This window comes from Thalia democratica, chromosome 3 (assembly GCF_965202585.1).
Source record: "Thalia democratica chromosome 3, ktThaDemo2.hap1.1, whole genome shotgun sequence".
NCBI lineage: Eukaryota > Metazoa > Chordata > Thaliacea > Salpida > Salpidae > Thalia > Thalia democratica.
In genome coordinates this window covers 57,319,890-57,391,978 of record NC_139167.1, presented here as the reverse complement: position 1 = coordinate 57,391,978, position 72,089 = coordinate 57,319,890, and the positions used below count along the sequence as shown (strand labels likewise).

The 72,089-nt window shown below is 24.6% G+C and overlaps 1 protein-coding gene across 1 annotated transcript; it reads left to right on the top strand.

Moving 5' to 3' along the window:
- Positions 1 to 45,473: 45,473 nt before the first annotated feature.
- LOC145831932 (histone PARylation factor 1-like) lies at positions 45,474 to 52,415 on the top strand. The gene is made up of 7 exons (XM_082939286.1): positions 45,474 to 45,590; positions 45,882 to 46,080; positions 46,279 to 46,359; positions 49,069 to 49,159; positions 50,400 to 50,557; positions 51,137 to 51,286; positions 52,289 to 52,415. The coding sequence occupies exons 1-7, from the start codon at positions 45,512 to 45,514 to the stop codon at positions 52,413 to 52,415; spliced, it is 885 nt and encodes a 294-aa protein (XP_082795412.1). The 5' UTR covers positions 45,474 to 45,511.
- Positions 52,416 to 72,089: the final 19,674 nt, after the last annotated feature.

Below are 72,089 nucleotides of genomic sequence, written 5' to 3'. Positions count from 1 at the left end.
TACTGTTAAATGCATTAAACGATTAAAACTTTATACAACATTTCACTTATTTATTTATTCGTGTGTAAACGGTGTATCTATGATTATTTCTTTTGTAAATTTTTAAAATAACTTTAATAGTAAATCCCTAGTTTTCTGTTTACTTGTACATTTAACATAATATAAGTTTTCGACTTCAAATATAACATAGTTTACGTGCATAGATTATGGTATACTATCAAAATCCACCCGCGTTCAAAATCCACCCGATTTTTTTTAATTTTATTTATTTACTAATTTATTTTGTATATTTATTTTTTCATTTTTCACTATCACTGTTACCCTTAACCCTTACCCTCGTTCGGTAAACGGTTCTCGAATTTGACTGGGTGGATTTTGATTTGGTGGATTTTGAACGCGGTTGGATTTTGATCGCGGGAGGATTTTGAACGTGCCCCATGGATTATATAGTTAATTCTGAAGATATAAGCTATTTTTAAGGGCAAATAAACACTTCAATCAAATATTTAATTGAAGTAAACACAGGTGATACCGTTCTTATAACTTACAAGTCAAAGTTTTGTAACAAGAATTACTTTTAATCTTTAAATTAGCACTGTATTAAAGTTTCTTTTTGAGTCTTAATATATTAATTTTATTAGTTTGAATAAACATTAAGTTTAGAAATTAGTCAAAAAAACTAAACTAATATTAAGAAGTTAATGATTTTTAGATTATTGGTTTATTGAATGATTACTGAAAGCTAGTATTTTATACAAAATAGCTATTAAAACGTCAAAAACTACTTAACTAAAAAATCTTTTAAGAACTTAAAGTTTTTCCAATACATTTCGATGTAAAATAATTAACAATGTAAATAGCAAGAAAATGTTTTAAGAACTAAAGTTTTTCAAGAGATTACTGCTTTAATTTTCATTATTTAAATGAAATAAACTTCAACTTTTTTAACCAACAATAAACTAACAGTAAACTAATAGTGTTCATGTTGCGATTTAATATTTTTTAAAATGATTAGAGTGCAAATAAAAAAGTATTTGAAATTTTATTCCAGCATGCATAATTTAAAGTCTTTAAGAAAATTTAAAAAAAAATCCTAAACTGTACAATTCACTTATTAGTTAAAAATGTAAAGTTGTTATGTAAAGTTTGTTTTATATTTCAAATAAACATTTTTAATTTATTTGTAACATTACTGGAAGATTGTTATCTATTTTTTTAGACTAACTGATATTTGTTTTAAAGTAATATTTTTTTAGGTATTCATATTTAAAGAAATGTATTTCATGTAATTACCAATTTGGGACTTAATTGGAATTTCATACTTAAACTACAATGAACGTTTTGACTTGTTCGTAAAATTTCTTTCATTTCAGTCTTGCAAGAAAAATGTTATACTCAGCTACATACTTCTAATGTTGGATTTAGTCTGGTCTTCAGTTAATATTTTAATGTGTTACAAATATTCAACGAAAAATATAAGTTTTAAGTACTTTTATATCATAGTAACTGTTAATGCGGCTGTTAATTTTCTTATGAACTTGAATCTCTACTCTTATCTTGATTGGGAAGACTATATAAACAGAACAAGAGCGCCTGAAGTTTTAAGTGAAGAAACAGATGAAAGAATGGAAAATATTTCAAACCATGAAGAAATTGAAGACTCACAAGAAATTTCAGTACCTACTGATGACATTATAAGGGGATGTACTACAGTCCAAAATATCTAACAACAGTTTTACTAGAATGAATGTGTTTTTAAACTATTCCTGTTTACTTTTAATATTTACTGTTTTACTTACTATATAACTTCGAAAAGTTTACATTATGGATTGAAATTTTTTAACTTGCAATAAGCATATCTAGTTTCATAAAAACAGTTACCTTGTTTAATAATATCTTATTTCAGTTTATAAAAATTTTGTAAAAAGCTGTAAACTATCTTTGTTTTAAAATTTATATCAATCAAATTTTTAGCTATTACTTATATATACTTTTTAAATAATGCTAGTGTTATAATATGACATGTTGTACAATAATTTCCTAAATAATATATACTACATTCAACTTTCCAGAAAATTAGCGAAATAATAAGGATTAAATTTAAACCCATGGTGTTAGTACATACTATTTTATTAAATATAATACTTTATTAGTTTTTTACTATGTTTTTTTTGTATTTTGTTGTCAAAGGAGTTGGAAATAACTATACTTCGTAATTCAGACAACTTTAAAATACCTTTAAAAAATATTAAAGAATAAATCTATCAAAGTGTGATTATTTAAATTTTTAGTTTTATATCAATAGAAAAAAAAATAGAGAAGAAGAATGCCCAATTTTAAAATAATTTGGTAGTCTTTGTAATTTATTAAATTTAAAACAATACACTTTTGAAAATTAACTATTTTCGCTTTTTTCGCATTTCGAAAACTGATGTTCATTTTTGATGAACTTGATGTTCAAGATACAGCAATGTTATCATTTTTTTTTTCTCAATTTCAAAACTATCATTTTTTAATTAAGGGCTATAAATATTTTTTTATGTATTCTTAAACTAATTGTATAAGTACACTACTTAAAAATGTTACGGTGTCTGTAATTCATTAGTCAACTATTTACTATTATTATGTTTTTTGATTTTTAGAAAAAAAAGAAAAAAAGATCTCAACTACTAGAGGAGAAATAATGAATTTATTCTTTCAAGACTTTAGATTAAAGTAGAGTTAAATATCTGTTTTTATATTTTGAGCATATAAGAAACAATTTGCGCAGAACTTCCTTTATTAAACTGATATAAGTTTATAAGTTTTTTTGTGTGTTAAACTAGCTGTCACACTTTAACGGAGTTTTGTAAAAAATAAATACTACAAAAAGAAAAATAAATTAAAGGAGACGATTTTGTGTATTTCTTAAAGGTAAGCATAATTACTATAGATTAAGAATTAATATTAGATACAGTATGTGTTATATATTACGACTCTTATATATTTAGAAAAACGTAACTAAATATATATAGTTGGGGTGCGCGACGTTTTTAATATTGGCGGGCCGGATCCAGAAAAAAATTAGTCCTTGGCAAGCCGGATCATTTTGAAGTAATAATCCATCGGATGCAGTAAACTAATTAGTTAGATAATCCCATTTTAGATCCGAATCTGGATCCTAATTAGTAACTATTATCCGGCCGGATCTAACTTTAGAATACGATTCGGATCAAGCCAAATACTAACTTTATGGGTCCGGCAGATCACTATTTCAAAACAATATAAAACAAAAAATTCAAAGGATGAAATTTTTAGTTAATGTTTGTTAAGGTTTCAGATTTCTATATTCATTATAATCTTTGGCAGAATTAATACTAATTTTATAAATAAAACTATTTATTTACTAAAAACTAATCGAGACAAAATTTGACTTGTTAAGTTTTATATATATTTTTTTAAATCTTTTAAAATTGAGTTATTTTTTGAGGGTGTTGTCACACTGATGTTCATCGTCACAGCAACCTCATTGTAAAATAAAATGATATTAATGTAGTTTCCCATTGATACCACTGATTGTTCTGTATTTGCAAGTGTTTCAAAATGTTTCAAGTTATACTTACTTTTATGTCGGTAAAATAGTTTAGACTTTAACCTCAATGCCTTAAAGAGTTACCTTCACGAGTAAAAGTACCCTTCCCCATTAGTTTGGTATTCAGTTCGTTAATACGCCTAAACAAGTTTACCATAAACGCAAAAAACGAGAGCTAATCCTTATTTGAAAACTGAGTTAAATCTTTATAACTATTAGAAAATGTAAATTCAAGCACATGCCAACAACGTTCCGAGCAATCGAGTTCACTGGAATATATAACAATAACAAATTAAACAGTTTTCTTTCTTTATTATACAAACACATGTTTATGTGTGTTAGCGGGTTAAAAAACTTCCACGGAGCTATAAACATCAAGAAATACTGATTTTTTTGTACTAAAAATTTATTTTGTTTAATGTCCTGAACAAGACGTTTAAAGGTAACTGTGGTTTGCAAATAGATAACTAAAAAACTAAAAGGTTATTTCGTGCACAAGGTCCTAGGACCAAATATTTTGAGCGTACATTTTATTTTTAAATAAACTATATGCCATTAAGTTTTACGATTTCTCTCAAAAAATATTCATCAATCTCAACTTAGCTAATACAACTAGACATTTGCAACACTTTAAATCTAAAAAAACTTTACCAAATAAGATTAATATAATTAGTGTTTTTATTTTGTTAATATCAAAAACTTTAAAACTTTATACATAGTTATCATACTTACAATAATGTTAAATATCTAAAATTTAATTATATTAAAAATTTTAATGACCGTTTAAAAAATGTTAATAGCAGTAAGTAACATCAACAAACCTCATACAAATACTTTTAAGAAGATAATAAACTTTTAGTTTAAACAAATATAGCTTATAAAACTAATTAAGCAAAGTCATTAGTCTTCAACGAACATGTTAAAAACAGATTAAACATTTAATACGCTTAATGATAGAGATATTTAAGCATGCACTTTGAAGTGATTAATAAAAATAGTAAGGTTGAAAAACGCAATAACAAATAATAAATACATTTTTAGTTGCTATTGTGATAAATTGTTTAACTATAAGTACAATTTATTCAAGTAGTGTTATTTATTCTTATATAAATTAAAAAAGAAAAAAAAACGAGCTTAATAGAAATATTGAAAGTCAAGTAAAATTAAAATAGGCAGTTGTTTTGATATTCAATTTATGAAGTTTATGTTTGTTTTTGATAAACCATGTTTGTAAGCTTTATAACCTTTAAATTGAATTGTTTTTGTTTATTTGAACCGTTAAACTAAATTAGCTGAAGTTTGAATTAGGTCACGATTAAAGTTAAAAATTATAGTTGTTTTTGATATATATTTGTCTACTAATAAACACACAACATTTTTGTTTAGTCAATTTCAAAGGTTAATCTAATAAAGATTGTTGTTAAATTACTTATTTAGTAACAGTTTATAACCAATTAAAAAAGTTTTGTTTTTTATTAACGATTTTTTGCATATCGAATTAGTTAAGCTTAGAAATATAAAATATCTCAGTTGTATGTTTTGTTTTTGCATTTTAAGTCTGATTTAAAATGTTGAGTACACTTTGCTAAAACAGTTTTTAAATAAGTTAAAAAGATATACTTCTATTTATTAGTTGTAGCCATTTAAACTGGTTATATTTAGAAAAACATTTCAAATATTCTGTTTTATAAAAGCAAGTTGCAAATCTTAAGAATATATGCATACAGAGTTATTTCACAAGGCAGATATGTTTAAAAAAATAAAAATGTATTAAATAAAGTCATTTCATAGTTATATAAAATGGATTAAATCATTTTCGCTTTAAAAAATTGTGCAAGTTAAAATGTTTAAATTTGATTTTATTTTATAAAATTCTAGCTGCCTTAAATAGTATTAATTCTTATAAGTAAAGTAATTAAGTTTTAATTAAAAATTCAAGGATGTCCGGATATTTGTTCTGAAAACAAAAAGAGACTTAAACTTGTTTTGCAAACTGGAGTTTACACAAAACAGATTACAGAATTTGGCCCAAATCCTAACCAATCAGGTCTTTTACGAAGTTTGACACTTCTATTAGGAAAAATATAGATACATTACTTTATAATCTGAAGTATGCGCTGTTGGTAATTAATATTATAACATCTTTATTTAAACAACTTTATTAAAAATATTGCATAATTATATCAAAAAAAAGTTAAAAAGCTTTTTACAAAAACCATTAGAATAAATTTCAACTTATTTATAGTATTCATTTTTATAAAAAAGCACAAAGTTTCAAGTTATAATATTCTGAGTGTTCAAAGCAGTAAAAATTCAACTAGCTGTAGAAGATGCTTTTATCATTAAAAAAACAAGAACCATCAAGTTTGCTTGTAATAACATGATTTAAACACAATAAGTTAAATTACTTTAAACCTAAAAGTTGGTATTTAACAAATTTAAGAAACTCATACAAATTTAAATACAAATTAAAAAGTTAAATAAAAGTTAAACTATTTTCTCTTTTTATGACATATATTTTTAAAACTTTTTAAAATCTACACAAATTTAGATAAAGTTTAGTATATAATATTAACTAACTAAAAAGTAGATAATAAATAACTCATTATAACTTATTATTATACTTCTAGATGTAAAAAATATAAAGCTTTGTCTCTGCTGTCTAAAAGCAAATCAAAAAAGCTATAAAAATAAAACTATAATACTTTTCAGTGCTTACATTATCTTTTTAAACAAAAATTCAAGTTCTAACAAGAGTCACAGATTTTTGAATCTATATGTATTGTTATTTATGGATGATGATGTCATCATATTATAATCAAAAATCAGCTGATACAAAATTACAGCTGCCTTATTTTACTTTAAGTTAATCAGCTGTCACTAATAAGCTAAGAAATAAAGCTAGTTAGACTTTTGAAAAATATTTAAATATTTAAGCAGAGTTCATTTTTAACTTATTTTTGATTAGATTTTATACCAACAAAAAAATACTTTTTTGCAAAACGTTTTTATTACTATTCTTTAGTCAGAAAAAGTGTTGATTAAGCTGTACAACCTTTATTTTCAGACAATTTAAGTACCTTTAAAAGCTGAATAAAATATAACTTTTAAATTTGATTTCAAGATGTCAATAAAAACAAAACAACCTTTCATTAAAACAGCTTTAAATTTAAATAAAAAAGTACAAAACCTCTATTCACGACCTCAGCTTATTAATTAATTAAAAAAGCACAACTGAATATTATTATTTTGCGTTATTAACAACCATTGCGAGTGACAGACAAATGAAAATAAACAGGGGATTAGCAAAAAACTGAGCAGTTGATGTGTTTGTATTCAAACAACTCAGCAACTAACTTGCCGGTATTATGACGCTATAATGCTAATCTGAAGCTTGATTAAAAAGCTTTTCATTGTCTTTTTTGCGAGTTTTGTAGAAAAGTAGTTTTGTGTTGTTACTTTAATTTAGTATTATCGTGTAAAAACTTGTTTAACTTGAGCTACATTGAACTAACATTTTCGCTTGTATAGAAGTTTTAAAGCTTTATTTTATAAAATAAATGGATTTTCAGTAAAAAAACTATATATTTTTCACAAAATATTTTTTACCATCAATGTATCTACATAATCGATAAAAATTGTAAAAAATTATTATTTTACTTGGTTAAACTAGATATTGTTAAGCTATAAAAAATGTATAACTATGAAATGGTATTAGTAAATTAGTTTAAAACCCGTGTAGGTACACTTTTTAAGACTATAACTTTTTTTTTGATATTATTTACAAAATAATAATCCAAAAAAATTTAAAATCAAAAGTACTATATGTTTAATAAAACATTAAAAATTCAAAGTTAGTGCTATTTCTTGGTGTTTTTCATCAAGCTTTTAATTTTGTTTTATATAAAACTTAATGCAAAGTTAATTCTACTGAAGCCACGACATTAACAATAAAATAGTTTACTCAGTGAATTTAAATGGTATTTAAGATTAAATGTTTTTTTAATCAGTGTTTATTGAAAACAATTAAAGTGTTTAAGCTGTAATTGATTTTGAGTACAACGTGTGTTGCTATTAATTATAAAAAACTACTAAAAAAAAATCATAAACTTGATTTATAATTTTTTTAAATTTATTTCTTTTAAACTTTTCTTAAATTTTTTTTTAATTTTAAAAAGTAACGTGTGACGTAATTCGTAGTAAGTGAAAAAAAAAAATTACACGAACTAAATTTAAAGGGTATTAATAAAAAAGTATTTTTTAGAACATATAAAATAACTAAAAAGTGAACGTAAAAGAAACAGTTACCTTTTTCTTTTAAGTCGAAATAGTTGAATAAAATTAAATTAAAACATTATTCTAAATAAAATAGTAAAACATTTATTATGAAGGTAAACACTCTCTGAAAACGATGAGTCTTAAAATTATATTGTATAACTTTGTATAGTTTTACATTTTTTGTAACCTGTTACAATAGAAAATGACATTAACTGGACTGTAATTAATTAAAATTGTTAAGCTAATAAATGACTTATCAAAGCGCTCGACTTAAACTAAATGCTCGTAACAGGTTAAAAAATCTCAAATACAAAAATTTTTTTTTTGACTAATTTATATTGTTTCGCTCTCAAAAAAGTTAAATAGTTAAGGGAATGTTTTACAAAAATGATTTAATTGGTTCTTAATGTTAATACTTTAAATGCTTTTTTTATTTCAAAAGTTTTAGTTTTTTGCTATATCCAACGTTTAGTTACTAAAAATATAAAATACTTTACAACTTTTTATTCTTATTCATTGTACCTGCATTAGATCTGTATCACCATTTTAGTTGTACTTAGTTATAATATATATAAACATAATAAAATATCTCTTTAGTTCTAATGTCAATTTAAACAAGAATCTATGAAAACTTAACTTCTTTGTAAACTTATCTTTTAATGTTGTAAGCGTCAAAACGCGATTGATATACTTATTTCATTTGATAAGTAATGATGCAAACTTAGATTTATTAACATTTGTTTTACAATAAGCTTTAATTGTATTCATTGTTTTGATAAAAAACAATATAAGCCTTCAAAAAATTTTATTTGAATTTAAAGCAACAAAAGTTTAGAAAAAATTGTAACTTACTTAGTTTTAGATTTGAATATACTTTAAATGATAGTTAGTTTTATGTTTAAAAAGTTATACACACATTAAGTATTTTTGTAAACTCTTTCTTATGCAGCATAAACATTCTAAATTATAATTTTGTTTTTAATAATTGATTCTAAAATACTGAACAATATTTTATTAGTTTACGTCAACTGAATATGTTTGTGTTTGATGTATAATTATAAACAAGTTTCTTTACTAAATAAAACATTTTCAACGAAATTTTTTTGAACTTTTTTCACTTTTCAACTTTCGAATAGTTATTCTTAATTAGCGATTGTACACGAAATACTTAACAACATTGTTCGAACTTATAAAAATTACTCAGCCAAGTTTTAAAATAACTTTTTTATATTACTATCAATGCAGAAAAACTAATCATACTATTTTGAATCACAAAGGTTAATTTCATTCAAATAAAAACGTATACAGTATTTTATCAGACTATAAAACAAATAATTTTAACATTTTTGTATGTATGGTACAATTTTTTAAAGTAGACATAAAGTAAAATTTTACTGAAATTAAACTATATTTTAAGAACAAACATATTTTGTTTTAAGTAGAATAAACACTAATCAGATTCATTATATGTTTGAATTACACTCATTATCTAATTTGTATATTTTTAGTAAGTTATTTTTATAGCTATAACATGTTTTTTTAGAGGAAACAGACTTATTTAAACTTTCTTTAAAATAAAATTAAACAACAAAAACAAAACTTAGTAGCGAATTTACAATAATTTAAACGAATTAGAATTATAAACAAATTTTTGTTTGCAAAAACTTGGCTTATCAATTTTTATAAATTAAGATTTTAAAACACTTAAATGATAAGTATTACGTCCTTTACAAACAATTGAAAACATATTATCGTTATAGTTTTTTGCGCATTCTAAGTTATTTAACAAATGTTCATCTATTGCTGATTGACTTTTTATTGGCTCGTTTCTCGCATACATCATCCAGTTTCTTAAGGCGTTGGTCACATGTTGGTCCCTTCTTATGTGGAATTGTTGCGAAGTTCTTCCAATATACTCACTATCACAGTGGCATTTGTACTTATAGATTATGTTGCATTTATCTGGGTTGGGAGTGAGATCTTTAACAATCCCGTTTAGAATCCCCTCACTCCCGATCCAGAAAAATGCAACATAATCTATAAGTACAAATGCCACTGTGATAGTGAGTATATTGGAAGAACTTCGCAACAATTCCACATAAGAAGGGACCAACATGTGACCAACGCCTTAAGAAACTGGATGATATATGGGACAAACAAGCCAATAAAAAGTCAATCGGCAATAGGTGAACATTTGTTAAATAACTTAGAATGCGCAAAAAACTATAAGGATAATATATTTTCAATTGTCTGTAAAGGAAGTAATATTTATCATTTAAGTGTTTTAGAATCTTTATTTATAAAAATTTATAAGCCAAGTTTTTGCAGACAAAACGTTGTTTATAATTCTAATTTGTTAAAATTATTGTAAATTCGCTACTAAGTTTTGTTTTTGTTGTTTTATTTTATCTAAAAGATAGTTTAAATAAGTCTGTTTCCTCTTATTACAATTTCTATTAATGTTTTCGATTTCTAGTACTTAAGCTGTATACTTAAAATGCTTTTTGTAAATTCTTGGAAAAACTTAAACTTATGATTTATATTTTTCTGTGTACTTGAAATTTAAACATGCTTTGAATTGTTTTAAAGTTTTAAAAAACTTTATAACTAAAGTTGTAATAATACAAAATTAGCATTTAAAGATTTTATTCAGAGGTTAAAAGTTAAAGTCACACGGCTGCTTTTATATATTTTATAAATACGAATCTTAATCTAACTTTCACAATTTAATTTTATATTGTTAATCTTTATAACTAATTTACAGTATTTTAAACAGTTTCATAAAGCTCATTCTGTTATATTACATTTTCAGCAATTCTTTTGTTTTGAAGTATGTGAAAAACAACTTTTTTTTTCTGATATAAGCTTTTTAAGTATAAATAAAGACTTCAATTAAATATTTAATTGAACTAAACACAAATGTTACCGTTCTTACAACTTATTAGTCAACATTTTATTTAAGTATTACTGTTAATTTTTAAATAAGTATTGTATTAAAATGTTTTTTAAATAAATCTTAGTATATTAAATTCATACGCTTAGATTTTACATTTAACTTTAATACAGACTAAATACATTAAACGAATATTTAGAACTAACTTATTTTTAGGTTATTTATTGTTTCTTTTGGAATGATTACTAAATAACTAGTACAGTTTTAGAAAACTATGTTTAAGTTATGGATACTACATAACTAATAATATTTAAAGAACTAAAACTTTATAAAATATATATGTTGTAAATAGCTAAAGCTAATTAACTTTTAAGATTACTGCTTTAATTTTATTACTTAAAATGATAAATAATTTTTTTCAGTTTAAATGAAAGCAAATTAACAACTTTCATGTTTAAATTAAATATTTTTAAAGAATTATTAGTGTACAAATAATGATTAGTATATGTGTTTAAACCTTTATTTCTTCCAGACATAATTTAAACTCGTTAAAAAAAAAAAAAAAAAGTTAACTAAAAGTTTAAACGGTACAATTCGTTTAACGATTATAGTTAAAATTGTTTTTATATTTTAGGTTAGTATTTTTAGTATTCGTATTAGTTTCACAGTATATTTATATATTTAACGAAATGACTAGTTTTAGATACTGATAAAAATTTAGTTGATATTACTTCTACTTGTGGATGTATTCGTAGTTTTAGATTTGAATTACTCTAAACGGCTTGACATGTTCATAAAATCCTTTTCCTTTTAGTCCTACAGAAAAAACATAGTACTTAAATATATTCTATTGCTGTTGGATATTGTGTTGAACTAAGTCAATATTATATCGATTTATAAAGACTCAAACAAATATTTGAGCTCTTATTACTATGTTATTACTTTTTATCTTTTTTTTTTTGTTATAGTAATCGGTGCTTCAGCTGTTTATTTTCTTTTAAACTTAAACCTATTCTTATATAATGATTGAGTATATTACTTGAATAGAATGAGAGTTGCTGAAATTTCAATTGAAGAAGCAACTGAAAGGTTAGAAAATTTTGAGACACATGAAGAAAGTGAAAATTTACAAAAAACTCGCTACCTTCTGATGGTCTTATAAAGAGGTTTGCAGTAAACGAAAATGCTTAAATATTCTATTACAATGGACGTCTTGTAAACTATTATTGTTTTATTTAAGTTTGAGTGTTTTTATAAACTTCAAAAAACTTACAACTTAATTTAAAAATATATAAATTGTAATTAGCATATTCAGTTCGGTGTAAAACAATTTGATTTTTCTGAGTCAAGCATGTAATTTTAGTTTTTCGAATTTCACAAAAAGAGCTGTAAACGGTTTTTGTTTGAGAGTTGATAATAAAAATTAATATATTTTTTTCTACATACTGCTAATATTATATATAGTAAAAGGCACATTTAAAGTAAATTTCTGAATAGTTTAAAATATTATATAAATTTCCAAAAAATTAGCGAAATAGTTAAAATAAACCCATTATGTTTTTTATCTATTGTTTTATTATTTACAAAGTTGTTTATAATTTTTTCAGTTAGTATGTTTGTCTTTTGTGATTTTGTAATAGTATAATGGAAGTAACTATCTTACGTAACTAACAAATTTTTGTTACATCTTTAAATAGTTGGTAATTTTAAAAAATTGACTATTAAAGTATGTTTTTTTTTTAATTTAACTTAGTAAAAAATAATAGATATCGTTGTACAGTGTTCAATCTCACGCACCGTTTCAAGTTAAATTAGTAAACTATTACGATTACATTAGCATACTTTTGATAAATTTATACAATTTTTTTTTGTTTCAACCTTAGCTTTTTTCGTATTTCATTTATTGATTGTTGATATCTAGCTTACATAATTAAGATCAACCTTCATTTGTTAACATAAAAATAAATTAGTAAACAGATTAAACCAATTCTTTAAGCATTATAAACCAGTTTTATAATTACGATAATTACAAATTATACCGTGGTTTTAATACATTAGTTCACTATATACTTAAAGTTTTACTGTAAGTTTTGAAGTGAGCAGCGTACCTAAGAGAGTTTTAAAACACTATCTTAACAAAAATTGTTTTCAAGTCGGATTAAATGTTTAATTTTTCTAATATGTAAATACACTAAAATAATAATCAGTAGTTAATTTATTTTTATATTAAAAATCGGTTTTTAAAAATATAAATGAAAACCTAGCTTTAATTTAAAAATTTTATTTAAGTCTTATATAATTTTAAACTAAATGATGTTTAAAGAAATAAAAAAAAAAATTTACTAAAGTTTCACTGTGATTAAGCTCAATAAGATAAGTAGCAGAAGAAATCATTTTAGTGTAAAAGTTCTTTAAAAAGATTATTGTTTTTTTATTACATAAAGTGATGTAAACAATATTTTTGTACTTTTAGTACAACTAAATTAACTTAAATTTAATATTTAAATATTTATTAGTATACAAATACATTTAAACTTGAAGTGTTTGTTTTTTTATTCCATACATGTTTCAAATTAATTTGGAGAAAAAATAAATGTAAACTAAATGTTTTAATTGTACAAATTATTCAACTGTGTAAAGTTAAATATATTCCTTATTATCTAAAAAGATGTTTTTATGTTGATAAAAAGTTTTTTAAAGTAGTTTATTGTAAGCCTCACAGCTTTAATTTATTTTATTTACTTTTTTCATAGAGAATGTACTTAATGTCACTGCCAATTTGGGACTTGTTTTGGGAGCCAGGTTTGGTTTACTCTGAACGGTTTGACATGATGAGAAATTTTCTTTCTTCCAATTCTTGCGTAAAAAATACCATATTAAGCTACTTGCTTTTGTTGGTGGATTTAATTTGGTTTTCAGTTTTAGTTGCCGCGTCTTATACTGCATCAATTAATAGTAAAGATTTTCGTTTCATGTTTGGCTTAAGTATTTTTGTTACTGTTTGTTATCTTTACATGATCTCATATCTGTTTCCGTACCTTGAGTGGCAAGACTACTTGAACAGGACAAGAGCTTCTGAAGTTTTGGACGAAGAAACTGTTGAAAGACTGGAAAGTATTGTAAGAAATGAAGAAGTTGAATATCCTCAAGAAATTTCAGTATCGATGACATTATAAGAAAATGTGCTACAATCCAAAGGACATTTATGAATAATACTTGGATTGTTTTAAAACTTCTGTTAGCTATAAGGGATATTATAACTTATTTAACTTTGTTTTTTAAGTTTTACAATAGCTTACCTTTTATATTTATCTTAACATAAAATATGATAAATATTGGTTTATGTTTTTATTATAATATTGTAAATGTCAAAACACGAATGCCATTTTTATTTTATCATAAAATTAGTTATTTAAAGTAGATTTCATCAAAGTTACAGATTACAATAACATACAACTTTTTGTCAAAAACTATTAGTTTATATTTAAATGAATATTTAAAACTTGTTAATCAAACATAAAAAATTAACATTTTAACTATTTTTTACGAATTTACTTGATTTTTAAAGTAAAGTACAGGTTTTATATAAGTATAATCTAAACTTCATTTAAAATATTTAAGTGAAAAATGTCACGTGAAACTAAATTGCTTTATATTAACTTTTGTTTTTGCTGGTGTTATCACTTTTTATATGCATTTATTGATAACTTATTTTTATTATAATATCTAAACTTTATTGATTATATTGCGGGTAATTTTTATTTCGGTTTTTGTCAAATGTATTTTAAATGCATTATTGAAGTTATATTAGTTATTTGATTTTTATTACTGTTGTTATATTTTTGAATCAGTGTAGCTTTCTTCAGGAGTCCACATAACGCGATTCTAAAAATGTTAAGCTCAGGATTTTTAGAACTTTTCTCGCCCATTTCGAGCTATAATTTAAATTAGGATGTTTATACAGACCATCCAACAAGCAAGTAAGGCTTTTTGATACTAAATGACGGATTTTTTTAAGATGGGCTTTGATTGTAACGAAAATGCATCCTTCTTATTCTATTTCATCGTTTGATAGTTTATTCTTAAATTTTGTAATGTGAATGCTTGAATATAGAATGTCACAAAATGAACCAATTATAATGAGACGCGTGCAAAACTTTAAAAAGAAGTTTGGATAAAAAGTGTTTAGATATAAAAACTTTTTTTTTTTGACAGTTTTTTTTGTAATTCTCTCGAAAAAATTAAAGCTTTAAAGGCATATTTTACACAAACTAGACAGATTTACATAGATAGTTTAACTGGATCTTAATGTAATTAAGTTTAAATAAAATTTATTCATGAAGTTTAAGTTTTTTGCGATACCCAACGTTTAATCAATAAAAATAAAAAATAGTTTACAACTTTTTATTCTTACAAATTTGAGCTGCACTAGATGTGTGTCACTAATTTAGTTGTACTTAGTTATAAAATATATCGACATTATAAACTACTAATCACTTAAATTCTAATGTCAATTTAAACAAAGTCTTTGAAAACTTCATTCATTTGTATTTTTTTAATAATGTTGTGAGCTTCAAAATGCGGTTGATATGTTTATTTCACTTGATTAAGTAGTATTGCATACTTGGATTTATTAAAACTTTATTTTACAATGAGATTTAATTATTTTCTTTGTTTTGATACAAAAGAAGGCTTAAAATTTAATTGGATTTAAAGCAACAAAAGTTGAAAAATATTTGTAACCTACTAAGTTTTAGATTTTAATAGATTTTAAATACTAGTTAGCAGTGGCGTCGCGTGGTGTTTTTCTTAGGTGGTGCAGAAAAAAAATCCGAGTTGAAGGTGATCAATTTGCCCCTACATGAGTTGTCTTTTCTCGATTTGCCTCTGCTAGAGTTGCTTCTGCTCGAGTTGCCTCTGCTCGAGTTGCTTCTGCTCGAGTTGCTTCTGCTCGAGTTGCTTCTGCTCGAGTTGCTTCTTCTCGAATTGCTTCTTTTCTAGTTGCCTCTTCTCGAGTTTCCTCTTCTCGAATTGCTTCTTATCGAGTTGCTTCTTCACGAATTGCCTCTTCTCGAGTTGCCTCTTCTCGAGTTGCTTCTTCTCGAGTTGCTTCTTCTCGAGTTGCTTCTTCTCGAGTTGCTTCTGCTCGAGTTGCCTCTTCTCGAGTTGTCTCTGCTTGAAATGCTTTTGCTCGAGTTGCCTCTGCTTGAATCGCCTGTGCTCTGCTTAGATTTGTTTTCATTTTTTGTTTACAATAACTTGTATAATGATACTTAAACCTCTACTGTTTCAGGGAATTTTCAACTTAGCTTACTTACCGCAAGATATAGATTTTGCGGTAATTCTTGAAAAAATTTTGTTGTTTTGAGTTCATTTGCGGCAGTCAGCTAAGAGTTTGCGGCAGTGAAGTGAGCAAAATGGTCTTTTTCAAAATTGGAGTTTAATAAGAGATTTTGTTGTAAAAAATAGCAAAAACGTTATAGATACTTAATTTTTTCTTACGAAATTTTAAGGTGGTGCATTTGCGGCAGTGCAACACCCCACGCGACGCCCCTGCTAGTTAGCTTATTATACAAAAAAAAACTTATCGACATTCAGCTACAGTCCACCGCTCTACCAACTGAGCTATCGAATGCGCTATTAACTATTTCTGTAAACTCTTGCTAATCCAGCAAACGTAGAACATAAACGTACTTAAAGTATAAATCTTTTTTTTCTTAATAACTGATTTCAAAACATTACACGATTTTTTATTATAATACGATGACTGAGTGTTTTCGTGCTTGATATATTCCTTTAAACAAGTTTCTTTGTTAAAGTTAACAACATTTTTATAGAAACTTTTAACCTAAGTTAAATTTTTTAAATTTAAGAACAGTTAACCTAAATAAGCTACTGTACTTAAAAGTTTGCAAACGTTGTTTGGATTTCAACGAAGTTTTTAAAAAAGTCATTCGATAATATTAACAATACACTTGATACAAACCCGTTGTACTTATTTTGACTAACCAAGCTAAAATACATTTAAATTAAATTACCGAAAATATTATAAGAAAAACTGGTAATACTTATATATTTAGTGCTTTTTTTTTGTAAAACAATTAGTTTAACATTTTATAGCAAATATAAAGTACAATCTAAACTAAGCCAAACTTTAAATATTTTTTATTACTAACATATTCTATTTGCAGCATTATAAATACTAATAAATTACATTATATATTTAAAACACTATATAGTATTTGATTTGCTTTTATAGTAGTATGGAAATAACTCTTAAAGTATTTTTTTTGTTATTTTTCACAAATTCTTTTAGTTCCGATTTGTAGTTGTATTTACTTAAACTTTATACTTCACTATTTTAGAATGTTTAAGTAAAACTAACAAAATAAAAACAACTAAACCTTTTTACTTATGAGTTACTAATTAAAATACTACTACTGCAGTTGTTAATTTCACGAGTAATTTTTTTACAATTTTATTTAATTTTTTTAGCTTTAATGTAAATAAAATTGTAAAAAAATTACTCGTGAAATTAACAACTGCAGTAGTAGTATGCAACTTTTCTATTCATTTTAGCAAGTTTTGAATAATTTTTTAAACTTTTTTGTGGTTTCACAATTTTAGCTTTCTACGTATTTCAGAAACTGAACGATAAAACTAAACAATAAACATACAGATTTATAACCAAGCTTTCTATTGCTATAAAGTGTATTGAAGATAATTTTTATTTTACAGATATAACTTTTTGATTAAGTATAAGTTAAACATTTTAAATAAGTATGTAATTAAAGTGAATACAAGTGATTCCGTTTTATAGCTTACTAGTCATGTTTTTTGTTATAGGTTTTAATTTTAATTTTTAAATAGGCAGTATGTTAAAGTATAATTAAAAATAAACTTTAGTCCATTAATTCATTAGCTTAAATTAAACATTTAATTTTGATTAAAACTAAATACAGTTAACAAGTATAAAGAAGTTACTTACTTTGTGGTTATTAAGTCATTGGTTTATTAAATTACTACTTAAAAACTAGTTTAGTTTATAAAATAATATTAAAAATACTTAATAGAAATATTTAACTAAATTATTTTCAAAGAACTAGACTTTAAAAAATTCTTCATAATAATTTTTAAAGAAATAGTTTAAGTTTAAAAATATTTCAAAAGAATTACTACTTAAACTTCTAAGCTTAAAGAAATTCAATAAATTGTTTTTTAGTTTATATAAAAGCAAATTAACAGTTTTCATGTTTGAGTTAAACATTTTTAAAGAACTATCAATGTTCAGATATTAAAAGATATGTGTTTAACACATTTTTTGTTTGATGGCATAATTTAAAGTCGTTTAAAAAATATACAAAAGTAAACTAAAAGCTTAAAATTTACAACCCATTCAGTGATGTATTGAATAGTTAATTTTTGAAGCAAACAATTTTTGAATTCTTGTGTATTTAGATTTAAAACCACTATGTGTTTTTTTTTGTTAGGTCGTTTAGTTTTACAGTATATTTTATAAGTTTTTGAACGTTTGTTTTTTTAGATTTTCATATTATAAAAAATTATTTGATATCACTACCACTTTGGGATTCATTCGTAGTTTAATATTTGAACTAAACTAAAAGGTTTAAAATGTTTAGAAAATCACTTTCATTTCAATCTTGCAGAAAAAATGTAATTACCAGCTACATACTTCTACTGTTGGATTTAGTCTGGTCTTCTGTTAATGTTTTAATGTGTTGTAAATGTTCAAAGAAAACTGTTGATGTTTACCCCTTTTTTTGTTATAATCAATGTTGCTACAACTATTTATTTTCTTACAAACTTATATCTATGGTTAAAAATTAATTAGGAAGATTTTATAAACAGAACAAGAGCTACCGAAGTTTTAAATGAAGAAGTTTTGGAAAGCTTGGAAAATACTCTAGCAAATGAAGAAGTTGAAAATTCGTAAGAAATTTCAGTACCTACCAGTGGCGTCGCGTGGTATTTTTCTTAGGTGGTGCAGAAAAAAAATCCGATTTGCGGGTGAACGATTTGCCCCTACTTGAGTTGTTCCTGCTCGAGTTGCCTCTACTCGAGTTGCTTCTGCTCGAGTTGCCTCTGCTCGAGTTGCCTCTGCTCGAATCGCCTCTGCTTTTGTTGCTTCTGCTCGAGTTGCCTCTGTTCGAGTTGCCTCTTGCTCGAGTTGCTTCTACTCGAATTGCTACTACTCGAGTTGCCTGTGCTCTGCTTAGCTTTGTTTTCATTTTTTGTTTAAAATAGCTTGTGGAATGACACTTAAGTCTGTACTGTTTTAGGGAATTTTCAACTTAACTTACTTACCGCAAGATATTGATTTTGCAGTAATTCTTGAAAAATTTTGCTTTTTTGAGTTCATTTGCGGCAGTCAGCTAAGAGTTTGCGGCAGTGTAGTGAGCAAAATGGGTGTTTTCTAAATTGGAGTTTTATAAGAGATTTCGTTCTAAAAAATAACGAAAACGTTATAGATACTTTTTTTTTTCTTACAAAATTTTAAGCTGGTGCGATTGCGGCAGTGCAACACCCCACGCGACGCCCCTGGTACCTACCAATTAAATTTCAAGAAATCATACTATAGATTAAAATGTTTCGATGTTTTACTAGTATGATTGAATTTGTAAATTGTTTTTATTCAACTTTAAACTTGAGTGTTTTTATAGTATGCCAAATAGTTATGTTATGATTTAAAGTTTACTATTCATAATAAACATGTTTAGCTTAATAAAAACTGTTTCGTTGGTTTAAAATATATTATTTTATGATTTTTTTTCGTAAGACAGCTGTAAATTAAACTTGTTTAAAAAGTTATGTTTTTAGAATATTTAAGATTTTCTCTTAATTATTTTTATGTATATATGCTTTTTAATATAATTTTACGCAGTTTACAATTTCTCCATAGTTGTAAACTTCATTATTTTTTTGAAAAATTAGCAAAACATTTAGAAGTACACTTATATGTACCATATTGTTTTTTTCAACACATTCTTTGTTCATTTTTTAGTATTAAAATTTCAAAGTTTTCTCTACTTGTTTTTTATACATTCAAAAAACTACTGTCAGAAACCTATGACCAGTTTTGGCTACGCAAGTGGTGCATTACTATTGTTTGAAACTTTTACTAGTTGGAAGAGAAAAACAACTTTTCTTAACTCACACAATTTTTTTTTTTTTTAAACAAAAAAAGTCTTATAAAAGCAAGGTCAATATAAGTATGTGTTATTTTTTTTAAATTTTATTAACAAAAAAATTGAGAATATTGTACAGCTTGTAATCTTACGCGCTGGTTGAAGTTTAATTGGTTATCTATTACGATTATATTCGAATATTTTTGTTAAATTATATATATTCTGTTTTAATATATTCTTAGCTTTTTGCGTATCTCAGTAATTTGTTGTATTTATTCAACATACTGCATTGTTATCAACAATTTTTCATTATTATGAAAAACATCATTAATAATTAGCAGCTGTAAAAATTTCTTTAAGCATGGCTTAACTAATTATATAACTACAATAGTTAAAAACCATACCGTTACTATATCATATTAGTCAACTATTAACTTCGATATTACTGTAAATTTTGATATAAGCAGCGTTTTTAAATGGCTTTAAGGATAAACCTGAAGAATTTTTTTTAGGTCAAATTAAGTATTTTTGTGATATAAGAAGATTCTAAAAATACTGATAATAAGATAACTTAAGATGCGTACATTTAAAGATTTTGATTATACTGTTTTTTGTTTTCATTTATAGTTTTACAAGTTGTTATGTATGTTTTATTTATTTTTAGTTTTATTGTAATTAAAAGTATTTTGTATTTTTAATTACCCTTTGCTCATTATTAATGTTTATACATTGATTACCTTCTGAATATATAAGCTAGATTTGAAACTTTATTCATTGCTTAGTAAACAACTAAAGAGTTAAGCACAAAATCTATACTGTTATAAATAAAAATTATAAATAAATAAATTAAATTAATATGTTTCAAAGTTGCGGTAAAATGATTTCTTATGAATTTTTGCAGCTTTAATTAGATTACACATTACAGAAAATGTATTTCATATCACTGCCCCTTTTGGACATGACAGGACTATTTACTTCAAACTACACTGAACGATTTGACATGATCAAAAAATCACTTTTGTTTCAACTTTGCAAAACAAACACCATTTTGGGCTACCTCATTTTGCTTTTGGATTTAACTTGGTTTTCATTTTACATTGCAATTTGTTATGAAGCATCAATAAAATACATAGGTATTTCAGCTTATTGTATTGGGAGTATTTGGGGTGCTCTTGCTTGTATTTCATTAAACCTAGCTTTCTACTTTAACTTTGATAATGAAGACTATAGGAACAGAACGATAGCTGCCGAAGTTTCAACTGATGAAGCAATTGAAAGGATTGAAAGTATTGTAAGAAATAAAGAGATTGAAAACTCAGAAGAAATTTCAGTGTCTACTGATCACCTTACATAAAAACAAAAATTAAATATATCCATATAAAGTTTATTTTCTAATTTTATGTTTATTTTCGTTTCTCTTTTATGATTTAGTGCTTTTTTAATACAAATAAGTTACATGCCAATTTGGAAACTTCTGGTTTTTATTGAACGTATTTAGGTTCAATTAAAACAGTTTGTTGAGTGTATATAAAATGGTTCAATTTTCCAAGTATTTTCAAAAGAACTGTAAACTATTATTGTTTAAAAAAACTTACATTAAAACATTTATGTGTTCGACGTAACTTTAATCAGATAATTTTTTTAGGTCAAATTAAGTATTTTTTGTGATATAACAAGATTCTGATAATACTGGTATTAAGATGACCTAAATTGTGTACACATAAAAGTTTTGATTATATTGTTTCTTTGTTTTCATAAAAAGTTTTTTTAAATTGTTACGTATGTTTTATTCGCTTTTAGTTTTATTGTAACTAAAAATACAGATGTATTGTTAATTACCCTTAGCTCAACATCATTACTTATACATTGATTACCTTTTGACTATGTAAGCTAGGTTTGAGACGTGATTTATTGCTTAGTAAACAACTGAAAGTTAAGCATGAAATATATATTGTTATAAAACTTGATTAAGTGTAGTTTCGAAATAAATTATTGAAGTCTCTAAAAATGTTTAAACTGGTTTTTTGTACAAATCATTGCTTTTTGAATGACTATTTCGATACGTTTGACTTTTAAAGCTTAAAAAGTTTTAATTCAGTTTTCTAAACTTAATTTTGCTTAACCAGTCCGGTTGGCAAAAATTTTCCTGGTTTACTTTTCCGCCGACTAAGCCAACTGCCAAGTTTTGAAGCAATCAAATGTCAAAGCGATCGGTAAAACCATTGTAAAACTTTGATTTATTTTATTGTTAATAAAAAGTATACAAAAATCATTTCATCTAGCGTTTAAAATTTCTCATTTGGTTTAAAAAAGTAATGATAAGAAGCAAACAATTTAATAAATTAAGATAAAACTGGTTAGCGCCATTTAAAAACAAAACTTACAGTAATTGTTTTTGTTAAGATTTAAAATTAATAACTCAACATAGTTCAAACTCGACATGTTTAGAACAGGTAAAAAAAAATGTGAAAAACTTTTTTTTAACCTAATAACATTAAAAACTACCAAAATATATTATATCCAAAAAAAAACCTGTTAAAAGTCAAATAAAATAATATATTTAATTTTATTCAATTCTTTGTTTGACTAGTTCAAACTTCAGAATACAAAAAAATATTGGTTGTTTACAAGTTGACACCGTTTTCTTGCATGGCAACCAATGCTAGCAGGACCCACCCTAGCAACAAACCCATGTGATGCAACACAAAGATTATTTTGGCTCACTTCGCAAAATATCCAAAGTATCTCACAGACGTTTTTATTTTTGAAAAACTTTAACTTAGTTTTTTTAAAACTTGTTTAGATTTTTTAGCTAAAAAAATCTACGCATTAAAGCGAAATGTTTTAAAGCAAGCGGGTAAAACGTAATAGATGACGCAGTTTTCTGTAAAGTAAATCAGAAACTCATAAACTCAACAAAATTATGTTTATAACAATTACAACTTGATTGTAATAAAATAGATTCTGTCAATGTTCGAAAATTTATTTAAACAATTAAGTGTTTGTTTTGACAGTAATAGATTTAATATTTATAATCGAACTAGTTTAAAAAAATGTATTTAAAAATTAATAACACTTAATATATAAAACGCGCATGGGTAGATTAACTTAATCGATAACTAATACATTTGAATAAAACTTAAATTGTTTTTCAAACTGGAAAATTTATTTAAAAGGTCTATTATTGTTCTGATATTAGTTATTATGTACTTTTAAAACCGATACACAGTCTAGTCTTACTGTAAATTACCTTGTCTAACTAATTTTTTGATGATTAATCATCAAACCGTAATTAATTTTATGTTTAAAGAATATCGTTTTGTCTGTAATTTTAAGCTTTACTTTTAATATAGATTGTTAACTAAAAAATAGTAGTGAATAACAATACTACCGTATTTACTGTTTTTAAATCAAGTATTTATTATAAGTATTACTGATAATTTTTAAATAAAGAGTTTTAAAAATTCTATTTTAAAACAAGTCATGAAGTATTAAATTATTTACAGTAGATTTAACATTTAATTTTATTAATAATTAAATACACTCAAACGAATAATAATCAGTTGCTTACTTTTAGATTATTAAAAGATTACTAAAAAGCAAGTAGATTTTTTTTAATTACTAAAATTTTGAATAAACATTAATTAAGCAATGTTTAAAAAACCGAATAAAGATAAAAAGTTATAAATCAACTTAATAATGTGATTATCTAAAAAGTAACTTAAGCCTTAAAGTTATGCAAAAAGAATACTACTTAAGTTTATAATACCTAAAATTAAACAAAATATTTTTTAGTTTAATAAAAACTAATTTTCACTTAGAGGTTTTTGATTACTAAATTAATGTTTCTAAACAATGACCAGATTAACAACAAAAATAATAAAAAGTTGACTTTTTTTAGGTTTTATATTTTATTTAAATATTTATAGTGACTTAATTGATAAAAAAGGTGAACTAAAAAGATGAACACTACAAGAAATTTAACAATACATAGTTCAATGTTTTGTTTATATTAAAACAAGCATTGTTACTAAAAGTTTTTTTAAAGTTTCATTTATTAATATGTTTTAAAGTTACAGCAAAACGATTTTTTCTAAATATTTACAGCTCTATTTGGTTTAAACATTACAGAAAATGTATTTCGTGTCATTGCCACTTTTGGACCTGACAGGAAAATTTGATACAAATTACACTGAACGGCTGGACATGATCAAACAATCACTTTTGTTTCAGCTTTGCAGAACAAACACCATTTTTGGCTACCTCATTTTGCTTTTGGATTTTACTTGGTTTTCACTCTACATTGCAATGTGTTATGAAGCATCAATGAAACACATTGATATTTCAGCATATTGTATTAGGAGTATTTGGGGTGCTTTTGTTTGTATTTCGTTTAACCTAGCTTTTTACTATTACTTTGATGACGACGACTATAGGAACAGAAAGATAGCTGCCGAAGTTTTAACTGATGAAACAATTGAAAGGATGGAAAGTATTCTACGAAATGAAGAGATTGAAAACTTGGAAGAAATTTCAGTGTCTACTGATCACCTTACAAGAAGACAAAAATTAAACATCTCCGTATAACTTTTAATTTTCTAACTGTTTCTGTTTATTTTAGTTTCTATTTTAATATTTAGTGCTTTTTTAATCCAAATAAGTTACATGTCGATTTAGAATGGTTTACATCAAACGTATTTAGGTTTAATTAAAATAGTTGGTTGAGTGTATATAAAATGATTTCATTTTCTAAGTATTTTTAAAAGAGCTATAAACTATTATTGTTTGAAAAAACTTACATTAAAACATGCGTTCGACGTAACTTTAATTCACATGAAGTTTTTAAATACAACTAACTTTACACCACTAATTAAAGAAAAGTAATTTCCTGAATAAACCAAAACTACTTTTAACTTTCCAATGAGTTTCTTAAGTATTTAGTGTTACGTTTATACCTAATAAAATTATTTGTAATGTTTTTAAGGTGTACATATTAACCCCTTCGTACGAAATTTTCTCAACGCTTGTTGGCGCGTTCGCGTCGTCGGGAACCCGCCAAACCAGCACGTCCCGTAAAAAGTCCCTGAAGTTTTCCACTGTGACACAAAATAAGTTTGTCAAAAGTTAAAAAAAATAACTTAAATAGATTGAATGCTTCAGTAAACTCGATTATAACTAAAACATTGTGTATTTATTTTTACCAATAAACTTTTTTTTATGAAAAAGATGTCCCTTTTCATTGTGACCCCCAACGTTCTATTTTTCAACGAGGGGAAAACTTTTCACAATTCGAGCAGCAGACTCGCGACTGTTTTGAGCGGAAACTGGAGCCATGATGCAGTACTCCAAACTTGTTGAAGCTTGTTTCGTTTGAGGGGATTTTATTGTTGCCCACATTTTAGTAAAAATCTCTTCGCATTGCTCTGTTAAAAGAATTGTAAATTGATCAAAAAACAATAATTACTTAGTTAAAAACATAGAAGTTTTTTTACATAAATAAATACTTAATTAAATTTAATTTTACAAAAAACTTACTAAATGTTTAATTTATTTTTTTATGCTAGCAAATTCTGAGATTTTGCTTGAAGTATATTTAATATTTATCAATTTCTTTTAAGGTATTATAAAAATACATTTGTAATACTTTAAGTCTCTTAACATATTATTTAAATACGATTAATTTAGTTATCGTTTTTTTTTATTTTTATATATCTAAAACTTTTACAGAGTTATAATACTTTTAAGAATGTTGTTTAATTTAAATAGGTTTAATAGTTGAAGATTTAAAAAAATAATAATAGGATTAAGTAACATCAACAAACATCAAACTAATACTTATTTGTTGTTAAAATTAAACAAATATAACTTTTAAAACTTATTAATCAAAGTTGTTAGTCATCAACGAACATGTTAAAACAGATTAAAAAATTGATATGCCTAAAACTTAAAACTTAAGTTAATTTCGCACAAACTTAAATAATAGGTATACCCGTAGTTTCAATTTGGGTATATAATTTTAATTATTTCATTTGTTTGCTAATTAACTTTGGTCATACTAAAATAAATAAATAGTTTTTTAGTAAACGTAATCATATTTATTTAATAAGTAAAAAATACGTAAAATCGTTATCGTAATAAATTACCTAACTACAAATACAATTTATTACAATTGTTTTTCTATTCTTTATTTAGTTTTTAAATAAAGTCTACATACAAACCTAACTGAACTATCAAAAGTCAAATAAAGTTGAAAATATGCAGTTACAGTAACCTCTCGCTTATTTACGCACATTGTGTCCACAGAATAAGTGCGTAAAGATATGAGAGATCGTAAAGTAACGAGAGGTACCAAATATACTCACTAAAATGGCTGTTTTATAATATTGCTTCTAGTTAAAAGCAGACTGGGCACTTTCCCACTTTTAACAACTTGTTTACTTTATTTATAAATATGAAAACAACAGATAAAACTATACATATATTAAAGAAAAGGATTTGAATCTCTATAAAATGATAATAGGAGTAGAAACAATTTTACTATTTTAATAATAAGTAGAAATTATCTTTATTTATATGTGACATTTATATTCTTTTTTACCTAGCAAATTCAATTTATAATTAAGCATTTCTTTACAATTATAAAATGGTGTTTATTAATATGTAATGCAAGACTTCTGTATTCATTCTTTGTGTTTTAAACTCTTATTATTTCATTATACTTTCATTATTAAAAACAGTCATGTTTATTTCAGAATTTTGATTTAATCTCTTATTGTTTACAAATTTTCTGATATACTGAGGTATAACTAAATGTTTATCAATTAGTCAAGGAACATAAATTTACAAAGTCTAAAGATATAGAGAGGTGTGTTAGCATTCAAAAACATATTTTAATTTAAAAATATACATTAAACTTAATTTGTGCAATATTAAAAAAAATTAAAATTTTTATTTTCTGAATTTTATAGAATTCTGAAATGCGTAACTAAACAAGAGTGCGTAACGTCACGAGTGCGTAAAGATCCGAGAGGTTACTGTACTTTCAATTATTAACTTATGAAAAAAACATTTGTATTATCATAAACAATGTTTATGAGCTTTATAACCTTAAACTTGAAATTGTTTTTATTTATTTAAAGCGTTAAATTAAAGTCAGCTGTAGTTTGTATTAGGTCATGAGTAATGTCATAACTTATAATTGCTTTTGACGTCTATATGTTTACTAACAAAACACAAACATTTTGTTTAGTAAAATTTACAGGTTTGGTTAAATAAGGTTATAATCAAATTACTTATTTGGCAATATTTTTTAATCAATTATAACAGTTTTGATTTTATTAACAGACTTATACGCGAAAACAAAAGAGTTAAGCTTCGAAATTTATAACACCTCAATACTAAGTTCTGTCACGTTTAAAGATTAAAAATTTTAACATTTTTTGCTTAACCAAATAAATTAAATTAAAAAGATACATTTATAAATATACTTAATTTATAGTTATACTATTATGAAATATGTTGATATTTAAAAGCACTAAAAATGTTCTCTTTTTAAAAAACAGGTGGTATATATTTAGAATAGAAGCTAGTTACTTTAAAGTTATATATGTCTAAAAACAATAACATATATTAAATCAATTCATTTCATGGTTCTATATAACATATTCGAAATTAATTGCTTTCAAACTTTTAAAACCCAGTTTAAAGGTTTGAAGTTGTTTTTTAGCATAAAGTTTCTGTTTCGTTAAATATTATTAACTTTTACAAGTAAATTTATTAAATCTTGATTAAAAATTCAAAGATGTCCGGATATTTATCTGAAAACAAAACGAGACTTGAACTTGTTTAGCAAACTGGAGTTTACACAAAACAGATTACAGAATTTTGCACAAAACTGACCAACCATGAATTTTATAAACTTTGACAGTTTTATTAAAATTATTTAAAGTTTAAACTTTACTACTCATCAAATATGAAGTGTTATTTACTAATAATCAATTATATTATGTTGAAGTTAAAAGGCAATTTAAAAGATATTGTAAGAAATTGATGAAAAGGTTATCAATTTGTAAGCAAATCCATAACATCTACACTTAACATTTTTTTTGACAAATGTAATATTATTTAATTAAAACTGGTACTGCAGAGCTTTTGTAATTGTGTTGCGTCACATTTCCTTTTAAATACTTAGCCAGTATTTATTTCGGCCATCGTCAACAAGTTGAGATGTTTTATGCCATCGAATATAAACAATGAACTTGACCGCACGATCTACAACAACAGCATCCGTGACAATCCTACGACCGGTTTCGTCCTTATTAGGAATCATCAGGCAGGAATAGTCGCGAGAAACCGCTGTTGTGATCTGACCAAGCGGGCTTAAGTACGAAGTACTGAAGCGACCGTTTGTGGGTAAAGTCCGAAAAATTGACGCAGGCAAATCTTCACAGCTCAACGTCTTAGACATTGTCAGCTTAATGTGAGATTTTACTCTCTACGCTCGTTTTGATCAGTTTTAGCCAGTATTTATTTCGGCCATCGTCAACAAGTTGAGATGTTTTATGCCATCGAATATAAACAATGAACTTTTAAGTACTTATATTCGTTACAAACTAAAACAATAACATTTAATACTAGACGAAAATTAATAAAAGAGTTATAGTCTAAACAAATAAAAAACTTTGCTAGCTTATTATTAGTATATTAACACTCACGAGAAAATAAATTATTTGGTTAACTAAGTGAACTGAGTAAAAAAAGACTAAATATAAGCTCACAAATTGTTTTTGTTTAATTATAAAACTATGGTTTTGATTCCTTTTGTACTAAAAATCATGAAGTATTATAATTTTGATTTGACCTTGAAGTTTCAAGACATTTAAAAATATATAAAATTAGTAATTATTAAGAAACATCTACTTTAAGTTTGTTTGAAACTGATACCAAAAACTTTATACATGTAAACAAATTTAGCAAATAACTATAAAAAATTGAGAAAACAACCTTCAAAGCTGTTTTCTAAACGTTTAAAAGGATTCTGTTTAAATATTTAATCGTTATAAACAAAATATTTCATTATTTTTACTTAGCATTAAAAACCAATCAATTGTTAACAAAAGCTATATATAATAATTTTTTTATGTATTTAAAAATATAAAAAAAAACCTAGTATTTAAAAAATAAAAACAAACTACTTGAGGGAGAAGCTTTGAACAAAATGAATAGTATTATCAGGCTAGCTTGCAATAACATGATTTCAAATTTATTTACACCTAAAAGTAAGTTTTTCATATTTCATATAACTTTATACATCAAAATTAAAAAAACTGTTATTTTTCTTTACATGGCATGGCATGCTTAAAACTTACATAACTGCAAAAAAATAACCAATCATTTATAATATAACACAACATTATAGTTTATTGTTAAATATTCACCCGTAAATTTAAAACTACATAAAGCTAAATCCCTGCTGTCTATAAACAAATCAAGTACAATTTAAAACAAACTATAGTACTATTGCTTGCATTAATTTTACATTAATCATAATGTTTAAGCATTTAGATTTTATATATGTGTGACTATTAATATATGATGTTACTATTTTGTAAGAAAAATTTCATCTGAAACAAAAATACAGCTGCCTTGTAGAACTTTGAAATAAGGCTAACTAGACAATTAAAATTTATTTGAAGTTGTAGGCACATTTCAATTCAATATTAAACTTATATAGATTAAAAGTAAAAAAAACAAAAAAAATACTTATGTTGTAACAATACGATTTTATTGCATTTCTTTAGTTAGAAAAATTGCTGATTAAGCTAGATTCATACAGTTCAAGTACTTAATGAGTAACAACGCTGAAAAATTTTTGATTACAAATTCGAGTTCAAGGTGTCGACGAAAACAAAACAACCTTTCATTAAAACAGCCTTAAATTTAAATAAAAAAGTACAAAACCTCTATTCACGACCTCAGCTTATTAATTAATTAAAAAAGCACAACTGAATATTGTTATTTTGCATTATTAACAACCATTGCAAAAGACAGTCAAATGCAAATAAACAGGGGATTAGCAAAAAACTGAGCAGTTGATGTGTTTGTATTCAAACAACTCAGCAACTAACTTGCCGGTATTATGACGCCATAATGCTAATCTGAAGCTTGATTAAAAAGTTTTACATTGTCTTTTGTCTTTTCGCAGTTCAGTATGTGTTTTTTTTTTTAGGTTAGTATCGTTGTGTACAAAAATGGTTTTACATACGCTATATTTTATAAGCATTTTTGCTTATATTAACGATTTACCCATAAACACCTTAGAAATAAATAAAAACAATTTACAGTAGACTTTTTTATTCCATCAAAGTTGCTACGAAATCTTTAAAGAGTCTAAAAAAGCTTCCTTCCTTGTTAGTTAGAGTTAATACTCATCAGCTGTAATCATAATAGCATGAAATAAAGCAAGTAGTTGTAAAATATTATTCTTAACAACGGTGTTAGCATATCAGTTAAGACTGTAATCTTTTGGTAGTGCTTTTGCAAACGCATAGATCAAAAACTTTAAAATCAAAAGCAATATAGGTTTGATTAACAAAATAATGCTGCTTAATTTCAAAGTTAATGATTTTTCTTCATGTTTACTCGTTAAGCTTTTGATTTAATTTTCAAATAAAACATAACGAACATTTAACCTAACTGATGTTGCTACAATATGAATAAAAAAACTTTGCTTAATCAGTTAAAAGGTCTAAACATGTTCAATAAGTTTGTATTGAAAACATTTAAAGGATTTAAACTTTCTTTTATTTATTTCGGGTCTAAAATGTGTGGCTAAGTAAACGAAAAAAATGTACTAATTTAAAAAGTAAGCCAAAAACTTTATTTAGTAAGTTTTTTTTTCAAACAATTTTAGATTTCTGAAGTTTTAGAGAAGTATTCGATATAATGTAATTCTTCTTTAATGAAATTTGAATTGTCCTTTAATATAAATAGATTTAGCTTAATTAAAGAATTATAAACACTAATAAAACGCATTATATGTTTAAAACTGTGTATATTGCTTAATGTTGTATATTTATTGTTATGGGTATGATATAACTATGAAAAGTTTTTTTTTCAAATTCTAATCTGTAGTTTTCTGTGTACTTAATCTTGAAATATACTTTACATCTTTTTAGGGTGTTTATAAAAGCTTTCAGTTTAAGTTATACTAACAAAATAAAATTCATCAAAGGTTTGTATTTAAAGCTTAAGAGTCAAAATCCTACAATAGTTCTTGTATATAACTTAAATGCAACTTTTTTTAGTTTAAATCTTAAGTTAAAATGCTTATAAACCTAAGCATATTTTGATTAAGTTTGATAAACTTATTCTGTTGTATTTTTTAATTTCACTTATTTCAGTAACTAAACTATGATATTAAACATATTAATTTATGATCGACCTGTTTTTATTTTATAGTATATGAAAAATAGTGTTTATTTTGCTGATGGAATCTTTTTTAAGCATGAAGAACGTGAATTAAATATTTAATTGAATTAAAAACAAAAGATACAATTCTTAAAATTTAATAGTCAAGTTTTAATTACAAGTATTTCTATTAACTTTTAAAAAGCAGTTATTAACATATGTTTACAAATAAATCAAAGACATATTAGATATTAAATTTAATTTTAATGCCAACTTAATACATTAAACGAAAATAAAGAATTTACTTATTTTTAGGTTAACAGTTATTTTATTGAATAATTACCGTAAAACTTGTAAATATTGAAAAAAAAAATTAAAACTTTGATTTCTACCTATCTAATAGTCTTTAAAGAACTAAAGCTTTGTAGCTACTAAAGATAGTTAAGAAATAGATCTTATTGTAAAACAGCTTAACAATGTTGTTAAAAAAGAAACAGCTAAAAATTTTTTTTGATAGATTAGTATTTTGATTATCATTACTTAGACTGATATTAACAATACTTTTTTAATTTAAATATAAGCAAACTAAGTATTTTTAAAGAACTATTCGTGTACAAAAATAAAGATAGGTGTGTTTAAAATCTTTGTACTTCTATACACAATTTTAAGTCGTTTTGAGACTAAAAAAAATTAATCTATAAGTTTTACAGGTTGTTTTATAAATGTTTGAAGTTTTTTATTTTATTTTATATATCAAATTATAAAAATGTATTTAATATCACTACCATTTTGGGATTTGTTCGTAGATTTAGGTTTAAATTACTCTGAACGGTTTGACATGTTCATAAAATCACTTTCACTCCAGTCTTGCAGGAAAAATGTCATAGTAACCTACATACTTCTGACGTTGGATTTAGTCTGGTTTTCGGTCAATATCATAACGTCTTATAAATATTCAGTGAAAAGTATTGAGTTTTATCTATTTTTTGTTATGGTAATTGTTGCTGCAGCTGTTTATTTTCTTATGAACTTAAATCTCTTCTTGTATGTTGATTGTGAAGACTACTTGAACAGAATGAGAGCTGCTGAAGTTTTGAGTGAAGATGTAGTTGAAAGAATGGAACGCATTCTAGCAGATGAAGTAGCTGAAAACCCTCGAGAAATTTCAGTACCTACCGACCAAATACTAAGAAATTATACTACAGATGAAAATGTTTAAATGTTTTACTTTAAAATAAATGTATTTATGATGTTTCTTTTTAAATTTAAAAACTCAATGTTTTTATACAGTGTAAAAAATTACACTATATTTGAAAATTTAGAATCAGTAATAAACAGATTTATTTTGAACAAAACAGTCTTTTGAGTTTATAAACTTGATAAAAATTTCTAAACATTTTATAAAATAGCTGTAAACTATGTTTGTCAAAATTTTGTAATTAAGTTTGTAATAAAATTTTTATATGCTTTTTATATTTACTGTGTGTTGCATTTTTTTTCTTGTTTTTTTTTACATGAGACAAACTGCCGTTAGCCATGTATGACCAATTTTAGTTCCCCAAATTTTTTTATTGTCATTTTTTTAACTGCAATTAACTAGAAGAAAGTAACTATTTTGCGTAACTATTCAATTTTATGACTTATTCAAATATGAAATAATAATATTAAGAGTATTCTATTAAACTATTGATTTTTATTTTATTAATTTCACTTATTATAAATATCAGACGTTTTTTATCATCTTAAACGTCAATTTATTTTATTTACTTTACTATACTTTTATTAATTTCATATACAAGCATTGTTAGTAATTGATTGTAAATACATACAGGATTATAGTCAATTTTTTTTTAATTTATAAATTTCAAGTGTATCAATTTTAGTTAGCGGCTATAGACATTTCTGTAAGCATAGGCAGCTAATTATTAAATTAGATTAATTACAAATGATAATATGCTTATATTATTAGTCAACTACTTTCGAAAAGTATTATTGTAAGTTTTAAAATAAGCAGCGTATCACAAAAAGTAAAAAAATAACTTAACGGTAATATTTTTTAGGTCAGGTTATATATTTTGTTTTTGTAATGTGTAAATATACTAAAAAAGTCTTTAAAGATTTATTTTCAAATTACTAACTGAATTACTAAACGATTACTAAAACTTAGTACATACTTTGAAAGTCTGTATAAATTTTTAAAACTAGTAACTCCAACTTAATAAATAAGAACTAAAACTCTTTTAAATACATTTTGTTTTATATAAACTGAGTAGAGCTAGAGAAATGACTCTTGATAATTGTTCTATAAAAGGATTATTGCTTTAGTTTTTTTACATAAAGTGTTGTAAAAAATTGTTTTGTAATTTTACTAAAACCAAATTAGTTGTTTTCATGTTTTGTTTGAAATATTTTGTGGTTATTAGAAATTGTTTATTGAAATTTAAAAATAATTGATATCTAAGTTTTTATTTTAAAAGTAGTTTTTTAATAAAAAGAAGTAAACTGAAAGCTTTAACTGTAAATTTTTTTCAATTATGTTGAACTAAATACCTATTTTAATATTTTGAACCATAATCGTTTTATTAAAAACGAACAACTTTTATATTTAATTTAATTAGTAACCATTCGTCTAGAAATTACTGTGAAAAAGCTAATTATAAATTTACTTTATACGATCTTGTTGTTGAAAATGTACTTGATATCACTGCCAGTTTGGGATTTATTTTTGCATCCAGGTTCAGTTTACTCTGAACGGTTTGACATGATGAAAAAATTACTTACATTCCAGGGTTGCATAAAAAACGTAATATTAGGATATCTGCTTTTGTTGATGGATTTAATTTGGTTTTCAGCTTTTGTTGCAGCGAGTTACGCGGCATCAGTAAAAATTTTTCACACTTCTGTTGTGTTTTTCTTAAATGTTCTTAGTATTGTTGTTTATCTTTTTGTGAGCTCATATCTCTGCTCGTATCTCGATACTGAAGACTACGTAAACAGAAGAAGAACTGCCGAAGTTTTAGACGAAGAAACAGTTGAAAGATTAGAAAGTTTTGTAAGAAACGAAGAAGTTGAAACCACCCGAGAAATTTCAGTAAACACTGATGACCTTATAAGGAGATATAATGCAGTTTGAAGTATATTAGTCAATAAGACTTAAATTGTTGTAGTACTTTTATTAAAGTTAAAGTTGTAACCGTGATTAAATTTAAGGTAGCTTTAATGTTTTTATTTATTTTGAAAAAAATATAATAACTATTGCTCGATATTTTCATTAAAGCTTTTGAAAAGTCAAAATACGATTGATATGCTTATATTGTCATTACATTCTAAGAGGTAATGCAAAGTAGTACCCATTTAGACTTCAATATACAATAAACTTATTTTAACTGCATAACTTTTTTGCAAAACAAACAACTACCTATCAAAAACTTTGAAAAAGATTTAGAGCTACTTAAATTAATGTTTTTATTATTCGTTTATGCTCAAATTTAAATAAATTTTAACGAACTAGTTTGCTAAAGGTAAAAAAAAGTAACGTTTTTAGTATTTCTGTAGAAATTTTTCTTATAATTTAAAAGTAAAGTATAAAAATTTTGTAAATGTAATCTACATTCTGTTTATAATAGTTTAATGAAAAATGCTACGCAATGTTTAATGTCAACCAAAAAATGCTGTTAATTTATGAATTAAATATACATATATGTATCTAGTCTACAGATTAATCTAAGTAATTTTAACATATACTTTATAAAAAATGTATACAAGCATATTTGTGCTAAACGTTAAAATATACAAAGATAAACTTTTTATAAGGTTGTGTTACACAATTAACTAACGTTGTTTAAATATCAAGATACTGAACAAGCAAACTTTGAAAGTTATATAATGATATTTATTTATACTAAACATTATAACTAATCTTATAGTAATAACTAATAGCTAAACTTTGAATCAAAACATATTATACATTTTTTTTGATGTGTATGTAAGACTTGTTTAAGAGATTGAAAATATATTGTTTACATTTTTGAACTTGTGGTATAACTTTTAAAATAAATATAAAGTAACCCACAAATTAAATTTAAACAATTTAAAAAAAAAGAAAATTATTTTTACTATACTTAAATTTTTTAAAATATTTAAAGCTGTAATGCAGGATTTCCCAAACTTTTTTTCAAACTGCCCCCTTTGAAGAAATTAAAAGGGCTATTGCCCCCTCCATTAACACAACCGTTTACTTCACTATTTTTTTGTTTTGCTCTTCATTTGCAACTAAGAATATAATACATAAAGTAAGTTTAAAAACTACCAACAAATACACCTTAAGATTTTTTTTTTCTCTCCATCTGCAACTCAAGAATATCTAGTATAAGTTTCAAACTTTTAAAATCGCCAAAAATTTAAAACCCCCCCCCCTTTCGCCCCTTTACTAATTATTACCCCCTAACTTACTAAAATCGCCCCCAAAGGGAAACCTTGCTGTAATGTATACTAATTTAAGTACTTCTTCGTACGAAAATGTTATCAGACAAATGTCTTTTTTTTTTCTTTTTTTAGATAACTTTTCAGATAATTAGTTGTTTTCTGTGTACTTACACTTTAAAATATTAAATTATTGATAAAGAACTATAACCCTTCAGTAGCTTTTGTAGCTTTCTATATAAAATTGTGATATTTACTTACTGTTAAAATTAGATTATTAACCCCTTACGATTACTTTAACCAGTGTTTAATAAGGTTAGAAAATTTAATCTTTTTAACTAATTCTTAGCATTCTCTAATTGTACTAATTAAATATTAATGTATAACAAACTAGTTTATGTTCAAACATTTTTTATTAAGTTAATTAAATAAATTTTCTGTTTGCAAATATAAGAAAACTTCATTAATTATAGAGAACCACTTGAAGTAATCACATGACTGTAGTAAATCAAATGACAATGTGCTTATAATTTATAATCCTACCATAATTCTGATACAAATAATACTGTTATTTTTATATAAGCTTTAAAAATTACTTCTCAATTAGATAGTTTTAGACTAAGCTAAATAATTAGTGTGATAAAAATATACAATAACAAACCTTAAACTTTAACTTTATGCTGTTAATTGAGTTATCAAAAGACTACTAAAAAGCTAAATAAATGTATGAAAAATCTTTTAAGACTTTAAAATTGACGAAGACCAACGAAATGAGGATGAGACGTTCTATTCTCGTCACAATATACACGAGCTTTAGCTTTAGTTATTCTAAGGCAGGGGTCGGAAGGCAGTTGGTGCTCGCGGGCCAAATTTCAAGTTCTCAAAATCTTCGCGGGCCACAGTTTTAGTTTTAGTGATACTTGAAAAATATTTTGGTTTTAGTTTTGGTCACACCAAAGATAGTTTTACTTTTATTCGCTTTATTACTTTAAGTACATTTAAGTTAATACATTAAGTAAGCTACACATAGAATGCCTATTTAATATATAAAAGCTATTGGAATAGAATTTAGATTGTTTAATATACTTAAGTTCTAATAAAATATGTACTTTTTTAAACACTTAATAAGTTGTATTTAATAAAATATTTTTATTACTTACAACCTTACTCTCTATAAAAACCGAGCTTGTAAAACGTTAATGGGTCACTTTAATACGTTTTTTATATTATGAATCAACTTTTCATATTCTAAAAAATGTTAACTTTTGAAAATATTTTTTGCGTCTAAAATAGTTTGCATTCTTTAGAAAATTCAGTAATTAGTTAGTTAAATAAAATTAATACCTATTTATACTGTAGATAAGCTAAATGAATTTTTTTAAACAATTAATGCTGGAATATTTGAATAAATAATCATATTAGTAATTCATTAGTCTTTTACACGGTTGCCACCTTAAAAGCAAAAATGTCTGAATTATATTATAAGTTTACTAAAAGTTAAAATAGCTAAAACCTTCTGTTAATCAAGCTTAAATACATAACTAAAATATCATTATTATAGAAAAGCACAATATGTAAATAGACAAAAAACTACGTGTAGTATACTATACTACTACAGTCATAAAAACTATTCTGAGAATTCGAAAATTTATTCAAAGTGTTTAAAGAGTTTCAGATACACCTAAGCTTCATAAAAGTTTTTTAAACAGCTGTAACCTAGTCTGAATTTATTTTTTTAAAACTAGCCTGTTTAGAATAAAGTTCACAAAACAAAGAAATACCGAAGTTTATTAACAGTGATTAATTATATAAATAAATAAATAAAAAATATTATTCATTCTAAATGGACAATTAAGTTTTTAATCATTTTTAACAAATGTATAAAAATTTGTTAAGCTAATAATGAATAAGAAAAAGTTATTTTTTTTGACCATTATAGCAATTCTTTCTCTGCAATAAAAATATTGCATTTAAAAAGAGCAAATGTGAATTATAAGACGAGCTATTAGAACTATAAAACTTTAGTTTGGAGTTATTGCGAGAAACAAAAAAAATAATAAATCGCTTAAGTCAATTTAACAACGCAGATGATTATTTTTAGTAACTACAGACTGATCAGAAAAAAACTGTTAGGGCAAGTTATAAAGTAGCAAAAGTAATTAAATAAAAAGATACCGTTTAGAATTAAAAACTTAATTAAATAAGTTGTGTTGGGGTTAGTAAAATATTTTGATTATTTCATCAATATCAACAAAAAGTCGTGTTAAGGAAATGTCTAAAGACTATAAAGCCGCATAAACCAAATTAGGACTTAAATCAATTTGTTAAGATGTGAGAACTGATACAACAAATATTGCTTATTTTAAAACTTTTATTACAGGTGGTTTTACTAATTTTGACATTTTAGAAGAATTTCTAGGTTTAGTTCCAATACAAAGCACAACAATAGAAAAAGACATTTTAAAAGCAAAAGTGCAATGCACCAATATAAAGATTTTAAAAGTACAACTTTTGCTTACATTTTTAGTATATAATTAAGTTAAGAGTAAAAAAAAAACTGTCTTAAAAAATATAGAAAAGTTTAAAAAATACTGAAAAACTACTTTAAATATGTTTTTTAATAAAAAAAATTTATATGCTAGATTTTTTGTGTCAAATTGAAATTTCATTACTTTACATGTAAAAATTGTTTAAATTCAAGCTTTTTCCGATAATTCTTGAATTCAAGGCTTTTACAGATCTTTTAAGCATAAATTTTCAAGTTCCAAGCTTTTCCGGGATTTTTTAGCAATACTTATACGTATACAATTAATATTAATAATAGTTCAAATTATATACTACAAGACTTAAATTCTGAAGTATATTTTAATTCAAACCAACACTGTGCATTGAACAAAACATACATCATAATTTTAATTTACCACTCTTTAAAGCAAAAAAGTCAGTCTGAGTGACCAAAACTAGCCTGATATTTTAGCATACAAAAAGCAATTCAAGCCAAAAACTGGAAAATGACTAAATTGGCTTGAGATTTGAAGTCTTCAAATAGTCATAGTCTGAGTGTGTGGCAACTTTTTTTTGTTTATTTGATCGAATTTGAACTACTTTGATTAAAAATGTACATACTTTATAAATTACCATTTCTCAATCTAGTTTGTATTAAATAGGTAGTTCCAAAAAACAGCAACTGTTTACATTAGTATGCAACGTACAAAAATTAACCTATTTTGCCAAAAAACATTGTTCGAAAAATCAAAAAGTATACCTAAAACTTTTTTAATTTATGTCATACATATATTGTTTTAAATGAGTCTTTACACACTTAGATATTGCATGTAGAAATAATAATGTTAGAAAATTATGCATAAACTAAATTTTATCTCGTTAAGTGTTAAATAAAAGGCGGTTTAAAATATGAGCATCTTTGTTCATTGGTGTGGATAGGAATTAATTTAAAATGCAAAGGAAACTTCTAAAAATCCAAAGATGTCAAAACCAAAATAAAATTAACGTTATTTCTTATTATTATTATTGTTATTTTAAATGTTTTTGTGCACACTAGAATATAACATTTAGTAATAAAGCATCTGTTATAGAAACTTAGGTATAAAAAACGTGTAAAAAAAAACTAAACTGTAAAATAATAACATTTTAGTTAATTACTGTGCATTACTTTTGTACAAAACGGAAAACATTTGCGTTTAGTTTTTACCAAATATGTATTATATTACTATCTTACTAATTCTAATTCAAAGCACTTTTTACACTCTTTTTTCAGAAATGATTTGCTGTTATAAGAAGAAAATTAATATGAAATTTAGAAAAAAAAACTTGGTTGAGTGCTAACCTGTCTTTTTCACATTATTAAGCTAAATCAGTAAAATCTTTTAATTGTTTTAAATTGTTATACAGGAACTTAAAACAAAATTAATCAAAAAAAATTAACTTAAAATATATTTTTGCTCAGCAGGCCACTTTTAAATGCTCGCGGGCCGCAAAATTTTTATTTGCGGACCGCATTCCATTCAAAAAACTAACGTGCTCGCGGGCCGCAGATTTACCCTTCGCGGGCCGCAGTTTGCCGACCCCTGTTCTAAGGACATAATCTGAGGCAACGAGAAAATTTTGAAGGCTTTATAGTAGTTCAGTGAGCTTGTTATTGACAAACGTTACATAGGTCGTCCAAAACCAAGCAACACTTTCGTTTACAAAAACAAATTTTGTTTGAGTTTTAGCATTGAAAATAAAATGTTTTTTGTATAATTTAATATTTTTGCTCAAAGTACTTTGTCAAAGCACTAGAATAAAAATAATCAAACCTTATTTCCTTAATTTTTTTACTCGTTTTCATGTCTTGCGTCAGCTTAAGCGCAGTTTTTGTCAAGCTCAGCATAAAAACAAAAAAAAAGTACTAGTTTACGTCCCTAAATATTTTTTTCTATATTTTACTAAAGAGGTCGGCAAACTGCGACCCGTGGAGGACTTTTTAGATAGAAACATTCTTTTTTAAAACAACTAAACAAAATTTCTGGTAAAACTTACAATTAGACAATAAAGTTATTTATTATATTAACTAGTTCTATACTTTTGTCTTCTGTATTAAACTTGTAGTTTTAAACAAAAAATTTTATAACTTTTCTATAAAGTGTGGTTGGCGAGTAATCTTTCGGGGAAAACTGGCCCGAGACTTATAAAATGCTCTCAGTCCCTGATAAATTATTTCCAGTTTTTTTTTATTAGTAAAAAAAAGTGAAATGTATAAGGATAAGCTTTGCAAACTATTCTTTAAATTTAGTACTGATATGCTGTATTAACAAACATGTTAAAACCAGTTTGTTAAATAAGTTTTGGTGGGAAAACTAACTTTTGTGTAATGTGTTGTGATGCAAACATAAACTAATATAAGTTAACTTTTCTCTCTTTTACTCAGAAAATGATGGATTTTTTATCCATTGTCAACCACTTTAACTCACAAACAGCTTGCAATGAATTAAAAGATTTTTAAAAGCAATACAGCATCCTTTCAATAGTTTTAAGCTATTGAAAACATTTATTTTGTCTCAAGTTTAATTTTCTACAAAAAAATTAATAAGCAAACTTGTATAGTGAAATACCTGAAAGTAATTCAGAAAACCTAAAGAAGTTTCCAACAACCTGGCAACTTGTTTAATTTTTTTTTGTATAAAAACATCAGAACTCACTCTCCCCTCTGCAACAATAAAGGTATTCTGAAGGTCAAGCAAGTGAGTTTGAGCTCATCATGTTTTATTCTACCTGCCCTACCTTTAAATTTATCAAGAAAACAAATTTAACTTTTAAATAAAAATAAACCTATCTATAAACCAAAAAAAAGTAGAAATTTCATTTTTAACTAATCAAAATAAAAATAAAAACTAATCCTATCACTTTAATTAAAAAAAAACCCTGGTTAGACATTGTTTGGCAAACACTCACAAGGTTAAGATCTTGTCACCAAAAACCACAAAGTGTGGGAAAATCATGAAGCTCAAATCCCCAAGTAAGTATCTGCTGACACTACAACAAAAAACACATTAACGATCCAATCATGTGATAACTGCTACTAGTGTGAACTCACAATCATCTGTTGCAAACTCAAATAAACCATTATATAATTGTAAGTATTTAGTTCTATAAAAAAAACTAGAATTAATAAATGCTTTAAGTAGGATAAAAGAGATACTGTTTGTATTCAAAAAATAAAACATGTATTAATAACAAAGTCAATAAAATAATAAGTATTACATAAATTTGTTAGTATTAACTTGACATGAAACTCAAAAAATAATAAATTTTTGTTAACCTTATACTTTTACCTCTATTTTCTAAAAAATAAAAATAAATGTATAAAATGAACTATCTCAAATCTAACACAGCAACAAAAAGATAACAAATAAAAAAAATAGAATTTATAACAATCACTCTTTCAATACCAGGACATTCATGAAATAAGACCCACACATCACAATCTGATGCCCATATAACATCAATCAAATTTCAACACAAACAAAACATACATGCAGAAGCACTCTAGATCTACTCCTTGAAGTAATTTAACAAAAAGTTTTTATATCTAAATTTAAAATAATCTTTTTCAAGCTTTTAAATGTTTAAGGGACACTAGACCAAAACTTGGGACCCAAATACCTAAAGCTGTTTAGGCCAAGTCTTGTTTTATGTCCTATGGTTAAAACTTTTGAAAACTTGTATACCTCTTTAAGATCACTTAAACATTAATTTCAAGTCCATCACAGAAGAGCTTGTGAAAATGTAAGTAATAATAATATTACTATAGATAAAATATTATTAAACTGAGAAGTATTATTTTAATAGATTTATACTTAAATAAAGCAAAATATTTAACTTAATTAAGATTTTTAGTAATACTTAATTTATCAAATAAATCTTTTTTTTTCAATGGTTTTAATCATCTTTTGATATACTGTTAAGACACAAAAGGGGAGGGTCCATTTTATAATATAAACTTTAGATGGTTTTTGAGAATATAAGATCTTGAATAACTTTTGACTATTTGTGAATTTTCAAATAAGCAGGGTTGACAAAAAACCTGGAATTTGACAATTTAAGCTAAAAAACCTGGAAAAACCTAGAATCTGAGAAATTTGTAAAAAAAATCTGGAATTTTGAACAAAATCACTAAAAAAACCTAGATCTTTTAACAATTTTAGCATGCTAAGTAGTAAAATTTGATTAGACACAAAAAATCTACCATATAGATAAAAAATTTCTGTCATCATCAAAATTTTTTTATTAAAAAACACCTTTAAAGTAGCTTTAAAGTATCTTTTCAATGTTTTTACACTATTTAACACAGTTTCTTACCTTAAACTTAACTTTAAACTAAAAGTAGACCCAAAAATGTTTATTTGAACTTACAAAACCTGGAGAAATTTTGCTGAATACATTTGGCAACCCTGAACAAGTTTCAACAAAAAACACATTGAAGAGAGTTTTTTATATGACAGTTCACAAGAACTTGAAAATTTATTGTAAGCAAGTTAAAACTTCCAAGACATATACCTTGCCCGATTTTTAAACAAAATAATGTAATATCAAATTAAGCTGTATTCGGATCAAAGCAAAATCCGCTTATCTTTTTTTTTTTCAGGGTTGCCACAAGGTCAGGAAATTTGACAAAAAAAAAGTCAGATTTTGTCAGTTTGAATTTACAAAATTCCTTATTTTTAAACCCTTCACATGGTAAAAAATTAATTAAAAATCCTTTAAAGTCAGACAAAAATTTCAAAATTTTCCTAGAAATTTACAAAATTATTTAATTTCCAATGCCTTCATCTGATATAAATTAATAAAATATCCTTTATAAAACTGCAAAACTTTTCTTTTAAAATATTGAACAACTACCCTACCTGAACAAACAGTTTTTGTAAACTTTTTATTATTGATGATCTGTAGCAAGGGCACTTCCATAGTGGAACTGTGATATATATAAAAGTTTATCTAACATAATTTTATAATTAGAGTGTTTTTGTTTAAGTTTATAATTGAGGCAGCAAAGTTAAAGGTAAAAATAAATGAGTGCAAAAAGAATTGAAATGAAGCCAACAAATTGTGGCTAGATTTAGAGAAAAGATTCTCTTTAACAAGTGTAACAAGGCAAATGGTTTTAACTGCCAAGAAAATGAAGCCGGATGCAGACCAGATGAAGAAAATTATTAGATAAAGAGGTTAAAGTGCTAATAAAGAAACGGAGAAAATAAATTTTGGTACATATAAAAAAAAACGGTGTTTGATTAAATTCTATATTCTTTTAAAATTTGAATTGTAAAAGTTTGTTATTGTTTTAAAGTTTAAGTTTTGAAAGTTTGTTATTAATTTAAGGTTAATTGTAGAAATTTCTTATATGTTGTTTTGTTTATTTAGATACATTTATGTTGGGAAATGCCAAAAAATTGTGTCTTTTTTCAGAGTAAATTTTTTTAGAGTTTATATGGTAATAATACAAGTATTTTGCTGGTAGAGCTGTTTATTGCAAATACATCAATCATACACAGATGGTTCAAGTGATGTAATGGAAGTTGGATGATTGAATTCAGCTAAAAAACTGTTGTTTTAACCTGTATTAATATTAGATTAAAAGCTTTATATAGTTTTAAGTGTTAAATTATGTATTTTAGAGTAAGTAAGAGTTTGATTTAGAAAAGTCAGGAAAGTTTTATTAAAAAGTCAGAAAATTTTTCTCAGCTTGATCTGTGGCAACCCTGTACATTTTCTAACAAACTATTATTTGATTCTTATGGATACATGATCTCTTACATCACTGCTGAACAGCAGAAAACTCAACATCTTTTATACAAAAATTTAGTGATAGCTAAATGTATCATGGTTTTCTATCTTACCATCATGTACATAACTTTCACTTTTTGTATTTATATTTTTTTACTATGAGTAAACATTCATGGTTTTAAGTTACTTTTTGATCAAAAAGTTTTTTTTTGCCACTATGCACACAGAAGTTTTTGTAAATTACAGATTTATTAAATGACATGTACATAAAATTTTTTACTGAATTAAAAGTCTTTAGTAAGTACTTAAAAAAAAATTTTTAGACCCAAACTTGTTATTAGTAATTAAAATGTTTGATAAACTAAAAGAGCTTTTAGACAATAGCATGGTTGTCATTTTATAAGATTCTTTTGAATTTTTGGATAGTTTTGAAAGGTTGTCATAAGAAAAAGAGCTAGTTGATTGTGCAAGTCATAAATTAAATATTTAACCTGTTGTTTTCTTTTACTTTTTAAAGGTTTTATTGTTTTGTAAGTTGTTTATCAGCTTGAGTTTTGTTCATTCCAGTTTCAACAACTTTATTTGTTTGATTAGTTTGAGAGACTTGCTAAAAAATAAGTATTCAGTAAAAAAATATAATTTAACAAGTGAAAATTCAAACAAAACTCCAATTTTGAAATCCATCTATAAAATATGATACTGTTAAACTTGAAAGAAACTTATAGTCGCTTATAAGTTCTTGTGAGTCTTTTTTATGCAAATATTGTTAGTTTTGTGACTTTTTGTTAAATAAAATTTAATTACATAAGCTTTCTTGTATTAGATTAAGTGCTATACTTCAAATGGTTTGTTAACTTGAATTTAACAAACTTCTTACTGTTTCTATCATTTTAAGTTAAATCAGCTATAAGAACTTAAATTAAAACTATTATTAAAAGTTGCTATTATTTTTTCAAATGCTTCTGTTGTTCGAAACATACATTGCACTAAAACAATAATACTTTCTTTAATCACCAGTTTATCAATCCTTAGTAAAAAATAAAATCCTTTAATTTATTTCTTTGTTTAAAACACTAACATAGGGTGTTGAAATTATTTCATAAAAGTTTTAATAAATAGATATTTGTAAAAGATTTTGCTTTAGATAACAGAATGGTTATAAACAGACTGATCATAGTTCTTCTAAAGATCAAGATTCTTTGCAGTATTAATAAAAAAATAGTTATTTAAGGTACAAAATCAGTTTCATGTATGATGGTTTTTAAATTCAACAAATGTTTTTTGTTTAATTGCTTATTTTTTCTTTAATTTGTGATTAAGCGTGTGAACTTTTTTTTTGAAATAAGCACTTTAAGTTATCTTAGGATTTAAATTAAACTACATTATTGAAGAAACTTTGTAAATTTAAAGATTTTTATGGCAAACAAAAGGAAGCAACAAAGTTCTAATGGAAATAAAACTGTAAAAAAGACAAAAAATTCAAATGAAAAAGAAAATCAATTAAACAAAATGTATGGGATGAACGTTTACAGTCATATTGGAAAATTTTACGAGTTTTGTAAAATTCATAGTCCAGATTCACCAAAAAGTTAATTATCATTTAATTAATTTAAGAACAGATTTACAATTTAAAATAAAACTATTCTAACAAGCTGATTACAAGTTTCAATTTATTTTATCTTTCAGAAGTTACTTATGCTCCACTTAAAAGAAATTTTTTTTATTGTTTTTATAACAAAACATATTTTTTTATACTGGCAAGTAAAATAATAAAATACAGTTTATCCTTAACGCACTACTTTTTTGTAATTTTTTTGTTTTTTTATGTATGTGAATAAAGTCTAACTCAAGTAGCCATCTAAAACCTAATTTCCTACAGAAGCTCTGACATGTCTCAGCCTTCAGTTGGTCGGTCCTTTCGAGCATTTGTCCGCTTCAATCACGGATGAGCAGCTTTTGAAACCTGCCTGCCACCACCACATAAGGTGGAGAAGTTACTACAATCCGCCCGAGTGCCTAACTCTTTTGATGGGAAGAGAAGACCACTTCATGCTGATGACCGATGATCCCAGAGACACGTGAGTGAAACAGCTATAATTAAAAAAGTTGAAAATTTATTTTTGAAACTTATGTTATGTTTAATTGTGATATTTAGAGGTAGAAAAGCTTTTGAACTAGCATTATGAAGCATAAACTTACCAAGAATTAAAATTTTAGTTGAGCAAATGGAAAAGTATGTGATGTGTAAATTTTTTTTTTGAACTTAATTTTAACAGAACAGAATCAATAATTGTTTCTGGCAACGGAAAATCCTGCAAGCTAAAAATGTGTGGTGACAATCTCTTCTCTTGTGTCAGGTAAGTTTGTGTAAAGAATTTTGAAGTGTTGTATTTTTTTCAATGGAAATCTTTTGCGCTAAAAACTTCAGCGTTCATGTTTTAGAGAATGTTTAATTATTTTTATATAAATTGATAATAATATCTTTGAAATATATATATATATATATATATATATATATATATTTCAAATAAGTAAATAAGTAAACAAAACAGCTGTAGTGTTAAGAAAAAAATACTGTTAGTCTTTTTGTTAAATGAAAAATTATTTTATTTTCAAAAATCTTTTCATTTTGGAATATTTTGTTAATAGTATTTACTTTTAGTTTTGTTTTATACCCTTTTTTATCCATTCATGTCTTGTTTACTACATTTAATTTACTAAAATAGGTTAATAATAACCTCTAAAGTCTAATATATAATATTATAGCTTAAGGGTATATGGGAGGAGGTCAAACATTTTTTTATACTAAATTTATCATTGTTTTTTATCTTTTAAAGCTAAAAGTATAAGCTCAATGTCAGTTTTTATCAAGTATAGAAATTTAATTAGTTTTTAAAATAAAAGTGTTTTGAAAACAATTCTATATGAACGTATGGACCCCAATTTGTTTGTTGAATTGTCAATTTTCTTGGAAATTAAAAAAAATCTCTAAAAATTTATCGTTTCCTTCATTTTTCAGCTAGAGACCTTAAAATTTAAGGAAATGTTCCTTTTATAGTTTAGAAGACTTTAAATGATGCAGTTTTAAAAATGTTTAAAAACATGTTTTAGATAAAAAAACAAACAAAAATGTTTTTTTTTTAAGTTTTTATTTCAAATTTTTTTTTTTGCATTCCATCGTTTTAAATATTAAAGCTGGACTTTCTGTTAAAAATTTGAAGAAGAATTTTAAAAAATTCAAAAGAAAACAGATTTGAAGTAAAATTGTCTGTATTTTTTCCCTTTCTTGTTTGTGACTTCAATTAGAAATTTATTGGGCACACTGAATTTGATTGCTTATATATCAAAAACTACTTTAAATTTTTAAGCGGCCAAAATGTCTTATTGATTTCAATTACAACTCTACAAATTATGATCAACTTGTAAAAAACAAGGTACCTATGCCCTTAATCAATCCTTTTTTTTTTCTTATCTAAAGCAATTCTCATATTTCAAAGATATAAAATTGAAATTGTTGATGAGTTTAAGACATAAAAAACATGTAAAAAATTCAATTATTGTTCTTCTACTAATTTTTTTCCTTTTATAAACTACAAAGCTAGTTATTAGTTTTTTTAATAAAATTTAAAAGTAGATTTATATAAGTTATTATGCCTCAAAATTTGATTATTTTAAGTTCTTTTTTTAGTTAGCTAAAGTAAATAGATTTTAGCATAAATTTTAAAATTTACTTTTGGCTAAACTGAGGTTAGGTGCTCTTTTACAAGTTAATCAAGGTTTTAAGATCTTTAGTTAACCAGCAGTTGCTGTTTACCGTTTTTTAAATTCTAACTTTTTTTTGAGATATCAGGGTTAAAGTCTAAGGTTTTTAAAGATTTTTTATAAAAAACCATATCAATTCTGTTGTTTTCAAACTTTTTAATTCAAATTTTCCCTTAACAATAAACATATTGCATATTGTAAAATATAATATATTGCATATTGTAGGAATTATAAAAGTATTAGTTTAATTTATTTTGGCAATACTTTTACCAGTACAACAAGTTTTTTTTTTTAATGCAAGAAATGTATTTCCTGAAAATAAAACTTTAGTTAATCACTTAAAAAGAAGAACATGGTTTTTGGTAATTTGATTAAAAAAGCAGAAACATCAGTAAGAAAAACTTTTTCTAAAATGACTATATGAAAAATATTAATAATTTTTTTGTTCAATATCAAGTATTCTATGTTATGAAGTTAAGCTTTTATAAAAAGATTAATGTTTTTTTTTGTAAAAGCCTTTATTGGACGTACCTCCCTCTAACACCTTAAATAAAATTATTTCTTTTTAATATTTTTTTTTCGAAATAAAGTTATTTACAAAGAAAGTTTGTGTTAAAATAATAAATTTATTATAAAAAAAAAACTAAAAGTTCCTAGTTGATAAATCTAGTTTAATTAGTTTGTAATTTTTTATTTATAAAGCCTAAATTTTATTTATAAGACAAGCTAAAGATTTGTTTCTACACATATAAAAACAACATTTTTATATTTACATAATTGACTGTTTGTCTTGACTTCATTATTCAAATTTTTCTTATATTTTGAGTTTTTATGGGGAGGTTGTTTTGATTATTTAACTTGTTTTTAACCTAGCTGTCATTTGCTTTCTGTACTTAAGCATATTTTTGTATCTATTTATATATTTTTGTATTTTGGTTTCCATATTTTAATTTTAACTATTTTATTATACATAATCCAAACTAATAAATTAAAAAAACAGATTGTTTAATAAATTGACAGTTTATATTTTTTTTCTTCTTGAAAAAAAAAATTAATGTTACGAGTTTGTTTAAATTAAACTTAAAATTTTTGAATTTATGTAGTACTTTTTTTAGTAATAATGAGCAAAATGCTGTTTTGTTTTAAGAAACAACTTCATTCAACTAAAATGCAACTAAAAAAATAAATAATGTTTGGAAAACTTCTGAATATATAGATAATTTTTGATAATGTTCACCTAGAAAAGTAAATAAAAATCTTTTAATTAAATATTAGCCAATTACTAAGAACAACAAAAATTTCAGCAAGATAGTTCTTGATGAATTGAAAAGTTCAAACGCAAAAGTTGCAGAAGTTAAGAAATTGAAAAATGCTTTGAATAAGTTTTGTAATGAGGTTAGTAGTTATTTCAAAGCATAAGTGAATAAAAGCTATTTTTAACAACAATGGTAATTACATTTACATGAACTACTGTTAGTTATGTTGTTTAATTTTCTGAATTTTTCGTTTTTTTATTACATACAATTAATAAATAAGATATAAATGACTGTCTGTTGTTGTCTCTGTTGGCCATCTAAAATGTTACTTAAACTCTTTTTTTTTGTAACAGTTTAAACAAAAAGTTTTAGTACCTTATTAAATGAATAAGTGTAAATTTGTTATTAGTACGTTTAATTAGATTATGTTGCTTATTTATCATTACTTTAGAATTTTATTTTGATAATACTTTAACTGTACAACACGACGTAGATATGACCAATAAATTTACAAAACTTTTGTATCAACAATATATTTATAGTACAATTATTAACCGTAGAATCTTCAAGAAGGACTGAAAATGACTAAATTTGGAAAAAATCTGTATCTGCTTTTGTTACTTGGCCTTTTCTTTGTATTTTTTTAGTTTATTTTAATAGTAACAATCAAGGTTCTCAACTTATAACCAAAGAAAAAATTACAAATATTTCGAATCAATAGTTTATTTGTAGTACAATTTTTCACTAAATCAACAAGATTCATGAAATCCTTAGATAAAATAAATATCTAATACAAGTAGAATTGAATATGTAAATTTTTCTTTGTATAAAATTAAACACTAAATTTTAGTACCTTACTAAATAAATAATTGTAGATTTATTATTCGTATTTTATCTTGTTTATCACTACTTTGCAATCAAATTTTCACTTTTTCTTGACAATCCATCCGCTTTACAATTAGTGATAAAACAAAGAATCAAACAAAATTATTGTTAGGTAAACATGTTGTTGAAGGATGAGTTGCACATAATATTTTTTTTATAGAGTTAAAAACATTATATAATTTTGTATGCTTTCGGAAAATCCCACTTTTTCAAGATTTATGATGAATTAATATTGATTCAATAATCTTCCTTTGTCTCTATTGTTGGCGAAATTTCATATTACTCAAGTATTTCATTTGTAAAAGTTTACATTTTTTAGTACTTTACTAATTAAATGAATGTATGCTCAGTATTTAAAATTATCATTAAGTTAGGATACTTGTAAGTGCTTACTATATATTTTTAAATTTTCTAATATTATCCTATACTTCACTTAATGCATCTATACTCAATTTAAATTTTTACACCTTTCTAAGAATTAATCCTCTGTACAGCACGATATAGATATAACCAGCGATGAGGTGATGAGAAAACGCAAAAACAAATGGCAAGTAAAACTGGCCCACGGAGCAGGCCTGGTGGTTCCCGTACAAGAAGACGAAACTGGCTACAGAACGGTTTTCACCCAATCCGAGATTAGTAGAAACATGAGGTATGTGTTAGTATAAGTTGAAGTGTAAATTTTCTAAATAAAGTTAAACAACATACTAGTACTATGAATGACGAGAGATATTAATTTTTTTTAATATTTAAATTTAATTTTTTAATATTTAGTTCGGAAATTTTGTACGAAAAGTTAAAAGCTTTAATTTTTGATATTTATTTAATTATTTAGAACTATAAATTTAAAAAATAACTTTTATAAATTAATAAAAAAGCTTTGTACTTGTTTTCAGCTTAATACTATTTTGGTACTTTATAGTCTTAGCCTATTTTTTGTAAATGATTTCAAGCTAAAAAAATATATATGAGTTATAAGAATTGTATTTTAGGTAATTGGTATTCTTATATTTGTTTTAGAGTTTGCGCTTGCATACTCAACGCTCTTGTTAAAAGTTTTAATCATAGTAAAACAATATAACTAAAATCGAAGTTTCGGCCGCTCAAACTGGCTCTTTTGCAACTATGGCCGATGCATTTTGAAATGAGAATTTTTGATTTATTTCAGCTTTAATATGTTTATAAATGTATTTTAAAAATTATATATCACATACTAATTACAACAAAACAGGTCGATAGTCAATGCAGATAATGACGATGTTCGGATGAAAAGGTTCGAACGGATAAGCGAGATTTTGAACCATCTTCAGTTTGCAGATGATGAACTCGATTTCGGAGCAAGATTGGAGTTTGGCTTGTCGCTTTTCTTAAATGGAAGCTTGTTAGTTTGTATTTATTAATTATTTTAACTGTTTTATTGTTAGTTTTAATATATTTTTGATTCGTTTTAGTTTTTGTTGGTGTTTTTAGTTAGATGTAGTTTATTATTTAAGTTTTATTTTTATTTATAAAAAAGGTAGTTGATATAACAACTTCACCATTAACAGTTTAGTTCAGGGTTGCCAAAAACCTGGATTCCTGGAAAAAAAGTACAAAAACTGATGGTACAAAAATCACTAAAAATATGGAATTTTAAACAACTTTTACATGTTAAGTAGTAAAATTTCAATTTGACTGAAAAAATTTATCTTTTCGATAGTTTTTTTTTGTCATCATCAAAAGTTTTATAGCTAAAAAACACATTTGAAGAAGCTTTAACATATCTTTTCATAGTCGTTATACTATTTAACACATTTTTTAGCTTAAACTTTATTTTAAATTAAAAATAAACCCTAAAACGTGTAATTTTTAAACTTGGACGAAATTTTGAAAACCTGGATAAAATTTGCCAAAAAAGTTTGGCAATCCTGAAAGTTAAAACCATTAATTAATAATTTTGCAATACTTTTAAAACATTTCCAACAACATCGTAGTATTTTCTTGTAATAATTGCCTATGTTGAGAAATCTCAGCTGATATGAAGTTGTTATTTGCTTTCAGTGGTTTATTAAATAGTTGAACTTAAAACACTTATATATTTTTCAGTCATAAGGGATACCTTATTTAAATTAGTTTTTTTTTGAATTTTAGTATTCAAATTTTAAATAAACTTTATTAAAAATAATTTTTCAATTTAATGATGCAAGTTTAAACAAGAGTTGTTTTATGTTAATATAACTTATGTGGTTTAATATTTTTTTATGAAACTTTTAATATAAATTGTTTCTTACCGTTCTAAGTTTTCTTAAACATTGTCTCTTAGTTAAATGTTACTATTATGAACTGTTCATTGACTATTTATTTTTTAAGTTAAAATAGTTTTAAACAAATATTATTTTTACAGCTACTTTCACAAGATGGCTAGGTCATCATTGAGTCTTGCTTATAACCTACTCAACAGAAATTTGTATTCCGAAATAATACAAGCTCATATTGATGATAGAAACAACAAAAATTTACCTCGGGTGTGATAAATTTTAGTAGATTATTTGATTGCTAACAATTTAAATTTGTAATATTTGAGACAAGTTTTAGTAGATTTTTTTAGTTGCTAACAATTCTAGTTTAATTTTATAGAAACTTTTCTTCTCAAAATAAAGTTTAAACAATTGGAAAAAAAAATTATACTTGATTGTAAAATTGAATATACATGTTCATCAAAAAATTTATTGTAATCTTTACAAGTTAATTAATTTTTTGTTAGTTTGAGAAAACTTAGTCAATTTAAACTTGTTACATTTTTTTTTGTAAATGACTGTTTGTTCGAAACTTTGATATTTTAGGTAACTTACTGGTAAAGGTATCTAAAAATTGAACCTTTGTTTTATAATGTTCTGTAGCTTTTAGAGACAGTTGTGAAAAAAAAAATCAGAATTATATTTTTTGAATACTATTCTTTATAAATATGATAAATTAGTTTACATCGTTTTGATTGTTTTGAAATTTTTATTTGTAAATTAAAATACAATGACGTTGAATACTTTTAAACTAAAGCAAACCAAGTTATATATTTCAATGAAAAATCTTATTTAAAAAGAAATAAAACATACCAGGGTTGTGCACGGCTACTTTTTTAACTACAATTTTAATATACATGTCAAAAATCGATAATAAGAAGAATACTTTTTTTATTTGTTTTTTACATAAACAGTGCATATTTATTTGTAGAACTCAATTTAATATAATTTTGTTTTATTTTACGTCGGTTTCTATAAACTGTATATATATACTTTATTTTATTGATAAACAGTAATGTTTTGATATATTATTTTAAATGAAATTTATTAGTAAAAAATTCTTCCATAATCGCCAAAAAACCTGAAACTTAGCAATTTAGGCTAGAAAACCTGGAATTTGAAATTTTGAAAAAAGAAAACTGGGATTTTTAACTACTTTGAAATGTTAGTAGTAAATTTTCCATTTGACACAAAAATCTATTATATATATGAAAAATTTTTGTCATCATCAAAATTTTTTTTATTGAAAAACACAATTTAAGTAATTTTTCAATGTTTTTATACTATTTAACACATGTTCTTACTTCAAACTTAACTTTAAACAAAAAAATAGACCCAAAAATGTGTACTTTTAAAATTTGAAGGAAATTTTAAAAATCTGGAGAAAATTTTCCAGAATTATTTGGCAACCCTGTACACCGTGTGTTAAAAATTGTGCTGTACGCGTTTTTATTGTAAATACTTAAGTTATAAATTATTAATTGTTGTATAAATATATGTTAATTGTTTAGAATTGATTCGAATTTAATTTTAAAAACTTTAATTCATTCAAAATGTATTAATTAATCAGGTTTTTACAAAAGTTTTACCTGTTATATTTTTTTCCACCAAACAACTTATAGAAGTCTGTATTTGATTGTTTAAAAATGATCTGTAAGTACGCTCTAAAAGCAAAAACATAAGTTTATTCACGTTGTCTAATGGCATTTTATTTAAAGATAAATATATAGTAATAATATAAATAAATAATATAGTCACATAAGTAGAATATAATACGGTTTAATATAGTACTTCATCAAAAAAATTGCAAGCTAAATTTTAAGTGTAAGTACCAGCTATCCAATCAAAAATACTGACTGGTCTAAAATTCTAACGACTTAGTTGTTTCAGTTAAACGAGTTTAAGTAAAAAGAAATAAAACATTTTGAGACAACACCAATCTTCTTACAAGACTAAGTTGTGTTTTAATCCAATAGTTGTTCTTAAATAGTTTTGTAATTCTACAACGTTAGGTTAAAACTTATTTGAGATTAAAATAAAACACTTTTTGTATTTAACAAACTAATATGTTCTAACTGAAACAAAATTAAGCTAAATAAATATTAATACATACATTTATAAGTTTTTATAATACTTATTACTTTTACTTGTCGTTTCTTTTTTTTATATTTGATGCATTTTACTTTTAATGTAGCTTTTCTGTTTTAATTTAAGTTAGTCTCAGCAAAAATATGTTTAAGTTGACATTTATCTAAATTTGCCTGCGGTAAATTAATTTTGTACACTTCTTTTTGTATAACATATATTTGTCACTTATAAACTATTTCTATTTTTTATTAATCAGGCATTAATTTGTAAGCAAACTTGTTTGATTTTCAGTCAATTTTATGTAATTTATATAGTTTCTTGTAGTACACAATGCTAGAAGTGACTTGACATTTTTTTAATACTTTTATTTTTAAGAAACTGTACAAAAAATTCTCTACCTTCCATTAGACTAAGCGCGAACTTTTTGACTATTTCCATCAATTCAAACACATTTAAAATATACAAATACATTTTATTGATAGATAAACATACTAACGATATTTCATGTAAAATCTAAATGTAAACTGCCTCTATAAATAACAGTCAATATAAAGTCATAAGGATCAATTTATTTGTCTTTTTAAAGCTTAACCAAATTTGATTACGCTAAACAAAATTTATAAGCTAATTTAAAACGGATTTAATTAAAAAAAATATTTTTTTATTATATCTAAAGTTAATATGATAAACTAAGTTTTGCTCAAAGAGCTCGTCAGTTCTAAATTCAAAATTAAAACTTCTTATTAAAGTAAAACCTAAAAAATAGTACATTTGTTTTCCTTTTATAAAGTAGAGACCTCTTTTTTTTTCAACTATAAAAAATTTAACATTTTTTAAAGTTACTTTTTAAAATTTATAGAAAAAAACGACGACTAAATTTTTTGTTACCAAGTGAAATTTTCTACAGACCAGAAAATCAAGACTCTAATTATTGGTTTATTAACCGAAAATAAGATGATGGTTTATACGATAACAACTTAAGGCTCATACTTTTTCGTTCTTTGAATGCAAAAATATTAGAACTGTCTGTTTTGCTAGATTATCAAAGGGAAAAGTAGACAATCTAAATAACCTAAATTTATCTAATTGAAAATTAGATGGAGACGAGTTCAAAATAAAACTTATGATTTCCAAAAAACCGATGACTGCAAAAGTGTGCCGGCCAAAGACCAAAGCGAAAGTTACTGACGGGTTCACGTCATGGAAATATTTCATTGTGGTCGCGTACAGATCGCACAACGAGTTTTAAGTTTGAAAGGAGTTTAGTGTGATCACAACAAGCACTTTGTTTGTGGATAATCACAGCACTGTCTGAGCGATTTGGGAGATTGTAATTTGGAAGCAGTAAACGCTATTTTTTACACTGCTAATTGGGTTTCTTACCGCATGCCGAACAGAATGTGTTTGGTGAAATGTTTAAAAAAATTCTGTTAGCCCGATCTTAAAGAGAAATTTTGACTCGAATACTAAAATGTAAAGGAAGTAGAGGCGAATTTTAATTCAATTAGATCTTAATTTGAATAGTTTTTCTTTTAAAATTATAAACGAATAAAAGATACCATTATTACAATTTAAATGAAAACCTTATATTACCTTGTTAATAAAAAAAAAACTTGTAACAAACAGCTCTTTAGTTTGTTTGGGTACATTTCTATGTTATCTATATCGTAAACTACTAGAATTACTAAAGAACAAACACTTTATCAAGCATTGATTTAGTTTTCAATAACGATTGATTTTGAACTGTTTTATGAAAATGCAATCGTTTTAATCACAGTTGCCAGAATTTTATAGCTATTTTTGCCCTTATATAATTTTTAATGAAAACTTGACATACAAAATATTTTAACCGTTTGGTATCTCCCAAGAGCTAAGTTTGACTTACTTTGAATATCAATGAATGCTTAGCTTACTATTAAAAAGTTATAGTATAGTGCTTTTCTCACAAATTTAAAGTTTATGAAAGTAAACTTATTCACTACTAAACACTTAAACTAAAGCCTTTGCATCAGAGCACAGCAAATTCCTATACTGTTTTTTAGATGATTGAAAAGCTACTTTTAAAAATTATAATTTTTTGTTTATAAAACTAATAATTATTTCTAAATGGAGAATTTTGTGAGTTTGCACATTCGGTTAAATGTGCAAGTTATGAGTTTGCACTGCTGCTTAAGTTTGCATTTTAAGAAATTTTGTTAATAGTATTTTTCTTTTTTTTGCTAAGTAAATTAAACTTGAAAACTTTTTTTTAAATGTAGTTATTTTTAATTCATTAACTTCTATTTAATACACTTGAACGAAATATATTAAAAAATATTATGATACAATGCAAAAATTACATTAACATTAAATGGTCTAATCAACAAAAACCATTCGCTAGTTTGCAGTTTTAGCGATATTTTAAAACTAAATTTATATAAGTAATCAATACTTATGCTTTTAAAAACAAAAAATTCCCTAAATACTTTTGTTTCTTTATTAAAAACTTACCTTATTTGTAAAAAATATTGCATTCAATGTTTACAATTTTATCAATACCTAAAGTATTTTATATTACCTTTAACATTTATAAGCTCTCAGTAAAATAAAAAAAGGCTTTTTCATAGTTAACATTTTTATAACATGTAAAAGTCATGTAAAAGTTTTAAATGGTTAACTTAAAAAAAAAAAAGTAAATTAACCCTATAGACAGTAAAATATATTTAACAACAACAGTATACATAGAAGAATTTTTATTTAAATTTAAGCTGGTCTTATAACATTTTTTGTTCATCATAACAATGAAAAATATAAGGATTAGAGCTATTGAAAAAAGATACTTTTATTAGTACTTGTTAAAACTGAATCATAGAAAATAGAATTTCCGATTAACGATTATTTTTTTTGATTTTTTTTTAGATTCGAAAAAAAATTCAAATGGTATAAGTTAATCTACAAAAAACGCTTTAAAAAAGACTAATAAAAACTAAAGCTTTTTTACAAATAAAAATCAAAGAAAAAGTAAACGTCAATATATAAAGAAAAAAGTTAAGAAACAGTTTATTATTTGTAACTTAGCAAAACTAAAAGTGTGAATACACCCTAAAAACAGTAAAATCTATTAAACAATGAAAGATATATAAAAGCTTTATTTTTAATTTGAAGCTGGTCTTATAATCCTTTATGTTCATCATAAAAATGAAAAAACATATGGATTAAAGCTATTTTAAAAATTACTTACATTGGTATTTATTAAAATTATTTTAAAAAAAATGTTATTTACATTCTTGTTCTAATAGTTTTATGTCATTAACTAAGTGAAAATAAAAAAAGATCAAACAACATCAGTAAATATACTTTGAAATGTAAAAAAGTTGATTAAGAATAGTATCTACACTGGTATTCATAATAGTTAAATTCTAATCAAAATGTAGAGTTTAAAATTACAGTTTTAAAAATTCAATTTAAAACTTTCAGTGTGTAATAAAAAAAAATAACTTTTATCCATACTTTTAAAAATAAATAAAATTGATGGGAAGATATAGCTTAAAATACTTTGTACACTAATATAAAATTGAATATCAAAAACTACAACATTTATTGAAAGATTACACACTTAACCTCCAATGTACAAGGTAAAAAGTGTAATTAGTTTAAAGCATTCATATATTACCAATGATGTAACAAAAAAAACAGAGATTTAAAAAAAAACAAATTTAATATAAAATGTTTTAAAACATTACACGAGCTTACTTATATACAATAATTAACAATAAGGTATGTTCCTTTAATCTAATTAATTTAAAATTTACTACACAACATTTTTGATCACATAATATATATGAATTCTGTTTTAAAAGTTTTTTTTTTCTGAGATTAAAAAAATTAAACTACATGTTTCAAATAACTTACTACAATACAACTTTCAAATAAGCTTTAAATAACTAAGCTTTAAAAAGCTTGAGTAATTTTGTTTGTTCTACATAAATATGAAAATCAATTAAAACAAAGCATTTTGAAATCAATTTTTAAACATTTACTTAGTTAAATTTAGTTTAATAAAAATAAGTATAAAAAAACACTAAATAATAGCCTTTTTGTCGATGTTAAAGTTGACTTAAAAAGTAAAGAAACTTTTAATGCAATCAAAAACTAAATTGCTTTAAACAGTTACTTTTTTTTAGAGTCACCTACTTCTTTAAAAAAGCTTTAAGTAGCATCAAAGTTAAAAGAAAATTCAATTTAAAAATTTTACCTTTTCAACATAAAACTCGTTAAAATGTTGTATGTTTGATTTGTTATTAACATGTAGAAAAAAAAACAGCAAAAGTATATTTTTTGTTCAATTTAAAGTAGATTAACACACTCTTATAGTTTAATACAACAAAAAAAAGAATTAAACAGGAGATTTTAAGCACATTTTAAGTTAAAAAACAATACTTTATCTAATAGTTAAGATTTTTACACAAATCAGTGATTGATAAAACTATAATTCTAATAAAATGATAAAACAATAGAGGAACATGTTCTTTGTTTAAAAATAAATTAAGTTTAACTTTTTAGAAAAAAAAACTGTGAGTGATAAAACTACAAATATGTACTAAACTAATTAATAAAAAACATCTCTAAAAAGTTTTTATTTCCTAAAACTCAGATGAAATAAAACATTACGAACAAACTATTTCAATATATCAAGTAAACCTAGCTCTGAAGTTTGTGATTTTACATTTAAATCTTAATAAAGATTGCAAAACCTCTAGGAAACACAACAACTTGTTCATAATAATACATACTGTTACCTTTAATTACAAGACATGTATAAAGGTAATTTAACTTTTTTTACAGAGTTTAAAATTTCAGCTTAACCATTTAAAAATGCTTTTAGCATTGAAACATATTCTAAAAAAAACAAGTTTCAAACCTTTTGAATTATATTATTTGGTAGTTAAAGCATCTAATGTGGGTCTGCTGTTTTTAGAATTGAAATTTTAAATTTCGGACAAAGAAGCTATTTTGAGGTTTCTATCCAACCACTTTCATTGGTAGTATTTTTCATATCAACCTACAGAATATATAAATTAATTATGCTCCTTTTAATATATATACTTGTTATGAAAAGTGCATGAACAAGGGCATTCAAGTATACCAACTAAAGTCAAAAATAAAAGTCAAGCTATATACAATTTATTCATAAAATTTTTGAATTTGTGATTAAAGAGATTTTTATAATAATGTTTAAATGTTCGAGATGATCAACAGAACTAGAATTGAATAATTCTAAAATTATTTCATAAGAAAAGCGTTACAATTTATATGTATAATTTTTGTAGCTTGTTTTACTTAATTTGCTTTAAACAACTTTTACTGCTTTTTAATTTAGGGTAAATTTACAATTTATAATAACGAGCTTTTGTTGTAAAAAAAACTGTTACTTGGTTAAACCCATTCATATTACATAAGACTCTAAAAATAATTTTCAAAATGATTACAAACAAATAAAAACTATATATAATATTATTACAAACTTAGAAATTAAAACATGAAAAATTAAATAAGAAATTAAAATCTTTCTACTATATAACTAGAAGAACTTAATTAAAATCTAAAAAAAAATAGCTCATTACAAGCAGAACCAATTATAAATAATATAACTATTACATAATGTTAATAAATTTGGTATGTAAAAAATAGTTACAACTTTTGGATGCTTACCAAAATAGCTGATTTCGCCAGCCTTAACAGTAGCCTTGTCAACAAAAAAGGGAATTATAAGTCATCTCCAGTTTTCTTTTTGAGTAATCCTTGCACATGGGCCAAAGGTCATGTTTTATTACAGCTGTGCCTTTGGTACGCCTCAAACGAGCAACTCCTACTTTATCATCAAACATTTAAGCAAGCAGCTGTTTATGCCCAGTATTTCCTCAAGCATCTTAGATTGAGTTGTAACATTTATGACAGCTATTGTGAATGATGAGGGAGCCTGGTGAAGATTTGTTTTTAAGCCTTCACTATAAATAATTGATTGTAACTTAATAGTAATTATAATTTCAGAAATCTACTCAAATTCTCTTTATTAAAATTTAAAAAAGTCATACTACAATAACTTTTGTGAAAAAGTCTTAGAGGCCAAAAAAAAAAATCAGTAAGTTTAAAAAATGATCTTTGCTCTTTTTCCAAATATACTTATAATTAAGTTAATTTAAATTTAACTTACTTTTTTGAATTTAGTTTTTATATTCTAAGTTTAATTAATTTTGTGTTTAGAAATTAAGCAACAATTACAACACTGTTACATAATTAAGTTATAAAAATATTTTTAGAGTACTTCAAAGTTTCTGTAGGGTGAGGTTTGATTTACATTTAATAAACTTTTAATAAATAAAACTTCATTTATGTCGAATGAACACTCATAGTTAATAACACCATATTACAGAAGGCGCATTCAACTAACGCAGTTTTACAAATGTACAAAAAATAACTTTACATTAGAGTTATATTTTTATGAAATGTTTTTAGCTCAAATTAGTTAAAACTATCATTTGTTAAATGCTGGCTACTTATAGCATGGTGCATTAGAGTAAAACTTTTAGTATTTTGGTAATATTTAAAACCCATCAATTATTTTGTAAAAATAAATAAATTACATATATAATCTGTCCATACTATTTATAGGTTTTGTTTATGTCTCTACAGTTTATTGTTATGTTTATTATATTCTATAACTTTTACTTAGAAAAATAAGTGAACAAACTAAAAAGCATCTAGAAATTTATCAAACTATACAAATATCTGCTGAAAAATATGCATGCAGTTATAAAAATTAAAACAAAACTTTCATGCTTTTTTCTCTTTTATCAACATTCATTTCATATAAACCTGCTTGCTTTTGATGTAACAATCAAATTAAAAAAAAAAAATAATTTGAACAAATTGTAACATTTCATAGCATAACATTTGTTTCAAATCAACCTGCTTGCTTTTGATGTATCAATTATTTTTTTCTTTAAAAACATTTAGTTTTTTTTTAAAGAATTTAAGGCCATAGGGGGGGGGTAGGCCATGTTTTTTACAAGTTGATCTTATTTTATAGAGTTTTTACTAAGCTTCAAGTTGCTTTTTACCGTTTTTAAAAATTCAAATTAGTTTTTGAGATATGACCCGCCAAAGTCGGGCCGCATAACAGGTTCCTTATGGGAAAGGAAAAACTAAAACGGCAAAAAAAGACTAATGCATTCAAAATCTATCTCCTCCTTCATTTTTTAAGCAATCTTCTTCAAACTTTCACAGTCTATTCTTTATACAATAACAAAAAAACGTTATTTGTGACTTTAAAAAATTTCAAGTAAAAATATCTTTTTTTTGAAAAAAAAAAAAATTTTTTGATAAAAAATCACTTTTTTTTTTTAATTTTTGTCATAAAATTTTTATTTTTTTAAATTATTAAAATTCACAAATAACGTTTTTTTCTCATAATGTAAGGAACATTTCCTGAAAATTTGAAGAAGATTGCTTGAAAAATGAAGGAGAAGATAGATTTTAAAGCCCGTTTTTAAAAACTCGAGAAAAACGGCTTTAAAGTTACCCTTTATAAAGACAACCCTTTATAAAACCGGCCATAAAAAAAAAGTTACTTAATATTTTTAAAATTTAAAAAAAGCATCTGAAAGATTATGAAATTTACTATAATATAAGTCTATATGTTATTTTTGGTCAAAAAATGGCTTCTACCCCCCCCCCCCCCCCCCCCTATGGCCTTAAACAAGTAGAACAACAAAAACAACATGCAATTCATAAACAACTTTAACAGGGAAGCTGAATATTGACATATTTGATATCCGTTCTGAGTACATTAAGGCAGCTTCTTTATCTTTAGTACTAAAATGTAATAAAGTATAAGTAGTTAAAGTGTAAATTAATATATACACATGTAATGTGACTAGCAAATGTCAGTGTTTAATATATGGTAAAAACAGATTTAACACAGGAATATATAGAAATTAAAAATTTATATATTCAAATAAAAATTAAATACAAAACTTTGTAATAAATATTTTTCAGTATAACTGTTTTTATGTTTGCAGGGTTGCCACTCTTTGAGCCAAAAAATCTTCCCTGAGTGACCAAAAATTTCCCTGAGTAACCTTAAATTTCCCTGAGTTTCCCTGAGTATTTTTCAAATCTTAAAAAAAAAATTTTCTCTTCTAACACAAATTATTAATACCTCATTCTCATTTTTCTTCTTTAATAATAAAAGGAAGGTTGTATGTGTATGCTTCTGCATTAAATTTATGAAAAAAGCTGTTTTCAAAAACTCTATCTTAAAAGGTTTAAACCAATTAAAAATTAAAAACAAAATTTTTGCACAACTTTGTGTTAACTTGTTAGTTAACTTTCTACATAAAAGAATAAAGTTTAATTTGTTTGACATTTTAATTGACAAAATTTAATTATACTATAATAATAATTCACATGAAGAACTCACTTAAATGCATACATAATAACTTCATTATGACTTGTATGTCTTTCCTAGCAACTGTTCTGAATGCAGTAAATAAAACTTAAAAGCTTAACATTATTGTAAAAAACCTGCAAAAAGAAAGTTTAAAGAAATAGCTAAAGAAATATTTCATATCAAAGTACAACTTAATACCTAACAAGAGTTTCCTGACCAGTTTTCTTTGGTACACTTGAGAGCCCAATAAATTTCAGCAGCTGTTGAAGAAGTTGCAGCTGATATACTAGTTGAACTATTAGCCCCACCAAAATAAGAATTAATTGCATTATTTCTACTCTAAGAAGCTTTCAATTTAAGATGTTTTATCGACATACTGTGTGATTTCAATGCCCTTATACCCATGTTGGATAAGGCCATAGGTGTATCATCACCACACCACTTACATTTAAACTACTCCTTGTCTACATCCTCAAGTAACCAATCTTTGAAGTCTTCATGGTTAAGCCAACTTTTTTTAAACAAGGTTTTAAACTGTACTTTACTCATAATACTTAAAAAAGCTTTTAAATTAAATCTGCAAAAAAGTTGTAAAGTATATTAAAACATTCGCACTAAAAAATTAATTACCATTACTGCTACTACTTAGCAATTATTATTTATAAACAAAAATTTAATCTCTATTTTTTTAACAAAAGTAATACAACACTAATCTGTATTCATTTTAATTTTTTTTACTGAAAACAAGTAGTTGTAAACATATAACAAATAACTTTATTATTTAAAAAATAAGAACTTATAGTACAACATAGTGTTTTTTAAACTACATAAGTAACTAAAAATAAAAAGTTTATTAGAACTTTTCAATGAATAGTTAACAACAACTTTCATTTCTCTAAACTGTTTGATTTTACTTAAGTAAATATAAATTTAAAACTTAAAAAAACTACAATGTTAATACTAAGAATATTGAAGAACTAGCTGCAAGGCTGAAAAAATTCTAAATAACCACTTAAATAATAAAAATTACTACTTTTGAACAAAATATTGAAACTGGATTAACTAAACCTCATTCTAGATCTAGAAAAAAAATTTCCTAAGATTTTCAAAAACTTCCCTGAAATTTAGAGAAAAAATCAAAACTTCCCTGAGTTTCCCTGAGTTAAAAGAAAAATGCCAAAATTCCCTGAGTTTCCCTGAGATTTTCTACAGTTTGAAAATTCCCTGAGATTCCCTGAGTGTGTGGCAACCCTGAGTATAACATCATTAAAAAGATACTGTTAAGCTACTTCAAATGTGTTAAAAAAAAAATTATGAGAGATTCTTCATGCCAAACCAAAATTTTACTACTTAATATGTAAAAATTGTTAATAATTACAGGTTTTCTAGTAATTTGTTTTGAATATTCAAGGTTTTTCCAGGATTCTAGATTTCTTTACCACTCTGTCAAAAGTTTATCTTTAAGTTTTACATAATTTCTATAATAATTCATTAGTTTGGTATGTTGTACATTCCATACCACTTGTTAAAATATTTATATTAAACAGGGTAGCCAGTGATTTTTAAAAAATTTCTTCCTGGTTATCTGATTTCGTTCTACAATTTAGTTTTTAACTACAAGTTTAGTTGTTTTTTTAAGTATAAAATTAAACTTAAGGTAAAAAAATAATGAAAAGATACTATACAGCTACTTGATATAAATGGTTTTTTTATTAAACAAAAATATAAAAAATATTTAAACATGTTATCAGTATATAACAGTTCATTTTATAAAGAACTTGTTTAAATTTTTAGTTTAAAATTCAAGGTAAAATGGGGAACTAAAAAAGTTTTCTTTTAAAAATTTTTGAGAAAATTTTATAAAGTGTGTTGTACCTTTATAATCAAATTGAAAAGTATTTTTAAAAACAGTGTAAAATTAAGTGCAGGAGCACAAATATAGAAAATCAATATAGTATGACAAAGTGTTAGTAGCCTCCTAAAACAGATCAAACTTATTTTTAGTCTGGAACTATTCAAAGTAAATTGTATATATAAAAATATAACAACTAGTCCAACACTATGCAAAATAATTAAATCTATTGTTTCAATCAATATTTTCAAATCACCATATAAAACAACAAACCGAACAAAACAGTTGCAAATGTTTCAAAATGACATTTAAAAATCAAGAAGTGATTTTTGTAATTTTTTTGATAATATTTTAAGGGCATAGGGCAAATAATCATAAACACTTTATTTCACAATTTGATATTATTTTATATCTTTTTACTAAGCTACAAAATGCTTTTTACAGCTTTTAAAAATTCAAAATAATTTTTGAGATATAGCCAGTCAAAGTAAGAGGTAAATTTAGGTTCCTTACAGGAGTTGCAGACTAAAACTGCAAAAATAGGCTATTTCACTAAAAATTCATCTTCTCCTACGTTTTTTTAGATTAGTTATTATAAAAATCTGGGCCAGAGAGAACCTTGTATACACTAAACGCATTTAATTTTGATTATAAAAACTAAAATGTGCAATATTGTATCTACAGGTAGAATTTAAAAAACAAATTTACCACTTCTGTATCAAAACAGATCCTTTCTTTTTTTTTTTATAAAAATATCCTTTAAAGACTATCCTTTTAAAACAGTTAATATTTTATAATCTTAAACTAATATATCTACCAAAAATTCAACTTCACAAACTTCATACAAATTTTGTCTTAAATATAAGTCCATGAGAAACCAGAGAAAAAGCACATTTTCAATTTATAACTTAAAATTTGTTAAAAAAAGAAAAAGAAAACATGTGAGGCTCACAACTAAGGTCAATGGGTTGGTGTGCAGAAGGACCTTTCAGTCATGGGCTGAGCACCATTTGCTTGTGACTAATACTTTGAGCTAAATTTAAAAATAATAACAAGTAAAAAATAAACAAAAAACTTAACAACTATTTATACATACAATAAAAACAATGGTAAGCACTTTTTTAACCCATTACTGCCAATATAGACCATGGAAACTATAGTCTACCATGGGCTCCACCCACACTGTCTCCTACCCTAGATTTTGATTTTTACATCATTTAAATTTTACTTTTCCCTTTCTACAAGAGCAAACAAAAAAATGCAATAAATAACTCAAAAATAAATAAAAGGAAAGAATTGGTAAATTCACTGCAATAAAATATTTAGTATAATCATAATACTTAAGAGCACCATGTATTTTAAATATTGTCTAGAAAAGTTTTGTATATGTATGTAGGTAAAAATTTTAAATATTTGCTTAAATGTTTTATAGATTTGTAAACTTGTTTTATTGAATAAAACAAACAATTAATATGTCCAACCAGCATAAAGTTTGTTCTAATTTAAGTAATTTTAATGAAAAACGTAACAAAATGTCTAAGTGCAAAAAAAAGTTAAAAAATTTACTTTTTCACATTGCTTATGTTTACTTATAGAACAATATTCAAGAAATTTTAGTTTGAAGTTTATAAAGTTAATTTTTAAAATATAATATGTATAAAATGAAATGATAAAATACTTTCTATCAAAAGGAATAGACATTTTTTAACTAATATACTATGAATTGAGCTGTTTGATTTTTTTCTATATGGTGAATAACCATCAGCCTCAAACTCTACTCCTTATTTTATTCGAACAATGAAATTATTTTAACTATCTTAAACTAACAAACAAGATTAATATTAACTTAACCTTTTTTATGACAGTTTTTAATTAGACTTCTAATTTTTTTTCTAAGGAAAGAACTGATTTTTATAATTTTACTTTTATCATTCAACAAGAGTTTGTAAACAAAATTTAAAGCTAAAATTTAAGTTAATTTAAAACTCATTTTGACAAAAAATTTCATTATCATACATTAATTTCATTTTACTAATTATTTATGCTGTGTTATTTTTATAAAAGGTTACTTTAGATTTAGAGCAAAGAGCTATTACTAGATGAGCTAAATGTTAGAGCCATCAGAAACTAATTTTTTTTTTTTAAAAGGGGGTTTTATTTTTTCAAAAGGCAATTTTTTTATTAAAACGGCAATATTTTTTTCCATAAGCTTATAGTGTAAAATCACTTATCGCAATTGTTTAAGGGCTAAAAGCTAATTTATTACCACCTTCCAAAAAAGCAATTTTTTTACTAAGATTTATAGCTTTATAGCTACTTATGGTAACTGTGGTTTTAATACTCCAATGGTAGTCAGGGAATCGTAACTTTTAAAAATATTTGACATTTTAGTTGGTTTTTTTTTCTTAAAAAAAAAAAGTATAAACTTATATAAGTTTTATAAGCTTCGACTTCTAACATAATACACTAATGTTTAACACTAGCACATAAATGTTTTGTTTCACTTTATTTTATAACTTAAAGCAGATTATATATAATAAGTTAACTATTTGGAAAATATGTTGTATTTTAGTCTATTTCAAAGTTTTATATAGTTAAAAATACGAAACATATAAAAAAAAATTTAATTTTTTTCAAATATAATATAAAGCTAAGTTCTAACTATCAAATATATATATATTAATAGTAAGTTGTTGAATCCTGAACTCTTTTAGGTTATTATCTATTAGAAATAATTATCTTTAACTTGTTTGTTAGTCTAGTTAAATACAGTCGAAAAAGTAAAAGCGAGTTTTATTCTTTTTTTAATTTGAAATTGTTTAGTTTTTAATGCGCTTCTTTCTAACAAATTAATGTTCTACATTAAATTCAGCTACTAAGGCTGTTAAGAAAAAACAACTGTTAACATTAAACTTGATTATTCGTGAAAATTAAGCATACACAGTTACATACATTTACGTAAAAAGAAATTATTTGACTGGTTACAACTGAATTTTCTTAAAGTAATTTTTACATGTACTAAAATTTATTTTGATTTTCTTAATGAACCTGTCAAATACTATTTTAGTTAAATCAAGTGAAATATTTTTGAAACTTCGCACGTTTTTTTTATAAATATTTAAAACTAAATAAAGCTATTTAATTTGAATAAAACTTTGTACGCTAATTTCACAACTTTATCTCAAATATTTGTATTTTATTAAGATAAAATTAAGCTGCATTAAACCAATTAGTCTTATACATGTAAATACATAAAACCTTTGGTAAAATAACCAAACTATTATTTTTAAGTATTTTATTAAAAATAACTTCATTATGGTTAAATAGTAAAAGTTTTGCATTTAGAAAATTTTGTTTTTCAACAATACTCGGTTGTTTATCTCTTCAAAAGTAAATCTAAAATGTAAATTTAACAGCTTCTTAGTAAAAACACTTTCAGAATTGGTAAAAAAGTCTATAGCAAAAAAAAAGGTAAATTTTTTATGTTTGATCCGTTTTAAAGCTTGACACAAATTAAAAAGTGCAATAAAATTCCAATAAGCATTATATTTGACTTTCAACACAATTATATTTAAACTTTTCAACTGAATATAGTTTTTGTGTTAATAGCAAACGTCTAAGTTTTGAAATCGAGTATAGTTAGTATGTTTTACAATCAAAATTTTGTACATTTCAATCAGTTCATAATTGTTAAAATAGCCAAATGTGTCACATTAAAGTAAAGCATCAAAAAAGTATTGTAGAATATCTTAATAAAAAAACAACCAAAAGTTTTTAGGTTATAAGTAGCTTTATATTAGAGAATAACAATAATCTTAACTTTATAAACGACAAAAAAAAAAGACTAAATACTAAATTAAATTCTAAAACAATAGCTTTATTGTGATCAAACTTGTTAACAAAATGGTAAAAAAGTATTTAACTAAAATATTTTAATAAAAGAAGTAAAATAGCTAATTTACAAATATACAAAAGACTAAAACAGTTAATAAAAGTGTACATAGTACATACTTATACAACACAAGCTTTGAAAAGCTTGAAAAAGTGTGTTTACTGATACTGGCTTTATAAAAAACTATAGAAAAACTATACATTAAGACTAAATTAAGTTTTCAACAAACATTTTTTGATAATAAAAAACATTTTCATGATTTAACCAGAAGGAAAAAATAGTAAGACAAACTTAGTTAAGTCACTACTGAAAATGTATTTAAACAAATATTTTTTTTGCATGTTGTTTTTAAAGCTATCAATATGTACAATAATATTAAAAGTATAGTTAAATTTTTCAACATTAGCAACTATACTTAATACCTATCTGAACTAACACAAGAATTTTAAGAAAATTCGTAAATTTTGCTGCCTTAATATAAAACAATTCTATGATTTAAAAAAAAATGCTTGAGCATAACTTTTGTATAACATGTTTGATAAAATTTAAAAACCAAACATAACCCTTATCCTTTGGGGCCATATAAATCAGGAGAAAATAATCGCTAACACAGCACCTCATCCAATTAAAACCCAGAAGTTAACTGTACTTTCGACATCTTCAGTTTCAGCTGCTTCTGTCTCGTTTAGTGCTGAGCTTACTTCACGGCAAAAAACTTTATTTTTTTGTCAGCAGACAAGTATTTAGTTATGGGAAATAACTCGTTCTGGCACACAAGAACATATTTTATACATTTGTGCTGCTGTTGAAAAAACGTTGCAACTTTCATTTTCTTTTTACTGCAAACCTCATATCAGTTTCATTAACACCAACCTCCATAATGTTGTACATTTGAAAATCTGTTAATGTTGTATCTGGTTTTAAAGTAAAGTTTTAAGAAAAAGTATATTACCTGTTATTATATTTTAAAATACAATTAATAGCTATTTTTAGTTTATCTAATACTTAACATTAGAAATAAGTTAAAGTAACTTTTTGTTACAAAATTAAGGGTAGGTTGTTGCTTAGCTTACCATTTAAAATACTTAATTGTGGGTTACGTAAATATCATTTTTTAAATATAAAAACATAAGTAGTTGTTCAAAAACATATATTTAAAACATCTAGTATAATACTAATTAAAATATCTTTAGTTTTATTGTTTGTAAAAAAATAAGATTTTGGAAGTGGCATCAAAATCGACGATTGTTTCTTTAAACTTAACAGAGTGAATCACGAAAATAATCCATTTATATTCTGACGCTTTTTATTAAAATAAAGAAGTTATTTAAAACTATTTTTATTTTACAGTTGTTTTATTAAGGGCATAGGGGGGAGGGGGTGCGACATATTTTTTTACTAAAAATAACATTGGATCTTATATGAAAGCTTAAAGTACAAACAACAAGCCAGTTTTTTATAAAATTAAAAATATTATTTAACTTTTGAGATATTTTAATTTTTATAAAAAGTTTCCAATACAAACGTATAGACCGCAAATTTTTTGGGGTCAATTTTCTCGGAAATTTAAAAAATCACTAAAAATCTATCTTCTCCCTTATTTTTTGAGCTAGAGACCTCAAATTTTCAGGAAATGTTTTATTTATAGTTTAACAGACTTTGAATGTTGGAATTTTTAAAACATTTAAAAATAAAAATTTTAGACAAAAAAAAACAAAAAAAAATAGATGATTTTTTTTTAATAAAAATTTTATTTTTCAAAATTTCTAAAATTCCTGCATTCAATCTTTTTAAAATTTAATAGTACACTTTTGTAAAAATTTGAAGAAGATTGCTTAAAAAATGAAGGAGATAGATTTTTAGTGAAATGGTCTTTTTTCGCGTTTTTAGTTTGCGCCTTCCATTAGGAACCTATTGAAGTCACCGACTTTGATCGCTCATATCTCAAAAAATACTTTAAATTTTTTCAAGCGGTTAAAAATGTCTGATAGCTCAGATAAAACTCTATAAAATAAGAAGAACTTGTAAAAATCAAGGTGCACTCCCCTATGCCCTTAAGTTTTTGATAATACCAGTATTTTTTGAATTTAAAGCACTTCAAAGTTGTAGTTTAAAAAACCATAAACAGTAAGAAACAATAAATTACCTTTAAACTTACTTTAATTAATTGCTTAGCCTAAAAGCATTAACTGATGATAACAACTTCTTTATGAAACAACAAGCAGGTATTGAACACTACTACGAGACAAAAATATAAAATTTTACTAATTTATTTACTTTTTTACATAAAAAATTCTATAAAACCATGATATTTAGTTAAGAAATTTGTTTCCAAGATTTATAAGTTTTTGTTTTAAGCAGTTTAATATTACAGTACACCCATGTTAGGCTATAACAGCACAAGTGATTTTGATTAGTCTGGTTATTATTAACAAAAATTTAACTAGGTTTTCCAAGTAAATTCATTAGAAAATGGTACTCACTAAATAGTGCCATGCATTTAGAGTGCTAAATTTAACTTATTAAATAAACAACAAGTGGTATAACTAACAGCTAAATAATCCTTTTTGACGATGTTTTATTAAACTCATAGTTGCCAAGCTACTTTTTTAAAAGCAAAAGTGTTTTAATCTTGTTTAATCCACAAGATTAAATGTTTTCATTGTAGCAGTTTTCAGAACAAACAAATTTTAATAAACAACTTGAATTCAGCGTAAAAGATGGACGACACTTATATGTTACATCATAATAAAAAGTGAATGATATTTCTCGTACAAGACACAATGAGTATTTAAATTTCAAAATTTCACTAACACATGTTTATAAAAGTACGAAATCAAATGTTTGGCTTATAAAAGCCAACTATTTCAATAAAAAATTGTTTATAAAATTTTTATCATGCTTAAGACTATTGAAACTGTACATCAGAATGTGAGAAATTGTTTTTTTAAAGACAGCTGTAGAGTAAAGTTATTGCCGCAGATGATTTAAATATTGTTTACTTGTAAAAACCTATTTAAAAAATTAAAAATATAAGATTTAAACTTTAAATCAGAGGTTGTAGGACTAAATTTATGGAATCATATGTACAATTATACACTTAAGCTTTTTTATAACATTATTACCGTTTCTATATGTTAAGCTGCTTACACTTGAAATTATTTTTTTGATTAAAGCTAAATAACTAGTAAAATAAGCGTGTCTTTTTTAAAAGACTGTGAAATTGAATTGTTCATAACTTGTTCTATTTTCTAACAGGCTGAATTTAAAATTTGATTTTTAGTTCATTGTTTTATAATTCAATTGAAATAGAATTAAGCATTTCGAGTGAGGCTGCAACTAATGCTTGTTAAGTACAATTTCTGGTTTTACACCCAAATACTTCAACCACTGTTAAATTTGCAATATATTTACATTTGTCAGCTTTTGATTTATCTACTGACTAACTTTTATTCAGAGGACCATCTAAAAACTATAAAGTTTTTTATGGTTAGTTTTACATAATTTTTCTTAAGTTTGTTTAAACGTCGTTAAGAAGTCTGAAATTATTTAAAAAACCATAGTTTACCGGATATTTTTACAAGGGTCGGTATACAGCCAATGAAATAAATAACTAAAAACTAAATCAGAGTTTAGTTTCTTTTC

Excerpts from the sequence above, each read along its gene's own strand:
- LOC145831932 (XM_082939286.1), top strand. The coding sequence starts at position 45,512 with ATGTATGGGATGAACGTTTACAGTCATATTGGAAAATTTTACGAGTTT. Across the intron at positions 50,558-51,136 it reads GAGATTAGTAGAAACATGAG|GTCGATAGTCAATGCAGATA; the intron begins GTATGTGTTAGT and ends ACAACAAAACAG. Across the intron at positions 51,287-52,288 it reads CTTTTCTTAAATGGAAGCTT|CTACTTTCACAAGATGGCTA; the intron begins GTTAGTTTGTAT and ends TTATTTTTACAG.